At 34.4% G+C, this 72089-nt stretch overlaps 4 protein-coding genes, 2 long non-coding RNA genes and 1 pseudogene across 13 annotated transcripts in view; 2 read left to right on the top strand and 5 right to left on the bottom strand.

Annotated features, from left to right (window-relative positions):
- LOC108466472 (vacuolar protein sorting-associated protein 53 A-like) overlaps positions 1 to 1615 on the bottom strand; it is a 3179-nt gene extending 1564 nt beyond the window's left edge. The window contains exons 1-5 of one of the 2 annotated variants that reach the window (XR_008278990.1): positions 1407 to 1615; positions 878 to 1328; positions 607 to 681; positions 167 to 527; positions 1 to 37 (exon numbers count right to left, since the gene is read on the bottom strand). The exon at positions 1 to 37 is cut by the window's left edge and continues 43 nt beyond it. Coding sequence is in view for 1 of the 2 variants with exons in the window: in XM_053025106.1 (XP_052881066.1) it covers positions 1 to 16 (16 nt within the window). In the remaining variant the exon portion in view is untranslated. The other variant, XM_053025106.1, reaches the window with a different exon arrangement.
- A 1561-nt stretch (positions 1616 to 3176) lies between these two features.
- On the bottom strand, positions 3177 to 5253 carry LOC108463050 (uncharacterized). Of its 3 annotated transcripts, XR_001867990.2 has the most exons (5): positions 5037 to 5253; positions 4630 to 4892; positions 4082 to 4178; positions 3762 to 3803; positions 3177 to 3603 (listed from the first exon to the last, which is right to left on the bottom strand). XR_001867990.2 is itself a non-coding variant. In XM_053025104.1 (3 exons), the coding sequence occupies exons 1-3, from the start codon at positions 5096 to 5098 to the stop codon at positions 4154 to 4156; spliced, it is 321 nt and encodes a 106-aa protein (XP_052881064.1). In that variant the 5' UTR covers positions 5099 to 5253; the 3' UTR covers positions 3778 to 4153. The 3 variants fall into 3 exon arrangements, 2 of the variants coding, with proteins under 2 accessions (XP_052881064.1, XP_052881065.1); XM_053025104.1 differs by lacking the exon at positions 3177 to 3603 and having other exon boundaries at positions 3778 to 4178; positions 4630 to 4863; XM_053025105.1 differs by lacking the exon at positions 3177 to 3603 and having other exon boundaries at positions 3778 to 4178; positions 4721 to 4863.
- Positions 5254 to 18748: 13495 nt separating this feature from the next.
- LOC108466749 (uncharacterized) lies at positions 18749 to 22805 on the top strand (annotated as a pseudogene).
- A 34-nt stretch (positions 22806 to 22839) lies between these two features.
- LOC108463527 (RHOMBOID-like protein 10, chloroplastic) lies at positions 22840 to 26895 on the bottom strand. 2 transcript variants are annotated; one of them, XM_053025103.1, is made up of 10 exons: positions 26618 to 26895; positions 26236 to 26501; positions 26104 to 26158; positions 25907 to 25987; positions 25725 to 25821; positions 25571 to 25638; positions 25321 to 25419; positions 25033 to 25074; positions 24722 to 24874; positions 22840 to 23151 (listed from the first exon to the last, which is right to left on the bottom strand). In XM_053025103.1, the coding sequence occupies exons 1-9, from the start codon at positions 26771 to 26773 to the stop codon at positions 24728 to 24730; spliced, it is 1011 nt and encodes a 336-aa protein (XP_052881063.1). In that variant the 5' UTR covers positions 26774 to 26895; the 3' UTR covers positions 22840 to 23151; positions 24722 to 24727. The 2 variants fall into 2 exon arrangements, with proteins under 2 accessions (XP_052881063.1, XP_017618948.1); XM_017763459.2 differs by lacking the exon at positions 22840 to 23151 and having other exon boundaries at positions 24429 to 24874; positions 26618 to 26894.
- A 1068-nt stretch (positions 26896 to 27963) lies between these two features.
- On the bottom strand, positions 27964 to 28873 carry LOC128285217 (probable transcription factor At5g61620). The gene is made up of 2 exons (XM_053022615.1): positions 28805 to 28873; positions 27964 to 28260 (listed from the first exon to the last, which is right to left on the bottom strand). The coding sequence occupies exons 1-2, from the start codon at positions 28871 to 28873 to the stop codon at positions 27964 to 27966; spliced, it is 366 nt and encodes a 121-aa protein (XP_052878575.1).
- A 2194-nt stretch (positions 28874 to 31067) lies between these two features.
- On the top strand, positions 31068 to 31678 carry LOC128283951 (uncharacterized). The gene is made up of 2 exons (XR_008274273.1): positions 31068 to 31375; positions 31493 to 31678. It is a non-coding gene; the product is annotated as an uncharacterized LOC128283951 (long non-coding RNA).
- Positions 31679 to 32949: 1271 nt separating this feature from the next.
- LOC108466558 (uncharacterized) lies at positions 32950 to 34507 on the bottom strand. 4 transcript variants are annotated; one of them, XR_008274270.1, is made up of 5 exons: positions 34463 to 34507; positions 34302 to 34365; positions 33974 to 34161; positions 33608 to 33678; positions 32950 to 33220 (listed from the first exon to the last, which is right to left on the bottom strand). It is a non-coding gene; the product is annotated as an uncharacterized LOC108466558 (long non-coding RNA). The 4 variants fall into 4 exon arrangements; XR_008274272.1 differs by having other exon boundaries at positions 34307 to 34365; XR_001868657.2 differs by having other exon boundaries at positions 34302 to 34370; positions 34463 to 34505.
- Positions 34508 to 72089: the final 37582 nt, after the last annotated feature.

Here is a 72089-nt window from a genome sequence, read left to right as displayed (position 1 = left end):
AGGTCATTGCAGCCATTTCGGCATCAAATTTAGTTTCCTGGCCATGCACAAAGGTTACTAAAGATTTGGTTATAACCGCTGAAAATTCATCTTGTAAAATAGCAAGACCTTGTAGAATCAACAGAAGCAATGTTGCAAAATGAATTTGTTATGAAGTAAGCAATACCTGCACTTCAGACATATCCACCTGGTCTGCAAATTGAGAATAGATGATTTTGGATACACTTTTAGCCAGTTCATCAGATTGTCGAAAAAAGTAGATGTGGGTTACTAAAACTCTAAAATCAATTTTCATTAGCAATGTAAGCATGAATCTAAGTTCGTCTATAACTAGAATACACAGGCATGATGTACATCTATATCAATAAATAATACACATGCATGATACTTCAGAAGCTTCAAGATTCCCAAAACCAAGTCATTGATGTAACAAAAGCTAGATGCCTCACACTTCTTGGCATGATGTAAACCACCAGCCCAATTTATAGCAATATCACATAACTGATTGTTTAATCTTCTTGCAGCATCTGCCAGCCATGACAATCAATTACAACAGAAAATGCACAAATCAAATTAAGAGAAACAGCCCACCATATCAAAATTTACCTATTGTCCCACCAGCATAAATTTGACAAAATTCAAACAAGTTTTCAAACACAGGGCTGTCTTCTCCAAGATTGTCTGGGAAGAAGAAAATAGAAAAAGATGGAAATCAAACTCCAAACCCATATACATCAGAAAAAGCATAACCTAATCCTTTCTCCACATGATATTTGCATGTTCATTGGAACGGGTAAAATACAGATGACAATTTTGATAGAGAATTTCAAAGAGGGGAAAGAATAAGAAAATAGACAGCGAAGGGAAGAAGACTAACAACAATCGTTGATAATTGATCGGAGCCTCGCCGTTCCCACAATCGCTGGGCTCCACGGTGGGAGACGTGCGCATTTCTTTGGAAAGCTCCGCCTTCAACATCGATTTCTCCATATTTTCTAGCACACGTAAATCCGCCACACCCAAAATCCAAAAACAGAGAGTATTCTATGCATTTTATGAAAACCCAAGAAGATTTTCGTCTAAATGATGAGTGGAAGTGGGAGGAGATTTTCGTCCGAAATAAAAAAAAAAAGCTATTACGAGAGCCATTGAATAGGCATTCAGCGCCCGACCCTCTGAATGGTTATGCAGCGTTTACGCGTAATAGAGCCCGCACGGAATAGCTATTCAGTGGTCAAATTTCAACCAAACAAACGGGTCACTGTAGCGCGTGGAATAGGGGCGGAATGGAATGGCCATTCCGTCGAACCAAACATGCTGTAAATTTTCTAGGCAGACAATCATTAGTTGGAACAGGTTCTTATGAACATTAATCTTATTTTGCGAATAAGTTCGACATGACTTACTCATCCAATTATTACGCCTGATGTACCAACTAACTTGTAGCGGCACCTAGTTTTCTTTGACTGAGTCAAAATCGTACTCCTATAAGCCAGGACACTGCTGCTCCTCCAAGAAGCCACATAGCTGAAATTGTAAGATTAGATTTTGATCAATCTCAGAAGTAAAACCGTAACTGTCTGTATCAACGAAGAAGTACTGTGATTCTTATAGTACATAACTGTTACTTTAAATAGGGGTATACTACAAGCACACGTGTAATAGTTAAAACTTATGTGTCCCCAATTATCAATGCCTCTAGACATTAGCCCAATAACCTGCATGATAAACATTCATTACCACTAACATGCGAAATGCATGTGCAAAAGCATTGATGCATTAAGAAAAGTCCACATGAGGGAGGTAGAGACTACACCTTTTTTCAGGGTAGTCATTATATCACACCAGTAACATAACAGAAACTTGGATAAATCTAGACTTACTAAGGCATCAACTATAGGGGCTGCATTTGGTATATATGAGCCCGGTTTATTGACATGTCTTTTACGGTTCCTCCGAATCTCAAACATTGAATTGCAAAAGCTTTGAATCATACCGTGTTTGGGAAAATAACTTGTGCCATGTGCTGCAGATCTTCTTTGGCATCTCTGATCAAACCTCTGTCTCAAGACAAACACAACAACACAACCAACTTAAACAGCCAAGAGATTGTCAAATGAGAAGAAGACCGGCGATAAAAGCAAACAATCAATTTCCCAAGCAAAAAAAAACCTAGATTTTAAAAGCGGACAATCATTAGTTGGAAAAGGTTCTTAGCAACATTAATCTTATTTTGCGAATAAGTTTGAGATGACTTGCTAATCCAGAGATTGCACCTAATGCACCAATAGCAGGTGCTTTGCACAACCAGCAATTTATAAGATACTGTAATGAGTTTAAGATTTGTTACTTGAAAGAGCAGAGGTGAAGTAAACTGCAAGGGATCTTCTTGGACCGCTTAAATTCTCCATAGTAGGTCCAACAGAATTCAAAGAATAACAATTTACCTGAAAACAACAAATTCTATTAAATCAAATATAGAAATAAACTTCCTAGTTGAGAAATTTGAAATCATCTAATTCAAAACCATACCATAAGGTTTCAATATTAGCATGTAAAAGAGAAGATGTGGCCAACTTCCAAATCTCTCTTTTGTCAATAAGACAATTGAACCCCTAACAATGTAAGGCATTTTTCCCATGGCGGAGTTTTATCCTTCTGAATTTGCTGAGAGCCCGACTGCTTTAAGAGGCCTGCTGTACGCGTGGATTCATAGAGTCAAAAGCACCTCGGTTGACGGAGATATGACCTGCAAAACTCACTGGAGAGGTGCCACTATAGTGTCTAACGTTAATTATGGAAATCATTTATGTGTGAGGAGGCTTGAAGCACCAACCTAAGTTATATAGGCAATCTACTTGCAAGTATGATACCACTTGAGCCTCCCTGCATGTAGTTCAAGTTGTATTTTCTAAAAAATCTACTATAATTCCATAATTTTATTGTCTACGATTAACTCATGCACCAATCGCGGTTATATTTTTTTTGTATTAGTAAAGATAAACATAAACTTCTATTTCACTAACACTAAATGATAATCTAAAGTGGTAGGTGGTGGATATGCATAATACCATATAAGGAGTTTTTATAAATGCTAGCATTAATTAAGTTTCCCATTTTTTAACGGATATGATTAAGTGTAATAATCATAAATCAATGGTCAAGATTCAACGAGCTTCAATATAAAAAAAGGGCCATCTTCACTTCAAACTTCACTACACTACAGATATAAGAAACCACATTGTTTTGCTAAAATGCAATACAGAAATGGTGGTGAACTCTGAACGGTCAGTGATATATCAGAATATAGCTAGGGAAATCACCATCATCCCTTCGATTATTTTCTGGTAAATTACTGGTTCGATTAGAATTCACTTCTACCTTGCAAACCCCTTGCTATACTTTGCATATAGGATAGCTGCAACCAATTTAAATCAGAGCCTGTGTCGCAATTGTCAATACTTACACTGGTTCATCGAGGTTTCAGCTTTCTGTCAGTAAGGTAAAAAATGGTTTTCAGTCTGAGAATATTCTTTGGCCATTGCTGACCATAGATTCATACTTCCATGGAGGTCATACAGACCAGTAAACTGCTGCTCCTATCTGAAATTGTAAGTTAAGATGTTAAACAATCTCGGAAGTAAAACTGTAAATGGCTGTATTAATGAAGTATAAGGAGATTCTTATGATACACAACCGTTACTTTATATATGGGTATACTACAAGTACACGTACAAGAAGGCATTATAGTTGAGACTTACATAACCACAATTATCGACGCCTCTTGACATTAGCCTAATAACCTGCATGATCAACATTCATTACAACTGAGCTCGGAAAAATAAGAGCAAAAGAACTTGATGCACTAAGAAAGTAGGCTGGAGGATTACTAGATACTACGATTGTCTTCAAGGAAATCATTGTATCAAGCAGTAATATGGCAGAAACTTGAATAATTCTAGACTTACGAAGGCATCTAACTCTAGGGACTGCATTTGGTATGTATGAGACGGGTTTTTTTATAGTTAATTATATGGTTTTAGGTTCTCAAACATAGAGTAGCGAAAACTTAGAATCATACTGGGTTTGTGGAAATAACTTGTGCTGTGTTGCAGATCTTGTTTGGCATCTCTGATCATACCTCTATATCTCGTTACAAACACAGCAACGGAACCAACCTAGACAACCAAGAGAATGTCAAATGAGACAAAGACAGGCAATAAAAGCAAACAATCTATTTCAAAAGAAAACCTAAATTTCAAGGCAGACATTCATTAGTTGGAAGAGGTTCTTATGAACATTAATCTTATATTGCGGATAAGTTCGAGGTGAGTTACTAATCTAAATATTGTGCCTGATGTACCAACTGCGGGTGCTTGGAAGAACCGGTAACTTGTAGCGGCACCTAGTTTTCTTTGACAGAGTCCAAATACAATATGCATAACCGGTAATCAAATATCAACCCACAGTTTCTAAAACTACAATGAAACCAAAGTAAGAGCTTCCCTTGTGTTGCCAGTTGTGCAACATAAATTCTGCAAAATTATATAATTTACTTTTCGTTTTTATACAGACAATTCAATCTTTTGTTGAATGAACATGTAATTGTTTTCACAAGCGAAAACTTACAACACATTGACATCTATAAGGGTGTTGGGCAATTTCCTTGTGTTAAATGAATTTCTCCTGTAAGTATATATCTTGGATGATCCACTATTACCCGCAATTCCAAACTCTTTTCTTTGTTCTTCCGCATTGAAGAATAAGTAAGATGAACACGAAGGGCAGACAGCATCATTTGCAAATCGAAAATTGCCAGTTCTCATGAGTTTGGAGGTTGTTTCAGACCATACATGCTTTAATCTAGACACATTACATAGATGACAGAGTTTCTGGATGACATAAGAACCAAAGAATCAATCTTTTTATTCTCTCTCTCTCTCTCTCTCTCTCTCTCTCTCTTTTTTTTTTTGCCCTTAAAGATAAATTTGATGGGATTTCTCAGCTGGGAAATGGAAAGTAATAGATGGGGGTACCTTGAAGGCGGAGCTGGTGGCGGGGAGAAGCAGCCGTGGTGATATGGCACAGCTGAACCCATCAACCCAACAACACCAACACCAGAGAAGAACAGTGTCTCGGCGAAACCAAACTGCCCTTTGAGTAATCCAAAAACCTTGGTAGAAAGCAATAATTTTGCAGTACTTTTTTGAATTTTCGTGTTTATTTTTAAACTCTAAATTCAATTTAAAAATTAACCTGCAAACTAGTTTTTTTTGGTTAAAATTGCCTATAATCCCTGTACTTTTAAAAAATTAAGAATTTAGTCCTTCTGTACTTTTAAAAAATTAAGAATTTAGTCCTTCTACTTGTATTTTTAAAAATTTAATCTCTACTTTTTAAGTTTCAAAATTTAGGTTTTAATATTATTTTTATTTTTTATTGAACGTCTTCGCTCATCTTGTTTTGATGAACTTATCAGAATCAAAATTTTTTATCATATTAATTTCTACTTTACCTTTCCCGAGTTCATTCTCGAGGGAACTTCATTTCATTTGAAGCATTTTATTGGATTCCTTTTGATCTCCTTATTTTCTAATCTTGTTGGAAATCATATAAAGACAATTCCTATTTGAGATAGCTATTTGTGCAAGTATTCTTGTACGGATTGTGTATTAATTTACTAGAACTATAGGATATCCCTACTCCGCGAATTACTGCATTTATTAGAGTGATCCACAAACGACAAAAATCCCTTTCTTTCTTATCTCTATCTCTATCCTATTGAGCCAAAACCAAAGCTTTTATTCTTTGTTGAGTAATAGTTCGAGTAAGTCTTGAATAAGCCTCTCGAAAGCTTGATGCAAATAAACTAATTTTTGTTTGAGGTCTACGAGTTATATATCCCCGTTTAATTCTAGTCATTGAATAAAAAAGATTTTGATGAATAACTAATTCTTTCTTTCAGTAATTCTTTTTTAGTTTATTAATAACAAAACGGGTTCTTCCAATGTATAAAATTAAAATTCCAATGGCTTTTGCTGCTCTAACCGTCCTGACCACTTTTTTTTCTTTTCTCTAGGTGTTTCATTTCGCCTTGAAATAAGAAATTGTATTGATACTAAGTACATAAAAAAAAGCATATTAACTAAAATAAAGGAGTAAATAGAAATGGATAAATAAATAATGGGTTCCATCGTTTCTATGGTTACTTCTTAAATGGTGAGGTGCTCTCTATACACCGGAGCTCATTCCTTCATTTAATTAGTAAGTTGTATAGTTCACACTCTTCTGCTCTACTCATAAAGTTTCCAATAATAGATCTTTCACAACAATATCTATCTTATACAGTAACGGTATGTAAGGATAAGAATTACTTGGGCAACTAACCCTGTTAGTTCGTTCTTTACAATAGTTGAAGCATAATATTTTTGCTTTTTAAATAGGATTTTCCCTGCTTAATGGATGAGCATTTGCCACCAATGGAAATTTTTTATCCTCTTAAATTCCAAGATTGGATTTGCGCCAATAGAAACCATAAATTTCATACACAATAGAAGGATATTATATATCTATCTTTTTTAGAAAGTGAATGGGCAAACCCCATTCTATTCACTAGTACGGATCATTGATACTGAAAAGGTTGTTTCTTTTTTCTCAGCCCATTATCTGAACAAGTCATACATACACCCTAGTACATGTTATTCGACGCTAAGGACATCCCCCAAGAGTAGTGAATTTCGTGACATTTCTAATTGGTTGTCTTGCATTTATAATAAGTTGTTTAATAGTTGGCATACTGAATCATATACATAATAAATTGGTTTAGATCGATCCTAACCAAATGATAATGAACTACTTCTTTTTCTATTTAATAGATTAATAAAATATTAACCGCTTAGGCTTAAGTTAAGAAGGAAAGGAAGAAGAGGGATTAAATCAGTCTTAATTAAATTGTGGATTGGTGTGAAATCGTTGCTATTTTATTTGCTATTTAACTTATTTAACCGTTACAAGATCCACAATTCCATGAGCTTGGGCTTCTATTGCTGACATAAAAACATCTCTTTCCATATCTTCAAATACAAGCCATTAGGGCTTGCCTGTTCTTTGTACATAAACCCTTGTGAGGCTTTCGCGAAGTTTCAATAGTTCTTCTGTTTCCAAGATAAATTCTCCTGTTTGTGCCTTATAAAAAGAACTAGAAAATTGATGGATCAATATCCTATGATACAACATAATAAAAGGTTCTTCTAACTCACATAATGAGGCGAGAAGACTAGCTAAAATAGCTAAAGAATAATAAGAAAAAAAATTAGAATTGAACAACCGTACAAGCATTTTTGTGCATTGCATACGGCTTTACAATGGAATTCTCTTTTTCCTTTCAACGAGAAAAGAAAAAAAGAAAATATAGAGAGCGTCTATTAGACCTATATCATTAAATAATCCAATTACCATCCCTTTTTTTCAAAAAAGCTCAAAAATACTATGATGGCTCCGTTGCTTTATATATTTATTTCGTTTGTGATTCAAGAATCCTAAATTTCCCTTTTTTTTAAAAAAAAAGAAAGAAAAAAATAGTCTTTTTTTTTCTTACTCTTTTATTTTATAACATAAATATTGTTAATAGCCTCTAGTGTGAAAAGAAAAAAGTTTGTGACGCTAAGATAGGCTCATGCAAGCTAAGATAAAATTGGAAATGTTATTTCCCTTGTACTACTCTTTCGATACATAATCTAATATTTTGAAGAAAAAAAAAAGTTCATATCGAATTCGAAGTGTCATGGCTTACTAATTCATATTTCATATGGTGAAGACATAGTCTTCTTTTTTCTTTCCATCAAATAAAAAAACCTCATTGGTGTCGAGCGTGAGGGAATGCTAGACGTTTGATAATTTCTCCTCCAGCTAGGAGAAAAGATCCCATTGAAGTAGCCAGTCCCATGCATATTGTATGCACATCTGGTTGCACAAATTACATAGTATTATAAATAGCTACTCCGAGTATTACCCATCCATCAGGAGAGTTTATAAGCAAATACAGACATTTGGTATCATTCTCTATATTAAGATGTACCATAAGACCAATAAGTTGATTCGAGATCTCGCTATCAACCTCTTGGCCTAAAAAAAGTAATCTTTGTCGATAAAGTCAATTGATTAGGATAAAATTGTATCCCTTAGTAGCCATACATGCACCTTTTGATGCATACGGTTTAACAAAAATTGCGAAAAAAATCAATGTGTAGATTCGAACCATCCTTAGTTTTTTCTAGTGTGCCTTTTCTAACTTCTAATTTCTACCGAAGGGGTTTTTTCTTACATTTTTTAAATAAAATGAAATTCAAAATAAAATTAAAGAAAGGTGAGTTTTGGCCTGTTTTTCTATAATAGATAATATAGAAAGAAATTCGCTAAACTTAGCTCACAATCTTTTCATTGATCTATTTCTTTTTCATTGGGATTCAATCCAAATCACAATGTCATTTTCTTGTTTCTGAATGGGTTTCATTATTTTTTTTATTCAATTTTTTTAGGTTTATGCTTTACTCCAAGTAAAGATCCACCTGATTTTGATTTGAAAATATGACATTAGTTCTGCTTGTGAATCCAACAAGTTGGTTTGTAATAATTCACGAAGAAAATTATTATATTTTCGCAAGTCAATTAGATGTGAAATCTAAAAATTGACTTTTTTTCGTAGTTGCACAATAGGTTTTGTTTTTTGTTGGAAGCGTTTTTTATTATTATTTATTTTATGGAACTACTTAGTCATCTAGTAACAAGTTAGAGTAATCGATAGTATTAAATATAGATAAAGGTTCTTTGCCATACATTAATTTCTAGCTTTCCAAATAAACCAACAAAGGGTTGTTATAAGAGCTTTCGCACTAAATAAACCAAAACCCGAAAAGGAAGTAATGATCCCTTTCGGTCATAATTGGAAATATCAGAATCTTTCTGTCACTTGTGAATAGTTAAGACTAGAATCTGCCTACACCACCTTTGTAAACAAATAGAAACAAAGAACATGTTCAGCGGATTCATCTTCACAACATTTATTTATAGTAATACAAAATCCCCACAACTTTGTATTTTTTATCTGTGAAATTGTGCTACTTTAACAAATCTCCAACTTAACAAATTTCCATATGTTCAATCTCCTAGCAAAACAATATTTGATAGCGTCTGCAAATTTCAATCTCTGAAGGTGCCCCATAAATGTAGTTGTACCAACACCACACGCTTTTCTTTTTCATTTTTCGTTTCTCGAGTTTTTCAAAATTCATCACATTCAATTTCTGTTTTTGTGTTTAATTTTCTTTTCTTGAATTTTTCAATCCACTAATGGTGGTACTGGCAAGCAAACATCGGTCACGGGTTCCCCTTTATTTTTTTTTCTTTTTTCTATTTCAACCGTTTCTTTTCAGCTTTTGTTTTTTTGTTTCACCTATTTTTTTTTAATTGATTGGTGCCGCTTGAAACATCAACACCCATTAAAAATTATTTTTTTCCTTTTTTCTACACTATGTGTGAAAAAAATAAAATAAAATAAAAAATAAAAAACACACAGATTTTTACGTGGAAACCCTTTCGGGAAAAAACCACGGGCAGAGGAGAAGAAAATTTACTATGTCGAATTCAAATCAATACAAGAGAAATAGACTATGTTTATTTATAGGCTTGTAAAGCCATATTCTAGTAGGATTGAAACACCTTATCCTAATCAATATAAAATAGATAGAGTTTAATAAGGTTTAAAAAACCTTATTCTAAAATAAAATAAAAGAAGTCTAGTTCTATATGGATTTTACTTTTATTTTATTTTCCATTGTAGTTTATTTAAATAAGAATTCGGGTCACTTAATTCTAATAATCTCCACCTTGACACAAATTCTCAATGAACAAGTTCTTCATTTTGAACTTTCAATGAACAAGTTCTCCACCTCTCCCATAAAGCCCCTTAAAGGTTTAACTTCAACAATGAACAACAACCAAGTCTAAGCAATGCTCAAACTTGGTTATAGGAAGTGACTTAGTCATCATATCTGCAGGATTTTCATGAGTACTAATTTTGCTCACAACAATATCACCACGAGCAATAATATCACGAACAAAATGATACCGAACATCAATGTGTTTTGTTCTCTCATGAAACATTTGATCTTTTGTAAGGAAGATGGCACTGATCGTCACAAAATCTGATCGATTTGAAGGTCTTCATTAAGTTCACTAAATAGTCCCTTCAACCAAATAGCTTCTTTACAAGCCTCAGTAATTGCCATGTACTCAGCTTCAGTGGTAAACAAAGCGACTGTAGTTTGCAAAGTGGCTTTCCAACTAATTGCACAACCTCTGATTGTAAAGACGTAACCTGTGAGAGATCTTCTTCTATCAAGGTCTCCAGCAAAAGCAGCATCAACATACCCAATGACTCCATCTCTAGTTTTTCCAAACTGTAAGCAAACATCAGTAGTACCTCGTAAGTATCTTAGAATCCACTAAACTGTTTTCCAGTATTCTTTACTGGGATTCGCCATGTATCTGCTAACTGCACTGACTGCATATGATAAATTTGGACGTGAACAAACAATAGCATACATGAGAGATCCCACTGCACTAGAGTATGGAATATGTGACATGTACTCAATCTCATCATCTAATTGTGGAGACAAAACCGATGAAAGTCTGAAATGGGCTGCTAAAGGAGTACTAACGGGCTTAGCACTCTCCATATTTAACCTGCAAAGAACTTTCTCAATGTACCCCTTCTGACTTAGGTACAATTTACTTGTTTTTCTATCTCTGAGAATCTCCATTCCAAGTATCTTCTTTGCTGGTCCTAAATCTTTCATCTCAAATTCTTTACTTAGTTGGGTTTTGACCTTTCTTATCTCTCCTTTATCTTTTGCTGCTATTAACATGTCATCAACATAAAGAAGTAGATACATAAAAGAACCATCACTATTTTTCTTAAAGTAAACGAAACTGTCAAAACTACTTCTTTTGAAATCATGAGAAGTTATAAAGGAATCAAATCTCTTGTACCACTGCTTTGGTGACTGTTTCAAACTGTAAAGGGACTTTTTCAGCAAGCGAACATAGTCCTCTTTTTTTGAAACTGTAAAACCCTCTGGTTGTTGCATGTAAATATCTTCTTCAAGTTCTCCATGCAAAAATACAGTTTTTACATCTAACTGTTCAAGCTCCAAATCATGCATGGCCACAATACCAAGCAAAGGTTGAATCGAACTATGCTTCACAACTGGGGAGAACACATCTGTGAAGTCCACTCCTGGAATTTGACTGTAACCCTTTGCAACAAGCCTTGCTTTATATCTGGGTTCTTCAACTCCTGGAGTCCCTTCTTTCTTTTTAAACACCCATTTACAACGAACAGTCTTCTTACCTTTAGGAAGTTTTACAAGATCCCATGTTTTGTTTTTGTGAAGTGGTTTCATCTCCTCTTGCATAGCAAACATCCATTTTTCTGAGTCTTCACAGCTAACTGCCTCAGAATAATTAGATGGCTCTTAATTCGCATCTATATCTTCAGCCACATTTAAAGCATAAGCAACTAGATCAGCCTCAGCATACTTCTTTGGAGGTTTAATTTCTCTTCTAGTTCTGTTTTGGCGATAGAGTATTATGGTGAAGAAGCAATTCTATTCTCAATTTTTGTTCTGGCTTGAGGAGTTGACTCTGTATTAATTTGATGCTCCACCTACTTTTGATTTTCTTTATTGGAAGATTCTTTAAGAGATAAGTTAGGTAGCATAGTAGTTTCATCAAAAACAACATCTCTGCTAATCACAACTTTTCTATTTTCAGGACACCATAACTTATACCCTTTTTCACCAGCTTTATAACAAAAAAAAAACGCATTTAATGGATCTCGGTTCCAATTTTACATTATCAACATGAGCATACGCAGGACACCCAAAGATCTTTAAATCAGAATAATTAGCAGGATTACCAGACCATACCTCTTGTGGAGTCTTTTTCTCAATGGCAACGGATGGAGATCGATTGATCAAAAACATGCGAGAGAGGTCGTCGCCAAAATGACTTTGTAAGTTGGCATTTGACAACATACATCGAACCTTCTCTATGATCATTCTGTTCATTCGTTCTGCAACGCCGTTTTGCTGTGGAGTATGACGAACTGTCAAGTGTCTCATGATCCCTTCTAACTTGCACAATCAATTAAACTCATCAGAACAGAACTCTAAGCCATTATCTGTACGGAGGTATTTTATCTGTTTTCCCGTTTGTTTTTCAATCATAATTTTTCAATACTTAAATGCGAAAAATACATCGCTTTTCTATTTCAGGAAGAACGCCCAAACTTTTCTGGAAAAATCATCAATAAATGTTAGCATATAATTAGCTCCACCTCTCGAAGGCACTCTGGATGGCTCCCACAGATCAGAATGAATATACTCCAACGTTCGCTTTGTGTTATGGATTCCTCTAATGAATCGAACTCTCTTTTGCTTCCCAAAAACACAGTGCTCACAGAAATTCAGTTTGCAAATTCCTTACCCATCAAGAGGTCTTCTTTTGCTCAATTCTGCCATGCCATTCTCACTCATATGCCCTAGGCCCATATGCCAAAGTTTAGTAATATCATCATTTGACAAGGAAGAGGAAGCGACAATTGCATCACCAGTAACAGTAGAACCCTACAAAACATATAACTTGGCAATCTTTCTCTGCCCTTTCATCACAACAAGGGACCCTTTGGAAATCTTTAAAACCCCACTTTCAACTGTGTATCTGTACCCATTTGAATCAAGAGTACTCAACGAAATTAAATTTCTTTTCAATTCTAGAACATGTCGTACGTCACTAAGTGTTCTGACAACTCCATCAAACATCTTAACTTTAATTATTCCAACACCTGCGATTTTACATGAAGCATTATTTCCCATCAAAACAACACCTTCAGACACTGTTTTGTAAGTTGTAAACCAATCCCGATTGGGACTCATGTGGAAGGTACAGCCTGAATCAAGTATCCACTCATCGCTTACTTTAGAATCATTGACAGAAGCGACTAGAAGTTCACCATCGCTGTAGTCTTCTACAACATCAGCTTTACCGAAATTTTCTGGTTATTTTTCCTTTTGATTTGCAGCCTCCTTTTTAATCTTATTTTGTAGCTTATTAGCACTCAGATTTAATGTGCCCTTTCTTTTTGCAAAAGTTACAAGTTTTACCTCTGTTTGAAGACTTTGATCTACCCTTAGATTTACCGCGAGGATTCCGTTCCTGTATCCTTCCATGCTTATAATCAGCATTTCGATCTTGTCTCCCACGAACAATGAGACTCTCTCCCTGAGAGTCGGGTTTAACCATAAGATGCTTCATCTTATCATACAAGGTCAAAGAATCATAAACTTCATCAACTGTGAGAGACTCGCGGTTATATAAAATCGTGTCTCTAAAGGTTGAATAAGACAGGGGCAACGAACAAAGTAGAATCAACCCTAGATCTTCCTTATCATACTGAACCTCCATGGCCTCCAAGTTTGAGAGAATTTCTTTAAACATTGTTAAGTGTTCGTGTACAGACGCACCTTCCTCCAAACAATGAGCATAAAGACGTTGCTTTATATGCAACTTGCTTGTTAAAGTTTTCGAAATACATAATTGTTCTAGCCTCTTCCATAATGCAACGACGGTCTTCTCTTTCATCACATCCTGCAAAATTTTGTTGGACAAATGTAGATGTAATTGTGTTAACTCCTTTCGATTCTTACGCTTTTTCTCTTCATCTGTTAATGTCGAAGGCATTTTATTTATCCCTAGCAGGGCATCCTCCAGATCCATCTGTGCAAGAACTGCTTACATCTTAATTTGCCACAACGCAAATCTAGTGTTGCGATCCAACAAGGGAATTTCATACTTCAAAGACGCCATTACCATGATCGAGATGAACAACCCGGAAGCTTTGATACCAATTTGTGAAAAAAATAAAATAAAATAAAAAAATAAAAAACACACAGATTTTTACGTGGAAACCCTTTTGGGAAAAAACCACGGGCAGAGAAGAAGAAAATTTACTATGTCGAATTCGAATCAATACAAGAGAAATAGACTATGATTAAGCGCAATCATCATAAATGAATGGTAAAAATTCAACAAGCGTCAATATTTAAAAAGGGGCTATCTTCACTTCAAACATCACTGCACTATGAATTTTAGAAAATAGATTGTTTTGGTAAAATGCAATACGGAAATGGTGGTGAACTCTGAACAATCAGTGATGTATCACTGTTGTCCGTTTGATTGTTTTCTAGTAAATCACTGATTCAATTAAAATTCACTTCTACCTTGTAAAACCCCCTACTAGACTTGCAATATGTCAATCTAACGAGTTTCAACATATGCCTCCACATTTTCTTGTTTTAAATAATTACCTCTTGATAGAACTTTTAAATGGATTTTAAGATTTGGCTATTGCTTTTGTTTTATTTTAATATACAAAGAATGAAATGGATGGATATTTCAGGTCATAAATTTTGCATAAATGTTTTTTTTAGAGACTCGACATGACTTGTTTTTTAAATTATTAAATAAATGTTCACGTAAATTGTGATAAAGGTTGTTGAAATTTAAACTTTGATTGGACAATGCAATTAAGGTAGAAAATTTTATGGAGTGGTGTTGTCATTGGAATGCATTTGACTTCTAATTATGATAGTAACATGAATTTGGTGAAGTTTATATGTATTTGACTATTGTTTCATTTTCCATTTGACAATAATTAGGAAGTATCTTGGCTTTCAACTATAATACCTGAAAGCGAGAAAAAAAAGTTAGTTTCAGCAATTACTAATACGAAATAAATACTGTAAACTTGAAAGACTAAACTCTTATTAGTAGGGGATGACAAAAATTAATAAAATTCACGTCAGTTAGCATCTTTATTTAATAAATGTCGTGTTTTAAAGTTCTATTTTTTATATATGATTAAATGGGTAAAATCATAACCAATTTTTGGTGGGGATAATAAAATAGTAAGAGAAGAATTTAGTTTAAGAACTGAGATTATTTGTACAAGCCAAAAAAAGGAAGGGTTGAGGTACAAAAGTGTAAGAGAATGACCTTGAAAGACAAATATAAAAAGGAGAGAACACGATGATTGAAAGGATGGTAAGCAAGCTACAAAATAAGGTTAGTATCCATGATACAAGGAGCGGAGAGTAATAACAATCAATCAAGCAACACTACAACGACAGTGCAACACCATAGAAAAGGAAGGGTTATTTTGCTATGTCTTAATATTTTCGTTTATTTGTTTTGCATTGCAGTGTGAAATAGAGGTATTAATGGGTTGGATAGGATTTGAGTTAAGTCTAAGTATGATAGTAATATGTTTTATGCTTGTTCAAGCCTGATCAACCCAAAATAAAAGTATAAAATTTTATTTAAGTCCACCAATATTTGTAAAAGAGTAACCTAAGCTTATTTTAGGCATGCTCTTATTTTAGGCATGCTCATATTAATTTTTATTTTTAAAAATATTTATATGATTTTAATTTAATATTTAATAATTTTTATTTATTAACTTTTTATATAGTCACCTTAATATTATTTTAAATTATAGTAGTATTATATATTTAGTATCGATTTATTTTTATGTGTTATAAATTACATAACAAATGAACTTAAAATCGAGCTGGGTCGAACTCGGGCATTCAATGTTCAAGCTTGAGCTCGACCTATATTTTAAACTGGCGTAATTTTTTACCTAATTTTATTTTTTGAGCCTAATATTTTTACTTAAATTTTTTTAAATTTTAGACAAACTGGACAGATAATCTAACTCGTGAATTTGGCCAGTATCAAATGCTTGTTTTGAAATTAAAAATTAAAAATCAAAAGCCCACTTTAATTAATTTTTAAACAATAAAACAATACAATAGAAATAGACCCTTTTTCCTATTTCTTTAATGATTTTTTTTGTTCTGGCCTTTTCCTCAGTAGTTTATGCGCCAAGAAACAATACCACTCCACATTGAACTGTTCCGCTTCTATTAATTCTTGCTTAAGAGTGAAATTTGAAGCTTCACTCCATTTCTCCATTCTTGCAAAAGCTTGTTCGGGTAATATTTCTTTTTCTCTTTTATTTTACTGCATTTTGCCATTGAAGCTTTCTTTGAAAACCTTGAACTTTTACTTGTTTCTGGTTTTTATTGTGTTGGGTTTCACTTCTTGCATGTCCATATTTGCCTTACACACTCTTCATTTTTCATCTCCTTTTAACATTGTTTTAGATTTTCTTGCTTTCTTTTTTTCTACTTATTCCCTTGCTTTCCATGTTTGTTTTTATGGGCTTTGCCTCATTTTTACTTCTTTAATGTTGCAATGCCGTTCTTGCTTTCTTTTTTTCAACTTATTTCCTTGCTTTCAATGTTTGTTTTTATGGACTTTGCCTTGTTTTTACTTCTTTAGTGTTGCAATGGCATTCTTGCTCTTTTTTTCTTTTGTGTGCGTGTGTTAGGTCTCACAAGTTTCTTTTCTGGGGTTTGCCTTGCTTTTTAACGTTCTTTTGGGGTGTAACCAGGCTTAACCATGGTGCCATCGCATCGAAAACCATTAAAAGAGAGGGCATTATCTAAGTCCAACCAAGCAAGACCTGTTGGCAAAAAAAAGCGACATGTTAAGGCTTCTTATGCTAGCGAAGACGAAGATACTACTTTTACTCCGGAATGGAATGACTGTAGTAGAAATATCACTGATGCTCTGAGATGCTACAAAAAGTTACGGAAGGATAAGGGCTTCGGGACAATCTCTCAAACCAACATAAGATGAGCCCAGAGCAAGGTAGATGTCATAGCTTAGCGCTTGATGGTAGAGTAGCCAACATTCTTAAGGTATCAGGCAAATGGGTTAACACAATCAAGTAAATAGGATGTCTTCCGGGTATTAAAATTAGTGATGAATATCATTGGAGGGGTGAGTTGTGTGTCATTGGGCTTCAGTATAACTTTCAGAGAGGAATAGATTATATTTCATCAGTTGAAGGCAAAACCTTGGCGACTAGCATTGTCGACTCCTACTGATATGACAGGGGTATAATAAATAAATATCCTTTTCCTAATTTGACATACACGGGAGAAGGTGAAAATAGAGATCAAATGTTTGAAGGTGGAAACCTTGCATTGAAAAATAATATACATTACAAAAAACCTGTGAGGGTGATAAGTAAGTACAATAGTGATGATAATGCAAATGTTTCTGGATACAAGTTTGTGTACGAAGGATTGTACCGAGTGACCAAATTTGACAAAGAAATTGAGTCTGGTTTTTCTGTGTACAAGTTCCAACTTGATATGTTGGACGATCATCAACAATATGATTCCAAATGGAAGCAGAAACGAATCCGGAGGCATTAGTTTTGATGAAGCTGGCATTTGATACTCGACAAAAATTGCCTTCTTTTCTTTGACTGATTTGGTCTATAAATAGTAGTATAAAGAAATTGCAGCTTTGGCATTGACAATGGTTACTCCTATGCTACTAATTGCTTTCTTGTTTTGATCTGTAAATTGTACTTGAACGAGGGAAGGACATGATCGATTTCACCAAATGCCTTCATATATACTGTAGTTTAGATTTTATAGCATTTTGAAGTTGGAAAATCAATATGCAATTAAGTTGTTTAGTAGTAGTGCACTAATATTGTCTTCAATGCCGTAACTTAGCATGTAGTTTCCAGGAAATTCTATTTGTTAAAATACTTGGTGGGTTTATTATAAGAAATTAATTAGTGTCTTACAAATAAAAATGAATAGAAAAAAGCAAACATTTAAATTTATTGATTTATCTTATTTTAAAGTAATACTTAAAAATAATTTAAGCATTTAAATTCATTGTCATATTTGCTCACTTGGTACAATCCTTCATACATAAACTTGTACCTAGAAGCATTCACATTATTATCACTGTCGTACTTATATAACGCCCTCGTAGGTATTTTGTAAAGTAAATTATTTTTCAATGCAAGGTTTTCATCTTCAAGTCTTTAATCTCTATTTTCACATTCTCCCGTGTATGTCAAATTAGGACAAGGAACTCTACTTATTATACCCCTATCATATCAGCGGGAGTCGACAATGCTAGTCACCAAGGTTTCGCCTTTAACTGATGAAATATAATCTATTGCTATCTGAAAGTTATAGTGAAGCCCAACGACACACAACTCACCCCTCCAATGATATTCATCACCGATTTTAATCCCCGGAAGACATCCTATTTGCTTGATTATGTTAACCCATTTGCCTGATACTAAGAATGTTGGCTACTCTGCCATCAAGCGCTAAGCCACGACATCTACTTTGTTCTGGGCTCATCTTATGTTGGTTTGAGAGATTGTCCCGAAGCCCCTTATCCTTCCGTAACTTTTTGTAGCATCTCAGAGCATCAGTGATATTTCTACGACAGTCATTCCATACCTTAAGAATGTTGGCTACACTGCCATCAAGTGCTAAGCCATGACATCTACCTTGTTCTGGGCTCATCTTATGTTAATGTGATCACTTTGTCCCGAAGCCCCTTGTTCTTCAGTAACTCTTTGTATCATCTACAGAAAATCTGTCATCTATGTAATGTGCCTAGATTGAATCATGTATGGTCTGAAACAATTTCCAACTTCATGAGGACTCGCAATTTTTGATTTGCAAATGATGTTGTCTGTTCCTCGTGTTCATCTTACTTATGTTTCTTCAAATCCAAGATGGATACTTCCAGGAGAAATTCATTCAACACAAGGAAATGGACCAACATCCTTTTAGCTATTACTGTCTTGTAAGTTTTCCGTGATGAACAAAACATTGAATTATTTTTGAAAAAATAAAATGAAAACTAAATTATACTATTTGCAGAATTTATGTTGCACAACTGGCAACACAAGTGAAGCTCTTGCTTTGGGGAGCTAAGGTGAGATTCGGATCGATTCGTGCAGGAAATTTCGGAGTCCTATCTGCTTTGGTTTCATTGTAGTTTTGGAAATTTTGGGTTAATCTTTGATTACTGGTTATGCATACTGCATACAGATTAATAGTGTTATTGAGAAAGGACAGATTTGGAGGCTGGCCACATATTCTCTTTTGCATGCAAATATAAGGCACCTTATGGTTTGGTTTAGGATTTCTCAACTAGGAAGTTTATTTCTCTATATGATTGATTAGCATTTGTTGTTTTCAGGTCAATTGTTATTCTTTGAATTCTGTTGGACCTACTGTGGAGAATTTAAGTGGTCCAAGGAGATTTCTTGCAGTTTACTTGACATCTGCTATTTCAAGTAACAACTCATAAACTCATTACAGTAGATTATACATTGCTTGCCTGCTAGTACAATTTTGACTCAATCAGTTGAAAGAAATCTAGGTGCCGCTACAAGTTACTGGTTCTGCAAAGCACCCGCAGTTGGCGCATCAGGCGCAATCTTTGGATTGGTAAGTCCTCGCAAACTTATTTACGGAACAAGATAAATGTTCGTATGAAGCTGTTCCATCTAATATTTGTCTGCCTTGAAATACTTGGCTTTTATTTATTCCAGAACCTCAATTTTCTCATTTTGTAAATCTTTTGGTTGTCTAGGTTGGTTCTGTTGCTGTGTTTGTCATGAGACATAGAGGTATGATTAGAGATGCCAAAGAAGATCTGCAACACATAGCACAAGTTATTTTCCTAAACATGGTATGATTAAAAACTTTTGCTACTCAAATGTATGAGAACCCTAAACAGCCTATCAAGTGCTTTAAAAAAAAGAGTTTCTGCTATGTTACTGCTTGATACAATGTTTTCCTTGAAGGAATTGTAGCTTCAAATGCTTTTGCTCTTATTTTTTCCAAGCTCAGTGGTAATGAATGCGGATCATGCAGGTTATTGGACTAATGTCAAGTGGCATTGATAATTGGGGTCATGTAAGTCTTAAATACCGTCCTCCTTACACGTGTACTTGTAGTATACCTGTATTTAAAGTTTTACTTCTGAGATTGCTTAAAATCTTAACTTGCAATTTCAGCTAGGAGGCTTGCTTGGAGGAGAAGCAGTGTCTTGGCTTGTAGGACCTACAAGGAAGTACGAATCTATGGCCAGTGATGGCCCAAGAATATTCTCAGACCACCTCCACTTTTTTACCTTACTGACAGAAAACGGAAACCTCGATGAGATTCAATCAGCCACTTCTTTTTCTACTTCTTACCTGCCATCCATTCATGCTCCTTTGATCAGCTCCCCTGAGCCTCTTCTCAATGGTATCTGCAAAACAAGCCACATCTTTTAGTACATGGTTATTTAGTGTTTCAGTCTCTTTCGTTAAATGGTTTTATAACTTTTTTGGTTCATAGTTGGGAATTTTTTGAGTGGCTGTAAATTTTCAATTTTGGTCTTTTTAGTGGATGCAAGAAAATTAATTCCATAATTAAGCATTGAAATTGAGTTGTGAATGTAGATTTTACTGTTGACCGGTTCTATTGTATGTCTCAGAGCAAACTATTCCTCACCAAAATCCTCTCGCAGCAGATTATGGCGCATACTCCAATGATTTTCAGAGGTATGGCTCAATGAAATTCGGGACTCCCTTGCGTTAATTTGCAGTGTTGTCATATGTTCTTGAATTAGGAGCTAGGACAAATATATCAGCAGCATTTTATACTAGTAATATAAAGTGTCTCTAAATCAAGGTTTCACCTATTTTTGAACCGATTAGAATGTGTCCTCTAAGTGTGAATTATCAATGTGAATTCTTAAGCATCAAGCATTAGCATATATTGATTAAAATGTGTCATCTAAGTGTAGGCAATTATTGAATGAGGTAGAGATAAGAGAGTTGCTCATCGACCATATCAGTCATTGATGCTGTTGGAGGAGTCGCCGTGCTCGTACCTGGAAGATTCATGCTGTTGAAGATTACAATGTTTATGTGGGAACTCCTGAAACTTTCTTAGAAAAAAGGGAAGTGATAAGAGAAACAGAACCTTACCTTGGTGCTAAAATTGATGGAAAGGATAATAGTCCTGAACTTGGCATTTGGGAATTGGATTTAAGATCACAATTCCCTGTTCTCTTTGTGCCGTATAAAAAAACCAGAGTCAAGATTCCTCATAGTGAGGCCGTTGAGAAATGTTCAGGTAATACTGCTTAAACATTTGGTGTCTATGGGGTTAAAACTGAAGGATTTAAAATCTTAAATTTTTATAAACACAAAGTTATTTGCCACTTCGATGATCCTTTAATTCCTTCATATGTCTCTTTCCTGTTATACTAATGCTTTGTGCTTTATTAGTTACACATTTCCTATATGATTCCGGCCTTCATGGTTAGTAGTGCTTAGCTTTGATTTAATGTATAAAGAAAAATATGCAGATTGTGCAGGACAAGGAGATATTCCATGTCCTACATGCAATGCAGACAAAGATCCTGGATTTTACAAGGAAAATCAGATGTCCCAGTGCCCTGCTTGCTATGGAAGGGGATTAATTGCTCACAGAGACGGATCAGACACCATGTGAGCAGTTTCTACTTTATTTAATTCTACAAAACCTATATTTGTTATCCAAGATGGTTGGTTACTGGTTCCAACATATGACTAATATGGTTGAGCTAGTAGTTCACAACCATGCATTCTTTCAAGAAACCATATTTGCGTGTAATTATCCTTCCTAATTTGCTATCTGGGTGTTCTAAGTTTGAAACTTTTGCCTAATGATCCCCAATTGAACTTTGTAAACATTAGTTTGATATTTGGTTTTTTGTTAATTTCTTTTCTTCTGAACATATATTGTTGAGGTACGAGTTCTTTACATGATCCATTTTTTCGCCGATGATTGATTATATCTCCGTAGATGCACAAAATGTGATGGAAAAGGAAAGATACCTTGTGCAACTTGTGGATCTCGTGGCTTACTTAAATGCGAGACATGCAATGGAAGCGAATCTCTGTTGACTCACAAAATCGCCATTGTTAAATGGTAAACATGCTTACCTATGTTGGCAGTATAGTTATACACCGGCACTACCTCTAAGATACTATTGTTGGAAATATTTTCTGTCACCTGAGTCTGATTTAAATGATTAGTGAAACTCAATATGGAGGGATATTTTAATGTTATGGTCTGTGAAATCAGGATGTATGTATATGCTACATTTATGTCAGATGAATTGCATTTGCTTTCTATAAATGGACCTTGAATTGTTTGATAGGAAGACACTTTCAACTCATAAAGTAAGTGGAACAAGTGGCGCAGCATCGGCTCCAGACGAGATTTTCCATAGGGCCAAAGCGGTTCAGTTATGCAACACTCAAGCATACCAGTGCACCTCGGCCTATTTTGCCGAGTCTTCATTAATGTTTTGAATACGTTGTGCACAATGGTTTCAAGGATATTTTTGAGTGGAGGCACTTCATTAATGTACTGAAAGATGATATTGATATTGTTGAGTATCTTCCCGTTAAATACTCAACAACAAAGCCCCTGTTTCCTGGTCCAAGGTATTGAAAGGATCGAAATTTGGTGTTAAATGTATGGTGATATTCCATTTGCTTTATTGTTTTTGGAAAGGTGGCTTAGATGGCTTCATTTGCAGACTAATTACTACAGGAGGGAAGTGCTCCCGTTACTAAAGCGACACAAGGTGATCAAGTTCAAGTTCATGCATTCAGATTCAAGGCTTGCTAATAATGACCTTCCAAACTCCATTCAAAGGCTAAAGTGCATAGAGGATCTCGGAAGTACTTTAGTTGATAGACTAAAGAGCAATAATGACCCATATATTGCTTTACACTTAAGGTAAACGATCATTCTTTGATTTCTGGTAGTATTTCTCTCAAAAAAGACTCTGAGCCTAATAATCTTGATTGCTTAGGTATGAGAAAGATATGCTTGCATTCACAGGCTGCATCCAAAATCTGACTGTAGAAGAGAGCAATGAACTCACGGTTATGAGATACAATGTTAGACATTGGAAGGAAAAAAAGCTAGATAGCGAAGAACGGCGACGGCAGGAGGGTTGTCCAATGACCCCTAGAGAAGCAGCCATGTTCCTCAAGGCAATGGGTTACCCTTCCAGTACACCTATCTACATTGTTGCAGGAGAGATTTATGGCAGCAATAGCATGGCTGCCTTCCATTACTGTATTTTAGAAAAATGTTCAATTTTAATTTTTATAAACTACTTTAAAATAAGATAAATCAATAAATTTAAATGCTTATTTTTTCAATTAATTTTAATAATGCTAGAGACTAATTAATTTCTATAATAAACCCATCAAGTATTTTAACAAATAGAATTTCCTGAAAACTACACATAACAATTATATTTGAAATGAGTAATCTTTCATAGCTTCTCATCTCAAAAGGGATTCATTGAATCATGATTCAGCAATTTGGAAACATGCTAATATATGGCATTGAAAACAATATTAGTGCACTACTACTAAACAACTCAATTGCATATTGATTTTTCAACTTCAAAATGCTATAAATGATCAATATCTCGCATTAATTATGTCATTCATCAGTTTAATCATTTGTTATGAGTATTAAATTTCAGCTCAAATTTAATTAATATTAATAATTTGAAAACTCAACTAAAATATTTTAAATTTTAAAGAATATTTTTATAAAATTTAAACTATAGTATATGAAGGCATTTGGTGAAATCAATCATGTCCTTCCCTCGTTCAAGTACTATTTACAGATCAAAACAAGAAAGCAATAAGTAGCATAGGAGTAACCATTGCCAATGCCAAAGCTGCAAATGGACCAAACCAGTCAAAGAAACGAATGCAAATTTGGTGATGATGATGCCTGTTCATTGTAGACCAAACTCGACCATTGAACAAAAAATACTCTAACATAGCTTAACTGAAATTCTATAGGTTGGCATGGTGACAGCTTAGAATTGCTTATGCTTATCTCAAGTTGTTCACTGTTCCAACTCACAAGCGAAAAAATAACTCATCAAAAAACATTTGAACCAAACTTACCCACAAAGAAAGATTTGATCTTGAAATCTTGGAGTTCTCTAACTCTCTTCCGGAAAAATTTAAACTTGTAATCTTAAAATTTCGAATTTCAAACTCTCTTCCTTGCCATTAAACCAAAGAACCAATGCCTCGTTGGCAAATGATTTAAAACTATATGTAAACTGAATTCTGTTTTTCCTTAAAGCTCTCAAATAATTCATACAACTCGTGGATCAAACTCGGTTAATCTTTTTGTATTAGACAGCAACTTCTGTTTTACCAACACTAAGGATAATCCAAGGTTAATGGTGGATGGTGGATATGCATACTGCCATATAAGGACATTTTATAAATGTTAGCATTAATTAGTTTTCCTTTTTTTTCAACGGATATGATGAAGTGTAAGAAACATAAATGAACGGTCAAGATTCAACGAGCTTCATTATAAAGAAAAGGGCTATCTTCACTTCAAACAGCACTACACTATAGATATCAGAAAATAGATTGTTTTGGTAAAATGCAATACAGAAATGGTGGTGAACTCTGAGCATCCAGTGATGTATCAGAAAATAGGTAGGGAAATCACCATTTCCCCTTTGATTATTTTCTGGTCAATCCCTGATTCGATTAGAATTCACTTCAACCTTGTAAACCCCCCTACTATACTTTGCATATAGTCTAGTATGTCTAGAATTAATTTAAATCAGAGCTTGTGTCACAATTTCCATTACTTACACTGGTTCATTGAGGTTTCTGTTTTCTGTCAGTAAGGTAAAAAAGTGGTGGTTGGTCTGAGAATATTCTTCGGCCATCACTGGCCATAGATTCGTACTTCCATGCAGGTCCTATAAGCCAAGACACTCCTGCTCCTCCAAGCAAGCCTCCTAGCTGAAATTGTAAGTTAAGATTTTAAACAATCTCAGAAGTAAAACTTTAAATGTCGGTATTGACGAAGTAAACGGAGATTCTTATGATACACAACTGTTACTTTAAATGCAGGTATACTACAAGTACACATGTAAGAAGGCACGGTAGTTAAGACTTACATGACCCCAATTATCAATGCCTCTTGACATTAGTCCAATAACCTGCATGATCCACATTCATTACCACTGAGCTCGGAAAAAATAAGAGCAAAAGCATTTGATGCTACAAGGAAATCATTGTATCAAGCAGTAACATAGCAGAAACCCTTTTTTTTTTCGAAAGCAAATAGCAGAAACTTAAATCTAACTCTAGGGACTGAATTTGGTATGTATGAGATGGGATTTCCGATAGGCTGTAATATGGTTTAGGGTTCTCATACATTGAGTAGCAAAAGCTTTGAATCATACCATGTTTAGGAAAATAACTTGTGCTATGTGTTGCAGATCTTCTTTGGCATCTCTGATCATATATCTATGCCTCATGACAAACACAGCAACAGAACCAACCTAGACAACCAAAAGATTTACAAAAAGAGAAAATTGAGGTTCGGAGTAAAAAAAAAAAAAAAGCTAAGTATTTCACGGCAGACAAATATTAGATGGAACAGCTTGTTATGAACGTTTATCTTATTCTGTGAATAAGTTTGAGAGGACTTACCAATCCAAAGATTGCGCCTGATGCACCAACTGCGGGTGCTTTGCAGAACCAATAACTTGTAGCGGCACCTAGATTTCTTTCAACTGATTGAGTCAAAATTGTACTAGCAGGCAAGCAATGTATAATCTACAGTAATGAGTTTACGAGTTTGTACTTGAAATAGCAGATGTCAAGTAAACTGCAAGAAATCTCCTTGGACCACTTAAATTCTCCACAGTAGGTCCAATAGAATTCAAAGAATAACAATTGACCTGAAAACAACAAATTCTAATCAATCATATAGAGAAATAAACTTCCTTGCTGAGAAATCCTAAATCATATAATTTGAAACCAAACCATAAGGTGCCCTATATTTGCATGCAAAAGAGAATATGTGGCCAGCCTCCAAATCTGTCCTTTGTCAATAAGACTATTAATCTGTATACAATAAGCATAACCCGTAATCAAATATCAACCCACAATTTCCAAAACTACAATGAAACTAAAACAGATAGGACTCTGAAATTTCCTTCACGAATCGATCCGAATCTCACCTTAGCTCCCCAAAGCAAGAGCTTCCCTTGTGTTGCCAGTTGTGCAACATAAATTCTGCAAATAGTATAATTTAGTTTTCATTTTCTTTTTTCAAAAACAATTCAATGTTTTGTTCATCATGGAAAACTTACAAGACATTAATAGCTAAAAGGATGTTGGTCCATTTCCTTGTGTTGAATGAATTTCTCCTGGAAGTATCCATCTTGGATGATCCACTATTACCCTCATTTCCAAAATATTTTCTTTGTTCTCCCCCATTGAAGAAACAAAAGTAAGATGAACACGAGGAACAGACAACATCATTTGCAAACCGAAAATTGCCAATTCCCATGAAGTTGGAAATTGTTTCAGACCATACATGATTCAATCTGGGCACATTACATAGATGACAGAGTTTCTGTAAGACATACGAATCAAAAAATCAATCTTTTTAATCCCTTTTTGTGTTTTCTTGAAGGATTAGTTTAATGGTATTTTCCCAGCTGTGGAAATGGAAAGCAATTGAGGGGGTACCTTGAACGAGGAGCGGAGGTGGAACCCTAGGCGGAGCTGATGGCGGAGAAGGTTGCCGAGGCGAAGAGAAGCGGCAGTGGTGATGAGATGAAAAGTGGGTTCTTCAGTTGGTAAATCCCACTTGAAGGGGAATGGCTGAGGCAGAGTTGACCCCATCAACCCAACACCCACACCAGAGCGGAGCAGTGTCTTAGCCAAACTGAACTGCTCTTCCAGTAATCCGAAAGCCTTGGCAATAAGCAATAATGTTGCACTTTAAAAAAAAAAAAAAAACATATTTATTTATATTTATAAATTAAATAAAATTGAAAAAAATTTAATTAAGCCACAAATTTTAAACTCATCCCAAAGTTCAAAATTTTAATTGAATCATCAAACTATTAATATAGTATTAATTAGAAACGTTTAAATTTATATAAAAAATAAAATGAGTTAAATGTGAAGATTTTCGATAGAATTAACCCAAATTAAAATAAAGACATGCTTTTTATTTGGAAAAGAAATAAAGATTATGTCATCTCATTTGTGTGGATAATATAGTAAGTTGGATTTTCGACAAAATCATGGAAAAATTTTGAATAAAAAAATATATAATATAAATTGCCAAAATTAAATTTATTTATTTGTATAATTGAGTTTTAATTTGATTGTTATGAATATTATTGTAATACAAAAGAATATAATATTATCTTCGTATTTATGAATTGGGGATAAAATATGAATATATTTAAGTATTATGTAAAAATATATATATATAAGAATTTATAATAAGATTGTAAAAAAACAATTTGTTTGTTTTTCTATGTTAGTTGGCTTTAAATTTATTATTTGCTGGCCATGTGTTTCTCGCTTTTGACGATTACATTGGAGTAGCCATAGAAACACATTCCTTATTGCTCAATGTTGTCTCAACTATTGTCTTAAACTCAGACATTGCAACTTTGTTCTAATTAACTACCCTAATGAATGGCTGAGATTGTAGAGTTGTGCTATTTGATGATTGAGGGGGAGCAATCTTGAGCTCCAAAAGATCTTTTTCTGCTGATGAAGCAGCTCGAAACATGTTGTCCTGAACTAACCTCGGCGAAGGGTGATCAGCTGGCGCACAGACGGCTACATGGGCTTTACCGATGTAACCATGGCGCGGTCCAGCAGAATTCGTTGTATGCAGAAATGGCAGAGACTGCATCACATTTGGAGTTACTTCTTCTGCCTGTTAAAACATTAATTTCGTAAGGTTATCTTATATCAATGGTAATCTGAGAGGAAGAAATGAACTGCAGATAGGTTCTTACCATGGGTTGAATCCTTGACAGATAGGTTGGAAAATCAGGTGATGCAATCATCTACATGATCGGATCTGGATTAAGAGGTAATATGGTTTCGGATTCGGATTCGGATTCAGATTCTTGGAAAGACTTGTCAAATAAGCTCGGTCTGCGTTTCTCCTTATTGTTAATGGCATGCTGCAGTCTGAGAAAATATTTTTGGGCATGGCTTGCAACTTGAATTGGGGTCCTACTGGTTACATAATTCTCTGAAATTCCTTTCCAGTTACCTTTTCCCAACTTTCTCAAACCTTCCAAAAACATTCTATGCTCCTCTTCTGTCCATGGCTTCCCTGTTTCATAATCAAATACTAACTTTCAAAAAAGATAAGAGCACATATAATACATCACAATAATAAAATTATAAATACATGTTTAAACAAATACAAAGTAAAATCAAACAAATAAAAAACATAATGGAAAAAGAAACGAAATATCACACGATAACTACGTAAGATAAAACTCGAGACTCAAAAATAATAATTACACATATTAAACATATTGGACTCGAACCTAAATACTTAAAAACTCCAATGCCTCAGGCTTTTACTACCAAAAAAGCTTCATCAGTAGGTATAGTATTTAAGATTTTAAGATCTTACTCGTAAAAAATCATAAAAATACTTGTACAAACGCATACAATAATTATAACAAAAAAAAAAAGTACACATAGGGATGAATAACTCTTTTAAATTTATGGGCTGCATTGTGTTTCTTAGAATGAATCTGTGGTTGAGCACCATTATTATGACTAAAACTTTCTTCCGTGGCAGCTATATTAACACCAAAAAGTTTAACATAATCTCCCTTCTCATTTCATGTTCTCGAATTATGGCCATTATGCCCACAATAACTACACCTTCTCCTTCTTCCTTTCACCATTATCTCTCTCTCTTAGTTTTCCTGGAAAATTTGCTTTACTTTCCATTACATATATACTATGCATAATGTGAAAAGAAGATAGTCTTATTTTTCTCTAAAAACAAAAAGCAAGGATTTTGTTTCCAAAGTCGCAAGATTTTGATATGCAAAGTTAATCTAGTTTTCTTTTAGGACAAGTTTCACTAATATTTAAAACTTGATTTCCAAGCATTATGCATTCGAAAAATAAGGTTAATATTAGATTATCGATAATTTTATTTTTATTTTATCAACTAATAATAAATAAATAAATAACGTTTGCTAACCCAAATATATATTTTATGATTTATCTTTATTCATCGAATATCCAAATTTAGCCGCGGCTAATTATTCTTAATTAAGAGTAAATTAAATGGAAGATAATTCTCTCACTAAAATGTTAAACAGATAATTAAAGCTTTATTAACACTTTGGATTTAGTTATAGTTTTTGATTATATTATGGAACTAATTTTCTATCTCCTGGGATGTACATCTTGCTTATATATTTATAAAATTATTATTTAAATAATAATTAAAATTATTGATGAAATAATATTTGAATAATATAAATAAATTAAAATATATATAAATATAATTTTGAAATATAATATATTTGCAATATTATATATATTTATTAATTACGAGGAAGAAAATTTGAATCATAAAACAATTATAATATGTATATATAATGAATGATTCAAGATATTCGTGTGTATATATATATATATATATATATATATATATATATATGATATAAGTAAGTTTAGAAATAAAATTTTAAATAATTTTTAATTTTAGAAATAATACATATCTAATACAATCAAAAGAGCTCACATATTTACAATATTTGCGACATATTAATATTATCTAAATTATAAATCAATTACTCTCTCATAGACCTGATTATAGGTTGGATCACACGCTCAAACCTAAAAGTCTATTCAAAAAATGGAGAGTTTAAACAAAAATATAGGCTCAAAAAATGAGCTTAGATAAAAAAAAATAAGGGGTCGAGCCTCTGGTAAGATTTTTTTGGCTCGGGAAATTTTTTTCACTATTGTTTACTGTTGTGTTTGCTATGACTTTGATGTTGTTTTATTGTTATTTTGCAATTATATTGCTACTATTTTGTTATTATTGTTTGGATATTGTATAATTGTTACTTTATCATTAATTTTGCTACTATTTTAGATGCATTTGCTCGCTAAGTTGCAACTATCTTAATGTTATTTAAGTACTTTTTTTGTAATGTATTTTTAATTTGTTGGGAAACATTTATTTTAATGTTTTATGTGTATTTGATATATTATATTTTTTAAATTTATTTTTATATAAAAAAAATTTAATATAAGTGGGTCAAGCTCGAATTTTAACAATTTTTTAATTTAAGTTAAACATGGACAAAATTTTAGGCCCAATTTTTGAGTCAAGTCAAACCCAAACCTAAAAAATAAACCTAAAATTTTACATTAACTTGAATAATTTTCAGGTCTACTCTCTAATTTTTATTATTTAATTTTATTGTAGAGAAGGAAAACAACCAAAGGAAGAATGATCAAATTACTTATTTAGTTTCGATAAGCTAAATCTACTTCTATATTTGAAAACTCTCTAAATTGATTTTCTAAAATACAATTTCTTTTTGTTACAATTGATAAGCACAATTAATATTTTGGTCAAATTTGATGAAAAAGGCGAATTTTAAAAAAAAAATTAGGAAATGAGTCAGTTTTTGTAATATTTAGGAAATAGTGTCATTTTAAGTCGGGGTTAGATACAATGATGGATCGAGTCAAGAATTAGTATAAAATTTTTGAAATATAATAAATAGGAATTTTGAGTATTAAATTAGGAAGTATATAGATCCAATAAGAAATTTTAAAAAATACTCTTTAGATAGGAAATTTTAAAATAGATACATTGATTTAGTTGAAAGAATAAAGATATTGTTGTGGCCAAAGTAGGAAAAATATTAAGTTAGGAGATATATAGTAGTAGAGGAGAGGAAGGAAGGATTAAAAAGAAATTTAACCAAAGTGTGGTATGAGTCAACCTAGGAAATATGAAAGATGAGGAAGGACAAAGTGGCAATTAGCCAAGTAAATATTTATTAGATGTAATGATGATGGATTAAAAGTATAAAGATGGATGGCTTAAAGATTTATTAGCAATTTGACCATTTTAATTTAAAATGTGAGATATTTTAGTGGAATTGTGTAGGAAAGTGGAGAAAAGATGAAAGATATAATCTTTTCTCAAACACCAAACCGTGAGTACTTCTTCTTCTCCCCCCAACTTCCATCCAACTTTTCTTTTAATTTCCTTCATGTCCTTCCACCATTGTTGAACTATCTAAGCTTCAAATCTTCATTTTTTTTTTTTGAAATTTCCTTATTTTTCTTTGAAATTTCCTTAGTAAAAATCAAAGAGAAGGCTAGTGAACAACTTTATTTCATGAGAAGATTTCCATAGATGGGTTAAAAGAGAGAAAAACATAAGTTAGATTTTTGGGTGTTCAAAGAGCTAAGGTAAGAAATGATGAAATTATCATACTATACATGTTTATTTATATTAAATAGTACAGAAAAGTCACTTGATTGTAGTTTTAACATATAAATGCCATGTGTTTGATATGAAAATTGAAGAGAAAGAAAAGAAGGGAGAGGATAAAATTAAGGGTACGTTTGGTTCACTGGAATGGAATAAGGCTGTAATAGAATAGAGCTGTAATGGAATAAAGCTGTAATGGAATAGAGCTGTAATTAGTAATTCAATTGTTTGGTTGAATGTAATGGAATAGAACTGTAATAGTATTATTGTGTTTGGTTGAATGGAATAGATATGTAATAGCATAAAGAAAAAAACTAAAATGACCATAATACCCTTAACAAAATTTTTTTAGATAAGGGTATTAATTTTTAATAAGATTATTATTAATTATAATTTAATAAAAATAAAATAAATAATTTAATCATATTTTAATATAATTATTTTTATATTAAATTATATTAAAATGCTGTTTTATTTTTATATTTAATTATATTAAAATATTTAAAATTTATTTACTATATTTTAAAATAGTACACTATTATTTGAATGCATTACTTCTCAAGTTATCTCAATTTTATGGTTTCAATTGAAGTTTCATTTGTTATTTACATAATTTTTATATAAAATTTTTACCTGTGTTATGATCTAAAATTAATTAATTGTATTAAACACAATTTTATTAAAAAAAAAGTTACAAAGCATCCAAAAGAAAAAAAAACATTTTTTTTTATTTTTCTTTTTTCAACTAAAAGAAACAAAAAATGTTTGTTGGGGCTTTTCTTTTTCCTGCCATTTTTAATTGTTGGGGTTTTGGGTGCATCATTTCTCACCCTTTTTTTTTTTTGTGTTACAAGTCAAATACTTCTCTTTCGGATGAAGCTTGATTTATTTGATTAAAAATTGACTTCATCAATGTACTCAAAATAAAAAAGCTTTGCTTCCAATTTAAGTTTCCCTGGAATTGCCACTTTATATGCTTAGTTACTTTGTCCACCAAATCCCAATGCTCCAAAACAATACTCCCTCAACAGCTTTGAGTCAGCTATAGCATCTTGAAGAAATATAAAGTGATTAAAAAGATTTAGCTTTAGAAGTAGGGGATCAGGCAAGAACTTGTATCCAACATTTTGCAGGCAGTGGGACTAAGCTTTTCTGGCTTAACCAGCAGCTTCTTTATGGTACCATAATTCATAGTTTATGACAGATCTCAAGAAATTCGGGCTTTTATCCGAGCAATCTCAAAACAAAATGCAGTTATCATTTACCAATACAATGTGGAAACCAGGCTAGAAATGTAAGTTCTCATCAATATATCCACAAAAATGTCATTTGCTAAGCAATCTATGTTTATGATTACTTCAAGGTTGAGCTTGATCCTTGAAAGAACAATCATTGTTCGTAGCTTTACTCACAAAAAAACATTAGGTCAAATTGAAGGCATCGAAAACATGAATTCTTTTTATATTGCTAGAATCTAACATCTTTGAGATTCTTCCTTTATGAAGCAACAGAAAAGAACATGTAAGGTTTCTTTTGCAGTGGAATTATGGGATTTTGGAGAAAACAAAATTGTATTTCTATTTATCAATAAGGATATATAGAATAAAGGGCTTCTTTTCTTCTTCCTTAAATACTTGTGTTTGATACATGTATTCAAACATGAGCGTGTCTGATACATACCTTACATCACAAGGAAAAAAGAGAAGACATTATAAACGGGAATCTATGTTGGAATAAATGATCTGGCTAACTGACCTCTAGCGAAGCAGAATTGCTAGTGAAACCGTTTCCAAGTGTTTCTTTGACTTCATTCTCCATATTACCTGCAAAGTTTTAAAGATATACAAGATATATTATCATTTAGCAACACATAATAATTTCCAAACACGAGTATTTTAACAAATAACTTATATAAAACATAAAATCAACTGCCAAGAATTTCCATTCAAATACAGTAAATACAAGGACAACTGCATTATTAATTATAGGCTGATATAATGAGCTATAAGCTCAACTAGGACGGTCATAACTCATAAGTCATACCAGCATGGCTATCTTCTATTCTTGTTCGCTGTTTTATTTGTTTGTTATTATTATTGACTACAGACGCATGTAACTATAAGTTCTTTCTAGCAACAGAAAACTGAGAATAGTTGATTCACCACACATGCCAAAAAGGAATGAAAAGTTAAATGGCAAAAATATAGAACCTCATATAGCTGCACGCTCTTGGACTCACTAAAGGCGTCATAAAAGGCTTGCTCCAAGAATCTACCATAGCCTGACAAGGAAAAGGAGTTAAAATGCATCATCAACAACAATAACCAGAAACAAGAGAAAAGAAAAGTTAGCAACCAACCAACATCTTTTGTTTCTCATATTTTGTTGTTTTCATGATTGCAATTTAATGCTAACCCTCCATTGCCATGGAGTCGCTGATATGCCTCTTATCACAATTTTAAAGCAATGCATTATCTAGTCAACATTCTCTTATCATGATAAAATGGAAGATTTATAACATCATTAAGAAATACATAAATTTAATCCAAAACAAACATAGAAAGAGGAAACCATACCTGAGAGTTTGCTCTAAAGGATAGACAAACTAAAGATGCTTCAGGGACAACCAAATTGCTAGCATCAACGCCACTTGCATAAAAAACAATCGGCAGCTTTGATTTTCTACCATCAGAATATATAACATTCATGGCAGGAAACTTCCTTACTGCATTTCCGGAATTAGAATCTTATTTGCCAGTGCAATCTGCCAGGAAAAAAAAACTAACAATTAAAATGTTTACAGAAAGTAATATTAATTTTACTCAGAAATCAGTTGCAATTCAACTAATTTGAACAGATTTGCAAATGATATAGCTTATATGTATGTAAAAAGTTAGTTAATACCTTACCACCGTGTTGTTTTAGCTCAGACATATCATCAAAATATCCTCTATTCAATTCATCAGCACTGCCCTAAATCAAATTAAAACAATTATTTATATTAAATTTCATGGAAAAAAGAGCACGTAACAAAATTTCAATAAACAAATAAAGCTTAAACTTACAGTCTTGCCCGTTCTTTCTCGATTTTTTCCTTGCTTGCAAGCTGCACACACAAGACAAAAGTTAAAAGAACTATAACTTGAAAAATCAAATATTTTAGAGTTAAAAGAGGAGATTGAGGAATTGCCTTGAAAATATCGAAGAAGCGAATGGATGATTTTTAAGCGAAATGTTAAGGAGGGGAAGGGAAAATCTTTGGGTCATGACTTAGGAGGTATTGGCAATTTGAAATCGAAGCTCGTGCCTGGTATATCACTCGGTTTACCCTCAACATTTTCAGTTTTCGATTTAGATTTCAATCCCCCTCTAAGAACCCTCTTGCTCTTTCCAACAATCGATGGTATAGATAAAGAAAAGAAACAGAAGAAAGGAAAAGAAAAACTCTATTGAGAGAAAGAAAAAGAAAGCAGAAAAAAAATGACGGAAAAACTGGAAGTGAGGGATATAGAAGGAACTGAGGGCAAAGTGGGAGCGTGAAGGGTTCCTTAAACACCGAATCTGTAATCGGTGGTGAGGAAACAGAATAGAAATTAGACAATTTACTGCATAGGCATGTAATGGAATAAGCCCGTAATAGGGCATTCCATTGATCCAAACATGTGTTTAGAGTGGGCCCACAGAATAGGGTTGTAATGGCATAGCTATTATATTAAACCCTAAACCCTAAACCCTAAACCACACATGCTGTAAAGGAAAAGAAAAGGTGAAGATTAAGGAGTGAAGGAATAAAAAAATACATCTCAACTTTTTTATTGTAAGTACTACAAGATTTTAAATTATCTTTATTTAAATGCTTAATTGTAATACAAAATTACTTAGAATAAAAATGTAGAATATATATTTATATTTGTAAATAGATAATAAAAAGGGGATTAGATTATGAAATTATGAAATTTGTAAAGAAAATTATAGGTGGCGAATATGAAATGGTATATTTGTTTGAGCATTAAGTGATAATGCTGCAGTAAAAGTATATGTGTGAAAAATATGTGATATTTGTGATTTGTGAAATGGGGAATAAATTGTAGATGATGGAAAAATATGAAATCTTTTCCGAAATACTTATGCAAAGAATTTAAAGGTATGAAATTCAACTTTTACACCCAAGTAGACAAAAATTAGAACTACTAGGATATTAGTGGCATGCCATTAAAGGACCCTAGCGCGCTCTCCGATTATTAGAACATTAGTTCTCTCCGTTTAGCACATTTGTGCTCTCTATATTATCACTTTAGTGCTTTCTGTTTAATAGTGCATAATAATGCACCTCTGTATTTATTTTGTATATCCGGTGTGTTCTATAAAATCTACTTTGGGCTAAGAATATGAGTTGTGAACAAAAGTGAATCATCAATATGTTGAGGTGAGTTTGATAACTTACACTTACAAAAGGTAAGTTAAATTAATTCATTAAAGTAAGGTATAGTTGAAGAAACTTGTTTGTATGTAAATATGTATTAGTTAAATAAGTTGTGTAAATATGTATTAGTTGAATAAGTTTAAAATATTATGTTATGTTTCATTTATCTATTTAATTCTATAATACTTACTAAGCCTTCATCAGCTTAACGCGTTTATTTTTAACGCGTAGGTACAGTTAGACTCAAAGAGGTAGAGTCGGGCTAGGAAATCTCTCATCTCATCACATCCTCAAGAGCTTCAAGATTAGTTACCATAGTTTGAATTAAAATGGAATGTACATAGGTAGACCAAATTTGTTCCAATGTGTTAGGGACTAAAATGCAAACTTTTGAAATTCTATCTGTACAAGCCCAATTTTGGGCCCAAACCAACTTAAACCTACCCAAAACCCTCTAGCCCGTTTGACCCAGACCCAAAACCACTAAATCCTTAGCCCAAAACCTATCTTCTAACCCACTAAGCCCAACAGTAACCTAAACAAACACCAAAACCAAAGAAACAGGAACCCTAGCCGTCAGCACATGCTCCCTACCCCTCCACCACCGACGTCTGCAAGCACCACCACTATACCACCGCCCCACTTGCGCTTGCAACATTTAAAAAGCAGAATAGACAAATATTAAAAAAGGAAATGTAGTGGCTATTTAAAGCCAAATCAGAGAACCATGTAGAGGGGATTTTTCGTTTTTTCGAAGGAAAAGAGATTCACATCAAAAGGTTTAGTAAATAAAAACACGAACTTGCAGCAAAGAATTTCGAAGACCGATCTAAAGGTCTATCTACTGTTTTTCTATTTATTTATCATTTTACCCTTTCTTTTACTCTTTCTTTGAGTGTTATTAGCACATATTATTTATGTTTATCAAAACAACATGCATCATTAAGTAAATATATAAAACAGGAAAAAAAAATAAAAAATTTTATACCTGAGGTGGCCGGAGCGACGGAGCCACGGCGGAGCGACGGCCGGAGTCCTCGCCGGCATATGGACCTGCAGAGAAAATAAAAAGCTTAGTTTTCTTTTTTTTTCTTAACAGATGGTAGAAATGATTTAAAAGGCTGATTTTTTAACTTATATAGGTGTTATAAAACGACGTCGTTTTGGTCGGCACCCATAAGCCCCAAAACGACGCCGTTTAGCCACCCTGACCCAAGAACCGGCTCCGACCCGCCTCAGGATCCGTGCGTTTTCATCTGATGGTCTAATTACGGGGGCAGTCCTTCCGCTTTTCCCACGTTTTGCAATTAGCTTTTTTATTTCTTTCAAATTGGCCTCAAAGTTCATCACGTTTTGTGATTTAATCCTCCCTCCTGCGACGTCGTTTTAAGGACTTGGGAATATTTCCCTTTTGGCCCTCTGTAGTCACACGCGTATTCAAATAAGTCCCCCTTTGTATATTTCCTTTCGAATTGGGCCCAAAACTCTGCTTTAGTTTCGGATTTGATCCTTTTTTAGATTTAATCTAATTTTTTATATTATTTTTACCCTATTTTCTATTCTGTAGCATTATTTATTATTATATTAACTGTTTTTATTATTATTATCATATTCATTAATATATTATTATTATTATTACTATACCATTATTATTATTATATATATACATACCTTTTATTATTATTCATGTACATATATTTTAAATATTATTACCATTATTATTATTATCACTTACATGGTTATTATTATTCTATTAATATATACTTTATTGCATGTGTACGTATATACATTTCTTTATGTGTATAGTATTATTTTAATTACTTATTTACTATCATATTATATTTACTTTTTGCATTTTAACATTATTATTATTACATTTTCTTCCTTTTGTAATCACTTATATGCTACTATTTTTATACTAACTAATTTAGTATATACACACATATATATATATATTTTCACGCACCTATTTTTCTTATATATATCATTACTCCTATTATTATTATCATTTCATCACCTATTTATTTGCATCTTTATAAACTTTGAATCATCCATTATTTGTACTATCATTATTATCACTAACGTGTAAATATATATATATACTATATAATTTTATTACGTATACATTTTTATATACTACGATACGTATCCTTTAATATTATACTATTATTATTATGTATGTATATATTTCTTTTATATATTTCTTATTACTTCTATTATTATGTATGTACCTAAATACATATATGTATATACCTTTTTATCATTATTATCATTACCATTGTCATTTTATTTTACCATTTTTTACATTCGTTTATTTATTTATTCGCTTGTGTGTTCGATTATTTCATTTTCCTCACGTATGTGTTTACATTTACATATTTCTAAGCTTCACTATTGTCTCATCTTTTATAATTGTTTTTTTGACGCTATTACATCTATCATTATGTCATTATACACATTAATACCATAGCATTTATGCTTTATTGTAAATCACGTTTTTTACTCAATATATTAAAATAATACTTTCATAAAAGCGATTTCCGGTATTAGGTAATTCGAGATAATCGTGCTCTAACTTACTGGGTTTCGATTTTTCTCATTTAACCTAAATAACGGAATACTCTTTCAAATCACTATACGAGTTTTGAAAAATGCTTATTCTCGAAGATGCGAAGTGTTGTGCCCTAACTTACCGGGTATGATATTTTGTCATCTCGAATTAAGAATTTTGTTTCGAGATAAAGGCAATATTCGGTGTTTGAGAATTCGAGAAAACGTGCCCTAACTTACTGGGTTTTGACTTCTCTCGTTTATTCTAAATGATCGAATACCCTCTTAATAAAATACACAGATTTCATAAAAGGCAAGCTCGCTCTCGAAAATTCAAGGTGTCGTGTCCAAACTTACTGGGTGTGACATTTCATATTTTGAGACGAGAAAGTCTTTAGCACTTGAGCTTTTTATAAAGAAGGATCGTATTTTAAAATTCTTTCAAGTTTTTTAATTTTCGTCACTAAGACACTAATTAATCAACTAGGTACCAATTTTGGGCGTATCGAGGGTGCTAATCCTTCCTCGTGCGTAACCGACTCCGAACTTTGTTTTCTTGATTTGCGTGAGACCAAAATTGTTGTTTAAATAAATCAAACTATTTATTAAAAACAACCACTTTTACGAGGTGACCCGATCACACCTCGTCAGAAAGGATCAGTGGCGACTCCCGTTCTTTTATTTTCAAAATCCAAGTCGATTCCCTTTTTTTTTTAAAAAATGGTTACGACAGCTTGGCGACTCAACTGGGGACACGAATGAGAGAATCAAGCCACAAGTTGATTAACTCTTGTCTTTTTATCGAAAATAAAAAATTTGGTTTTGAAGTACGATCCTTTCATTGCATTTCATCAGCTATTTTTGTGGTACAATACCTGCTGCCTTGGTTCGAGTTTTTAAATAGTTTTGCATATTTCATTGCATGACCGCTGTGGTCGCACCCCTTTAAGTGGGAGTGAGAAACTACTCCTTCGTGAGGTTTTCACCTCCGTGTAGGATAGTGGATCGCTTTCGGGATACATCCGTACCTATGTCTTCGTGAGATTTTCATCTCCGTGCAGCCATAGGGAAATGTATTCCCGAATCGAACTCGATGCATATGAGCCTATAATGGGTGAAGATCGAGGAATCTGCTGGTTCAGGTACCCTTATTCTAGAATCAAAACCCATGTAGCGAGCCTTAAGAACCTACCCTAGGTAGAGCCACTCCGAAACCCTAGTGATTACCTGAGCAAGTGCTATATTTATTATTCTTTGTTTGCTTTGAACTACGTATAAATTACTGACTTGCTTTGTTTTACTTTTATTGTATTTGCATGGCATTTTCATCATAAAAGGTGTTGATTCGCATTCGGTTCCTAAATAGATAGCTTATCATGGAAAAGGGGTTTTTTGATAAAGTAGAAGACAACGCAATTTGTCCGGATATAAATTTGAAACAACACAACAAGAGAAAGGTGACAGTCTTACCAAGGGGTATATGTCAGAACTATAGAATTTTACTCGGATTAGCGTAACTCAGAATAATCTCCAAGAGTTGAAAGAAATATGGGGCTAGTGGGACGACGAGGTCAAACAGCTATTCTATTGTCATTACGGTGATTTACCTTATCTGCTCAATGTCAAGGTAGACGAGCACCTGTTTCGAGCCCTTGCCCAATATTGGAATTCTACTTACAGTTGCTTCATTTTCGGGAAGGTAGATTTGGTACCTACTATAGAAGAATACGACCTTGCTCCATTGCCCAAAGATTCGGTGAGCGAATTTATACGGACTGCTAACGTCCCAGCATTTTCAAAAAAAAATTGATGAACATCACAGGGATAAGCGAACAGTGGGTGACAACCCGGATCAAACAAAAAGGAGATTGTAAATGCATCCCATGGAGGAACACGAGGATCTAATCTTAGCGCACCCGACGTGAAGAAAGCGGGTAGATGTCTTCGCCTTGAGCATCTATGGATGGTCATCTTCCCAAGGCTTTGGGGCATATAGACGAGGCTGTTGTCGACCTTTTTGATAGGCTTGGTAAAGGAACCACACTTGTACCCGCAATCTTGGCGGAAACTTTTAGATCATTAAATGCTTGTAGAAGAAGCGGTGAAGGAGATTTATTGGATGTGCACACTCTTGCTATCCCGGTTCCACGACTATTTTGGAAAGTGGAAAAGGTCTCAGATCGTATCTTCTCGAAAATTACTCTCCATTGAAAGAGTTAGTGGCTACACCGAGGCGAGATGATGTAATGAAGAAAATTGGATGACGGTTCTCCAAAATCTGCAAGAAGAAGATGTTGAATGGAGAACCCGTGGATGGTCCCCGATGAAATATTATATCGATGCGGAGATTTTGATTGGGTTCCTTGTTAGGAGTATGGGGAGCCGTCGGATATGCTCTTCGCTTGCATTGCGACAATCAGATCCGCACAGTTTACACCACCAACATACGGGTTAGCCAGTGCGAGTTCACGTTCACAGGGAATAATTACAAAAAGAAAGTTCGCGAGATATCAAATGCCTGGAACCAGACTCGTAAAATGAAGAAGTTTGCTGCCAATCCCATGACTACTCCTGAGTACGACCGATGGTGGAATCAGAGGATTAACGATAACATCCCTACATCAGATCAAGGGAATCCTCAGTCGATAGAAGAGCACTTAAAAGTAATCCCTACATTTGAGCTGGAAATCATCAGGCAAGATTTCGAGAGAAAGAGTCTGGAGCTAGAAAAAAGGATCGAGCATTTGGAAGAAGAAAAGATGCAGTTAGGGTTAGACGTCGATACCCGAAACTAGAAGTGAAAGACTCGTAAAAGGGAAAAACAAGGTCGAAGAGGACTTAGACAGTTTGAAAACGGACTATAAGAAGCTGCGCAGATCAATGAGAACCGCTGGGTTAGGAAAAACATCCGAACAATGGCGACATAAAGTTAGAGAAGAACAAAGCAAAGCCAACCAGTGGGAGGAAAAATTTCGCGATGCTCAAGCTCGAGAAGGTGCTCTGAAAAGAAGTTTGGTAGAAAGTCAGAATGAGAAAGAAGGGTTAAAGATCCGGGTATTAGAGTTAGAGAGGTTATTGTATCAGTATCGCTCGCGTAACTCTGCAATCGAGTTGAAAGCTAGTCAGAACAGAATCGAAGAATTAAAAAAGAATATAGAAGAACTCAAAGCAATAGCTACAAAATCGTGAACTTCGGATAGAACTCCTCGAGGTAAATAACGAGCGATGGAAGGAGCAACTTCATCAATCTCAAGACCAAGTCGAGTAGGGACTACATCATGGGCTAAGCTTTGACTCAAACAGAAGTGGTGACTACTTGCAAACATTAGCGATACAAGGTGATGTCTTTGAGTTTAAAATCTGAGTCAGAGTCGGACCGAGGCCAAAAGCTAGCTTGGCTTCTTAGGCAGGTCAAGGCCTTAAGTATTAGGGCCAAGCCTTATATGTAATCTATTTTATGTAAAGAAACTTGTTTTCTAGAAAAGTTACTCTAATGAAATCGAATTGGAATCAACGCTTTTTTTTGCATTCATTACATTCATGCATCGGCATTGCATCGCACGCACTAAAACTCATAGAAAACCCTAAAAATCGTGACAGTTACCCTGAAACATCGTTACGGTACAAGAGGAAAAACAAGAGCAATGGATCAAAGGTTAGAGAGATTGGAACAAATGCAAAAAGAGATGCAAGATCAACTACAAACACGTATGCAAGAACGGTGGCCAAAATCCAAGAAGATGTAAGGGACCGATCTTTGGAGTCCCAAAGGAGTATGATGGATCAATTAACGCGTCTATTGGCTGGTGGATTAGAAAAAGGGAAAAGCCCCATAATCAATGCTGGAGATGACAACGAAGATCCCGTCTACCCTCCGGGGTTTGTCCCAGCGGACGTCCAAACACAACCTAATGTGTACCCAAGAAGGCCATCAGTCACAATCAGGCCTCAACCATTTCAAGCCGGTGTCTCGGCACAGATGAATTATCAGACTGGTTCGGGCTCTAATCCGGGGGACAATCCGACCAACCCTGTGGTCCTCAATCTCGATGAAGTAATAGAAGCAGAAAAGATAAGGGTAGAATTCCCGAGAGAGCTTGAAGAAAGATGTAGATGGTTGGAAGAAAAATTTAAAGAAATGGAAAACACCGACTATCGTGGTGGAATCGACGCTAAGGAATTAAGTTTGGTTCCAGACCTGGTACTCCCTCCCAAGTTCAAAACTCCAGAATTTGAGAAATACAACGGACTAGGCGCCCAAGCTCATATCACTATGTTCTCGCAGACGAATGGCGTGCTATGTCAATAATGACCAACTATTGATCCATTGTTTCCGTGAAAGTCCGGTTGGGGCCGCTTTAGGTGGTACAACCAACCGAGTCGTAACAGATCGGTTCATGGAGGATTTAGCACAAGCTTTCATGAAGCGAAGCTGATCACGTGATGAGACATGGCTCACGATAGAGTCACGTTACAGAACATGGAGAAGAAACAAAATGAGAGTTTCAGGCAATATGCCTAAAGATGGAGAGAGGTAGCAACGCAAGTTCAACCACCTCTTCTGGAGAAGGAAACAACCATGCTCTTTATCAATACGCTGAAGGCTCCATTCATTAACCACATGCTAGGGAGCGCTACTAAAAGCTTCTCAGACATAGTAATGTCTGGAGAAATGATAGAGAACGCGATAAGATGTGGAAGGATTGAAGCAGGGGAAAGTGCTAAGAGATCAACCCCGAGAAGGAAAGAGAATGATATAAACAACACGAGCCAGTCACTATGAGCCAACCAAAGGTGGTGACTACCAGCCATCAGGGCTTCGCAAGACGAGGTTCAACCCAAAGCCTAACACGGAAAGAGTCCAGTTTACTTCTATTCCGATGTCCTACAAGGAATTGTACCAGAGCTTATTCGATGCCCATGTAGTGTCGCCTTTCTATCTAAAGCCAATACAACCCCCATTCCCCAAATGGTATGACGCAAACGCCCAATGCGAATACTATGCAGGAGCTACAGGGCACTCAATAGAAAACTGCACCACTTTCAAAAAATTCGTTGAGAGACTCATCAACATGGGGATTGTGAAATTTGATGATACATCCAGTGCAGAGAATCCATTACCTAACCATGGAGATAAGGGAATAAATGCGGTAATTGAGAGTTCGGGGAAAGAAATTAAGATGAATATTGCAGAAGTGAATACCCCGTTGAAAGAAGTATGGAAGAAAATGGTAGAAAGAGGTTTGATAGCACAGAATTTGGGGGTCAGGCCTCGAGAAGCGAAGAATTATTGTGAGTTCCACGATCAAGAGGATCACGAGATCAAAAAATGCAGCCAATTCAGGGCTTTAATACAAGGATTGATGGATAATAAGGAGCTAGAATTCTTCAAATATGTCGGGAGCCCAGGAAAAACAGATGTGTGTGCCTCCGAAGAGGGGTCGATAAAGGATGTTCACAAAGTCAACCACCCAGTGGTTATCATATCACGTCCGAGAATGAATGAAGCCGGGGCACGAGTTGCGCCAAAGGTCGTGATCCAAAAGCCCGTTGCTTTTCCTTATAAAGATAGCAAAAGGGTACCGTGGAACTATAGCTGCAATGTGACATTCCCGGGAAAAGAGACCCCGATTAATGCATCAGATGAAGTTCAAGACGAAGGTTTTTATACGTGCAGCGGAAGGCGTTATACCCCAAATACAAAAGCCGAGCAGGTTAAAGAAAAATCATTAGCAATTGAGCAAAAGAAAGAGAAGCTGGCGAGGCCTGAACCAACTGTTAATGAATCAGTGACTGAAAAAGAAGCCAAGGAATTCTTAAAATTTCTAAAGCACAGTGAATATAGTGTTGTAGAACAGTTGCACAAATAGCCAGCTCGTATATCGGTACTGGCCTTACTCTTAAGCTCTGAAACCCATCGCAGCGTGTTGATGAAGGTGCTGAATGAAACTTATGTTGCTAACGATATCTCTGTAAACAAACTGGACCACTTAGTCAACAATATAAGTGCCGACAACTTCATATTCTTCAATGACGATGAGGTACCACCAGGGGGCCGAGGATCAACTAAAGCTTTGCACATCACGACTCGCTGTAAATAGTACACGTTACCGGGGGTATTGATTGACAATGGGTCTGCACTGAATGTCCTGCCCCTATCTACGCTGAGTAGGTTGCCAGTAGATAGTTCCCATATGAAGACATGCCAAAGTGTAGTAAGAGCATTTGATGGCACGGAAAGGAGGGTAATGGGGAGAATTGAAGTACCCCTCTTAATCGGGCCGAACACATACGAGGTAGATTTCTTAGTCATGGACATTAAGCCTTCGTATAATTGCCTATTGGGGAGGCCATGGATACACTCAGCGGGGGCAGTCCCTTCGTCGCTGTATCAAAAGTTGAAATTAGTGACCGAAGGTCGGTTAGTAACAATCAATGCTGAAGAGGACATCATCGCGACAATAGCCAGTGATGCCCCATATCTGGAGACAAATAATTAAGCGATCGAGTGCTCTTTTCGATCTCTGGATTTTGTGAACGCAACGTTCATCATCGAAGGAAATAAGATTCCAATGCCTAGGATATCTGAGACTATAAGAATGGGACTACGGTTAACTGTTGGAAAGGGGGCTCTACCCTGAAGAGGACTCGGGAGATACCTCCAGGGAAAGATTAATATACCAATGATGAAGGACAAATAAGACCGTTTTGGGTTAGGGTTTAAGCCAGACATGAAACAAAGAAAGAAGGAACTTGAGAAGAAGCAAGAAAGAAGGAGAGCGCGATTGAGCGGGGGAGAAATCGAATGGGAACTAATGATCTTCCCTCATATATCGAAGACTTTTGTGTCTGGAGGGGTCATTCGCTCCGAGTGGAAGACGTCGGGAAAGGAAATCTTGGATGGAATGATGGAGAGTTTGGACATCAACGCCACATATGAAGAGGGGACAGGGGTAGAGAATTTGTCAGGCATTCGCCCCTATGAGCCGGGAAGTGTCCTGAATAATTGGACTGCGGAGGAGATTCCTGTAGTCTTTAGAACTAACTCAGAGTAATGTCCAAAACACACTTATTGCTCTAGGCCTAGGAGTAACAAGTGTCAGTTTGTGAAATAGGTTTATGTTCAAAACCGTTATTTCAATGAAATGCATCCTTTTGACTTATTCCGTGCAAATATTCTTTTATTCCTTCATTCATGATCATACCAAACATATCATTGTTCTTAGATTCTCTTGTTCTTTGCATCTTCCTTCACACCTACAATAGGTCTCTAGATATCAATGATGCGAGTGACGTTGCTACTAATTCAGAATCTCCTTTTGAGCGAGATATGTGTCTAGAGGATCCCAAGACTTTGAGGATGACGAGGCGTAACTTATCCCCGATTTGTTAAGGATGGTAGAACACGAGGAGAAAGCAGATTCTACCCCACAAAGAGACCGTAGAAGTCGTGAACTTGGGAGATGAACTAGAAAGGAGAGAAGTAAAGATCGAACTTGCATCACCACGAGACAAAGCGGGACCTTATTGAGTTACTCCAAGAGTTCAAGGATGTCTTTGCATGGTCATACCAGGATATGCAGGCTAAATCTCGACATTGTGGTGCATGGCTCCCCATCAAAGAAGAATGCAAGCCGATTCAGCAAAAGCTTGAAGGATGCGGCCCGATGTTCGTTGAAGATAAAGAGGAAGTCAAGAGGCAATTTGATCTGGTTTCTTACAAGTAGTTAAGTATTGAATGGGTAGCCAACATTGTCCCGTCCCTAAAAAAGATGGAAAGGTACGGATGTGTGTAGACTACAGAGACTTAAACAAGGCCACCCGAAAGATAATTTCCGTTGCCTCATATCGACACCTTAGTGGACAACACGGCAGGTTACTCACTTTTCTCCTTCATGGATGGTTTCTTGGGGTACAATCAGATTAAGATGCATTCTGAAGACATGAATAAAACCACATTTGTGACCATGTGGGGAACCTTTTGCTATAAAGTAATGCCGTTCGGATTGAAAAATGCGGGAGCAACATATCAGAGAGCCATGGTAACCCTATTTCATGATATGATGCATAAAGAAATTGAAGTCTATGTCGACGACATGATCGCCAAATCTCGGACTGAAGAAGAGCATGTGCAAGTCTTGAGGAAATTATTTTTGAGGTTGAGAAAATTCCAGTTGAAACTCAACCCATAAAATGTACCTTCGAGCAGTGTCCGGAAAGCTGCTAGGATTCACTGTCAGTGGAAAAGGGATTGAGATTGACCCAGATAAAGTCAAAGCCATACAAGAGTTACCTCTACCACGTACTCAGAAGGAAGTTCGAGGATTCCTAGGAAGATTAAATTACATCGCTCGATTTATTTCACAACTAACCGAAAAATGTGACCCCATATTCCGTCTCCTTAAGAAACACAACCCTGGTGGTTGGGACGAGGAATGCCAGAAGACTTTCGACAAAGTTAAGCAATATTTGTCTAATGCCCGGTGTTGACACCACCTAATCCGGATAAGCCAGCGACATCATGATTTGACGGTATTTGAAAATTCTATGGGATGCGTGCTTGGCTAGCACGATGAATCAGGAAGGAAAGAAAGAGCGATATATTACCTCAGTAAAAAGTTTACTAAGTGTGAAACGAGATACTCATTCATTGAAAAGTTGTGCTGTGCCTTGATCTGGACAACCCGAAGACTGAGACAATACATGTTGTATCACACAACTTGGCTAATCTCTAAAATGGACCCTCTGAAGTACTTGATGGAGTCGACTGCCTTGAACGGGAGAATGGCCCGATGGAAAATTTTACTTTCTGAATTCGATATAGTCTATGTGAACCGGAGGGTAGTAAAAGGGAGTGCGATAGCGATTTCCTAGCCAATGAGCCCTAGAGGACTACGAGCCTCGAACTTTGATTTCCCAAATGAAGATCTAATGTGCATAGCAACCACTGAAGAAGACCCTTAAGAAGGTCACCCTTGGAAGCTAAACTTTGACGGAGCATCAAATGCCGTGGGTAACGGAATCGGGGCAGTCCTGATATCCCCGAACGGAGATCATTATCCATTCACTAGTAGATTGGATTTTGATGCACAAACAATATGGCGAGTACTGAAACATGCATCATGGGAATTCGCGGCGCCATGGGCGTAAAATCAAGGTGTTAGAAGTATACGGAGATTCTGCCCTAGTGATTTATCAACTCAAAGGTGAATGGGAGACAAGAGACCCCAAATTGATCAATTACCGAAGGCTGATCCTTGAGTTAATTAAAGAGTTTGATGATATTGTCTTCTACTACCTTCCACGAGAAGAAAATCAGATAGCCGACGCCCTAGCAACTTTGGCTTCTATGATCAAGGTGAACCAACCAGAAGATGTGAAACCGATCCAAATGAGCATTTACGAGGCCCCGGCTCATTGTTACAACCTTGAAGAAGAAGAGGAAAATGATGATCACCCTTGGTACCACGATATCCTACGATATGTGAAGAATTGTGAGTACCCCGACCAAGCTACTAAGAACGACAAGAGAACGTTAAGAAGACTGGCCAGTGACTATGTCTTAGATGGGGAGATCCTATACAAAAGAAGGAAGGATCAAGTACTGTTGAGATGTGTAGATGCTATAGAGGCTAAGAAAATCTTAGAGGAAGTCCATGAGGGCGTCTGTGGGATACATGCTAATGGGTTTACAATGGCCAGGCAAATTATGAGGTTCGGGTATTATTGGTCCACTATGGAAGGAGACTGTATTAACTACGCCAAAAGATATCATAAGTGCCAAATCTATGGAGACAAGATTAATGTACCTCCCTCACCTCTGCATGTCATGACCTCGCCATGGCCTTTCTTGATGTGGGGCATGGATGTGATTGGGCCAATTTCGCCAAAAGCTTCAAATGGGCATCGTTTCATCTTTGTGGTTATCGATTATTTCACCAAATGGGTGGAGGCCGTTTCATATGCAAATGTCACTAAATCAGCAGTTAGCAAGTTCCTGAAAAAGGAAATCATCTGTCGATATGGAATGCCAGAAAGGATCATATCTGACAACGCATTGAATTTGAACAATAACACGATAGCGGATGTCTGCAGTCAGTTCAAGATTAGACACCACAACTCGTCACCGTATCGCCCGAAGATGAACGGTGCAGTCGAAGCAGCCAATAAGAACATCAAGAAGATTGTAGGAAAGATGGCAGAAACTTATAAAGATTGGCATGAGAAGCTACCATTCGCCCTCTATGCTTATCTAACGTCCATCAGAACTTCTACTGGGGCAACGCCTTTCTCATTAGTCTATGGAATGGAGGCAGTTTTACCTATCGAGGTTGAGATTCCTTCCTCGAGTTTTGTCGAAGTAAAGTTGGATGAAGCGAGAATGGATCCATCCGATCGATCAATTGAATTTGATTGAAGAAAAGAGGCTACGGGCCATTCGCCATGGTCAGATGTACCAAAAGCGAATGATGCGAGCTTACAACAAAAAGGTTCGTCTCAGAGAGTTCCGCGAGGGAGACCTGGTACTGAAAAAGATCCTGCCCATACAAAAAGACTTCAGAGGAAAATGGATGCCGAATTGGGAAGGGCCTTATGTGGTGAAGAAAGCCTTTTCTGGCGGAGCATTGATATTGGCTGAAATAGATGGCAAAACCTTATCCAATCCCGTGAATTCGGATTTGGTTAAGAAATACTTCGCCTAAAAAAAAAAAAAGGAGAGGCCAGGGTGAAAACTCGCAAAGAGCATCTTGAGACCAAAGGGATTTTGAATTGAAAACCCGTAAAGGGCGATTCAAATTTTGATCAAAGGTAGGGCATGCGATGGTCTTATGGTACCTAAATTAACAAGGAGGAGAGATGTTACATCTTGGGGCATCTGCAAGAGTACTCTAGATCCCCTAAACACATATTGGGCAAAAAAAAAATGAGTCCTCAAGAAGTCAGTACAGAGAAACTCAAGCTGCGATATCTGGGGCACCTATTCCCTTTTATTCATTTTGTATTCCAGCAATGTTATTGACTGTGATTAATATATTCCCTTCAAATGTTGTTTCTGATAAATTTCAGATTTGTCATTGTTATAATCTTTTTCAAGCATTTTGCATTGAAATGATGATTAATGGACTAAAACCATTTTTGCAAAAAGAGTTCTGCACATTACTTTGAAAGTTTCTAAATAGTACAGGAATCTGAAACAGGACTATTATTTAGAACTAACCAAACTCAAAGATTGGAAGCATCTGAGAAGAAAGAGTTTAAATTGGGACTACCTCTTCGGATTTTCTGTTCAAAATATGAGCTGAACAAGAAGAGAGGATACCATTTCAGTGAAGGAACCTTGATTAACAAAGAGCAATGGCAACCTAAACAGGGATTCACGCTCACAACATGCTACACTCATACATTCATAGATCATTCATAAGTGCATCTAATTAGGAACATTTGATTCATTTTGATCATAACATCCTAATTCTTTGACGTAAGCATAAATAAATGGAACTGATTCTACAGGTCATGTCCCTAGAATCGGTAAATCCATAGATCTTAACCCCCTAAGCAGTAGGGTAACAAGCCAAATTTACAGACCTTAACCCCCTAAGTAGTAGGGTATTAGGCTGAAAATTACAGATCTTGTCTCCCTGAAGTTGCAGTGGAACAGATCGAATCCAGCGAATCTTGTCTTCCTGAAGTTGCAGTGAAGCAGATTGAAGATTTACAAATCTTACCCCCTAAGCAGTAGGGAAACAGATCGAAGATAATGAACTTTAACCCCCTAAGCAGTAGGGTAACAAGCCAAATTTACAGACTTTAACCCCCTAAGTAGTAGGGTAATAGGCTGAAAATTACAGATCTTGTCTCCTTGAAGTTGCAGTGGAGCAGATCAAATACATCGAATCTTGCCTCCTCGAATGTAGTGAAGCAGATTCAAACCACCAAGCTTTAACCCCCTAAGCAGTAGGGTAACAAGCTGAAATTTATAGATATTATCGCCCTAAGCAGTAGGGAAACAGGCCAAATTCCAGATCTTATCTCCCTAAGCAGTAGTGGAGCAGATCGAAGACGAAGAACCTTAAACCCCTAAGCAGTAGGGTAACAGGTTAAATTGCAGATCTTATCTCCCTAAGCAGTAGTGGAGCAGATCGAAGACGAAGAACCTTAAACCCCTAAGCAGTAGGGTAACAGGTTGAGTTTACAGATCTGAAACCCTAAGCAGTAGGGAAACAGATCGAAGATGACATGCCTTAATCCCCTAAGCAGTAGGGTAACAGGTTGAAAATTAAATATCTTCTTCCTGAAACAGAAGTGGAGTTGATCGAAGCCACAGCAGATCTCCTTGAAGTTTCAGTGGAGTAGATTGAAGTCACATGTCTTAGCTCCATAAGAGTTGCAGTGGAGCAGATCAAAACAAACCTTACCTTCTTGAAGCTGCAGTAGAGCAGTGAAGCGGAGTGAAGCAACAAGATTGGAATGAAGCTACCTCGGGAAAAGGAGCACTAGACAAGTCTAGACACGGTGAGACTGGGTAAAATTGGTCTTTCTTAAGTCTTTACTCTGTTCTCGTTACACGACAACAAGCAAAGAGGGGCAGCTGTACAAGTCCAATTTTGGGCCCAAACCAACTTAAACCTACCCAAAATCCTCTAGCCCGTTTGACCCAGACCCAAAACCACTAAATCCTTAGCCCAAAACCTATCTTCTAACCCACTAAGCCCAATAGTAACCTAAACAAACACCAAAACCAAATAAACAGGAACCCTAGCCGTCAGCACATGCTCCCTACCCCTCTACCACCGGCGTCTGCAAGCACCACCACTGTACCACCGCCCCACTTGCGCCTGCAACATTTAAAAAGCAGAATAGACAAATATTAAAAAAGGAAATGTAGTGGCTATTTAAAGCCAAATCAGAGAACCATGTAGAGGGGATTTTTTCGTTTTTTCGGAAGGAAAAGAGATTCACATCAAAAGGTTTAGTAAATAAAAACACGAACTTGCAGCAAAGAATTTCGAAGACCGATCTAAAGGTCTATCTACTGTTTTTCTATTTATTTATCATTTTACCCTTTCTTTTACTCTTTCTTTGAGCGTTATTAGCACATATTATTTATGTTTATCAAAACAACATGCAGAGAAAATAAAAAGCTTAGTTTTCTTTTTTTTTTCTTAACAGACGGTAGAAATGATTTAAAAGGCTGATTTTTTAACTTATATAGGTGTTATAAAACGACGTCGTTTTAGACGGCACCCATAAGCCCCAAAACGACGCCGTTTAGCCACCCTGACCCAAGAACCGGCTCCTACCCGCCTCAGGATCCGCGCGTTTTCATCTGATGGTCTAATTACGGGCGCGGTCCTTCCGCTTTTCCCACGTTTTGCAATTAGCTTTTTTATTTCTTTCAAATTGGCCTCAAAGTTCATCACGTTTCGTGATTTAATCCCCCCTCCTGCGACGTCGTTTTAAGGACTTGGGAATATTTCCCTTTTGGCCCTCTGTAGTCGCACGCGTATTCAAATAAGTCCCCCTTTGTATATTTCCTTTCGAATTGGGCCCAAAACTCTCTTTTAGTTTGGATTTGATCCTTTTTAGATTTAATCTAATTTTTATATTATTTTACCCTATTTTCTATTCGTAGCATTATTTATTATTATATTAACTGCTTTTATTATTATTATCATATTCATTAATATATTATTATTATTATTACTATACCATTATTATTATTATATATATACATACCTTTTATTATTATTCATGTACATATATTTTAAATATTATTACCATTATTATTATTATCACTTACATGGTTATTATTATTCTATTAATATATACTTTATTGCATGTGTACGTATATACATTTTCGCATGTGTATAGTATTATTTTAATTACTTATTTACTATCATATTATATTTACTTTTTGCATTTTAACATTATTATTATTACATTTTCTTCCTTTTGTAATCACTTATATGCTACTATTTTTATACTAACTAATTTAGTATATACACATATATATATATTTTCACGCACCTATTTTGCTTATATATATCATTACTCCTATTATTATTATCATTTCATCACCTATTTATTTGCATCTTTATAAACTTTGAATCATCCATTATTTGTATTATCATTATTCACTAACGTGTAAATATATATATATATACTATATAATTTTGTTACGTATACATTTTTATATACTACATACGTATCCTTTAATATTATACTATTATTATTATGTATGTATATATTTCTTTTATATATTTCTTATTACTTCTATTATTATGTATGTACCTAAATACATATATGTATATACCTTTTATCATTATTATCATTACCATTGTCATTTTATTTTACCATTTTTACATTCGTTTATTTATTTATTCGCTTGCGTGTTCGATTATTTCATTTTCCTCACGTATGTGTTTACATTTACATATTTCTAAGCTTCACTATTGTCTCATCTTTTATAATTGTTTTTTGACGCTATTACATCTATCATTATGTCATTATACACATTAATACCATAGCATTTATGCTTTATTGTAAATCACGTTTTTACTCAATATATTAAAATAATACTTTCATAAAGCGATTTCGGTATTAGGTAATTCGAGATAATCGTGCTCTAACTTCTGGGTTTCGATTTTCTCATTTAACCTAAATAACGGAATACTCTTTCAAATTACTATACGAGTTTTGAAAAATGCTTATTCTCGAAGATGCGAAGTGTTGTGCCCTAACTTATCGGGTATGATATTTTGTCATCTCGAATTAAGAATTTTGTTTCGAGATAAAGGCAATATTCGGTGTTTGAGAATTCGAGAAAACGTGCCCTAACTTACTGGGTTTTGACTTCTCTCGTTTATTCTAAATTATCGAATACCCTCTTAATAAAATACACAGATTTCATAAAAGGCAAGCTCGCTCTCGAAAATTCAAGGTGTCGTGTCCAAACTTACTGGGTGTGACATTTCATATTTTGAGACGAGAAAGTCTTTAGCACTTGAGCTTTTTATAAAGAAGGATCGTATTTTAAAATTCTTTCAAGTTTTTTAATTTTCGTCACTAAGACACTAATTAATCAACTAGGTACCAATTTTGGGCGTATCGAGGGTGCTAACCCTTCCTCGTGCGTAACCGACTCCCGAACCTGTTTTCTTGATTTGCGTAGACCAAAATTGTTGTTTAAATAAATCAAACTATTTATTAAAAACAACCACTTTTACGAGGTGACCCGATCACACCTCGTCAGAAAGGATCGGTGGTGACTCCCGTTCTTTTATTTTCAAAATCCAAGTCGATTCCCGTTTTTTTTTTAAAAAATGGTTACGACACTATCTATTTTAGTTTACTTGAAGTATTTTGGTCTATATGAAATGCATTAGTGAAACAATAAGTATGTTTGCAAATGTGGTTTGGTAATATGTTGATATTGATTGATTTTGAAGTGGTTTTAAGTAGTTTTAATACATTTTGAATTGATCTTGAGTATTGAGAAGAATATATTTATTGCAGGGGGTTTAGTGAACTTTTAAACTGATTTTTGCCAAATTTTACCCAAGGTATCGATTCCAAGGGTATAGGTATCGTTACCTAAGCTTTGAAATACAAAATTTCCAAAAAAAAAAATGTGATTTTGGTATCCTTTTTAACATCGGTATCGATATTGAAGGCTAGGTATCGATACCTAGGTCTAAGGTATCAATACCTTTATCAAAATTTGAATTTCTAGAGTTCCAGAATGTCATTCTGGTATTGATTTTGTGCAGTGGTATAGATACCTTTTTAAAAGGTATCGATACCTTTTGTTTTGGTATCGATATTTTCCCCTTATTTTGAGTAAAAACAATGTTAAAACTATTTCTAAACATATTCTAACATCCAATAATGACACTCACACATTTATATTAAACATTTTAGATTAATTAAATTAAAATACTATGTATAAATGTTTAAATTAAATAGTATTTAGCCAAAACCTTTTTCGCACCAAATGTAATAGTCTTATATCAGGTCCATACAATCGGACCGGTTGTAGGGGTGTTACAAGAGAAGACAAAAACGTGACTTGCAGGGAAGCTTTCTGTCTTTTTTGACACATTAGCTCCTTTAGTCAAATGGTTAAATATTAGTGGTTTTGTCTAAGTCCCGGGTTTTATTTCATGTTGTTTTAAGATTTGTTTTTATTTTTAATTATTATTTTTAACATATTAGCAACATGAAATAAAAATACAAATGTGAGTAAGAGAAGAATCAAACCCAGGACTCAAAGATAAACCACTAACATTTAACCATTTGACCAAAGAAGCTATTGTGTCAAAAAAGTCAAAAAGCACGCATTGTAGGACACGTTTCCATTGACATGTAGAAAACACTTCTTGTAGGATGTGTTTTCTGTTTCTCTCTCAAAAATCGACCTATTTCCATAAATATCGAAAAAAAGGTACATTTCCCAAAATATTTTTTAAAATAAACATTTTCTTCAAATTTGCTCTTAATATTTTCTGTTTCATTCATTATATGGTATTAACGTAATATCATAATATTGTTCTCCATTATATATATGCGATACAAAATTTCGTCTCAAAACAATAATAACGAAATCAAAAGTTTGAAAATTTTAATTAATTAAAATAATACATAACACAACTTAATAGTAAATTTTAATTAATTAAAATAATACATAACACAACTTAATAGTTTAATAGAAAATTATTAGTACTTTATTAAAATTAAATATAAAATTTGAATTGAACAAAATATTTTAATACTTTTTGGTAAAAATATTTTAATATTTTTAATTCATTGGGTTTTCATTTAATTGAATAAAATTATTATTTTATTATTTTTAAACATATAATTTTAGAGTAAACTACATAAATGCTCACCTAACTATTAGAAAGTTTCTTGTTAAGTTTTTCAACTTTAAAAATTTCAAAATCTTTTTAGTACAAAATCATTAAAAAAACTAATAATTAATTTCTTTCACATATTTTCCAAATTGTTTTTATATTTTATATAAAAAATAATTTAAACCCAAAAGGATCCGTTTTAGGTGAAGCTACAGCTTCATCTTCTTTAATGAGTTGACTTACAAGTCAGAATCCTCCATGAATGAGTTATCAAAGTTTTTAAAACAGATGGATACCATCCTGCAATGAGAAATTACAAAGACGTAGCCACATGCACCTGAATGAAACAGAACTAATGATAATAAGCTAATTTTATGTGTTTAATGTACCTCATTTTTGTCAATTTTTTAATAGAATACTACTAAGCTTCTGATTTTTTGCTTAAATTTTATCAGGGGCGCAATTAGAGTGTCGAAGTTCAAAAACAAGCAAAATCAAACTAAATTGGAATAAAAAGTAAGTTGAGGTTGAATTAAAAATTGTAGAATTATTTTTGGGCTGATAAAAATATCAGATTTTTGAGTTTGAAAAATTTTATATTTAGAAAATTTGATATTTTGGTTAGTTGTTAAGCATGATTCTAGGAGTAAATCATGTGAATTTGGTTCTTTAAGAGGTGCATATATAAAGGCTTGTAATTGTGGCATTAGAACACACTTGAATTGAAAAAGGAAATTAGCATATTCTTGCGTCAAGCATTCTGCCATTTTTTCCTCTTTTTATACTTTGGTGCAATTGCCCTTTTAGTCCACTCCCTTCTTCACCTATTATCTTTCATTGAAATCCACTCTCATAATCCAATCAAGTATGATAAATTTCATACTCGACTAATCTTATAATTAATTTTATACTCGACTAATCTTTGTTTAGCTTTAGGCTGGTTATTATTCCAATCAAGTATTATGAGAAATGAATTTGCACTAAAACTTTGCAGCACGATATTCATTATCTCTTCAGAATATAGGATAGTTACAATCGTCCCTTAAAGTTAATTCAATTTCAACTCAAAAAGTGCACATTGGATTAGAATAGTTTAGTGTACAATTTGGAAAACGATACTGTTGTTTGCTGCGTTCGGGTTTTCGTAAACAAATTGGCTTGTCCAAGTGGGAAAAGACCAATTGAATTTCGTCAAGGGAGATAGTGATCAGATTTAAACGACCCACGTGGTTGAGGTCATTAAATCAAGTTGGGCTCTTCTAGATTGTAAGGCTGCCGAGATCTTAAATTGCAGACACGTGATGCGTGGTTAGATAGTCGATAAGGATTGATTTGCAGGGTGTACTGAAATCAACTACACAAAAAAGAGTGGCAGTTAAGGCGTCATTGATCGTTATCATTATAACCAGCTTATCATTTGGAAGGAAAAATTTTCTTTCAATGATTGACTTGAGCCTAGAAACTCGGAGTCTAAGGCTAAGAATTCACACATTAGATTATATAATTTAATTTTACTCAGCACGTTACAACATGGGCACGATAGCTGCCATGACTTTGGAAGCTGGTCACGCAAAAAAAGATATTAGGAATCTCAATCAATGTGGGATCAACCCTACTTCTCTACACTACTATTTAGTTTAGTTGGAGCGTAAAAAAATTATATTTGGTTAGCAAAGTAATTTTATATGTTTAATGTACCTAATTTTTGTCAATTTTTTACTAAGCTTGTGATTTTTTGCTTAAATTTTATCAGGGATGCAATTGGAATGCCGAAGTTGAAAAACAAGCAAAAATTGGGATTAATTGGAACAAAAAGCAAGTTGGGACTAAATTGAAAATTGTAGAATTATTTTTGGGCTGAAAAAAATCAAACTTTTGACTTTGGAAAATCTATATTTAGAAAAAAATCTGATTTAGTGGTTGGTTGTTAAGCATGATCCTAGACATAAATCATGTGAAATTGGTTCTTTGAAAGGTGTAAATAAAGGCTTGTACTTGTGGCATGAAAAAACACTTGAACTTAAAAGGCAATATTCTTGTGTTAGTAGTATTTGAGCATTCTACCATTTCTTTTCTCTTTTTATATTTTGGTGCAATTACCCTTTTAATCTCTTCCCTTCTTCACCTATTGTCTTTTATTAAAATCCACTCTTATAAAACAATCAAGTTTGATTAATTTCATGCTTAACTTATCTCCGTTTAGCTTTAGCCCGGCTATCATTCCCATTAAGAATTATGAGAAATGAACATGCGCTAAAACCTTACAACACTGTATTCATTATCTCTCCTGAAATGAGATAGTTAAAATTGTATCTTAAAGTTAATTCGATTTCAACTCAAAAAGCGTGCGTTGTGTTGGATTTTTTTGACGTGTGGTTTGGAAAATAAGACGATCGTCGTTGCATTCTGGTTCTCGGGAACAAATTGGCGTGTCCAGATGGGAAAATGTTAGTTGGATTTTGTCAAGGGAGATAGTGATCAGATTTAAACGACACACGCAATTGAGGTTGTTAATTCGAGTTGAGCTCTTCTAAATCGTAAGGCTGTCTAGATCTTAAATTGCGGACACATGTTGCATGATTAGATAGTCAGTAAGGGTTGATTTGTAGGGTATACCGGAATCAACTACACAAGGAAGAGTTGGCAGTTAAGACGTTATTGATCACTATAACTAGCTTATCGTTTGGAAAGAAGAATTCACTTTCAAGGATTGACTTGAGTATGGAATATTCCGAGTCTAAGGCTAAGAATTCGTACATTTCATTATCTAATTTAATTTTGGTTATTTAATTTTGCATTTATAATTCAATTATTATTTTCTTCTATTTATATTTTTAACCTTGATCAACTAAAACCCCCTTCATTTTATTTTCAGCTCAGCACGTTACAAGTCGTGGGTACAATAGCTGCTATGATTTTGGAAGCTAGTCAAGCAAGAAACAATATTAGGAATCCTAGTCCTTGTGGGATTGACCCTACTTATCTATACTACTGTTTAGTTTAGTTAAAGGGTAGGAAATTAATATTTGGTTGCCTCGACAACCATCAAATCTTGGCACCGTTGCCTGGGAACTAAAAAATAATTATAATTCTTTTTCTTTTACTTATGACAAAGTTAGAACTAGGGATCTTTGAATTTGAACCAGAAATTGAGAAGTTAGGTCGGTCACTGCGAAGAGAAGCTATTTAACATGAAAAACAACCGCAAGTGAAAGAATCTGAATACGAAACATTGTCTTACATGGAAGAAATTAACGATACACTTAGTGAACCGAGAGAAATGACGAATCAAACCATTCGAAAGTTCATTGTAACACTGAATGAGCAACAACCACTATGCATAACTTATCCAATGAGAAGAACATCGTTTGAGTTAAAATCAGGTTTAATTCATCTATTGCCCACTTTCTGCGATTCGCAAAATGAGAATCCCCACACTTATCTCAAAGAGTTCCACATGGTTTGCTTAAGCATGAAACGTTAGGATGTAACTGAAGATCAAATTAAACTTCGATCTTTTCATTTCTCGTTGGCTGAATCTTCTAGAAAGTGATTGTTTTATTTACCTCCAGATTCAATTAATACATAGTCTGACATCTATCGCTTGTTTATTGACAGGTTCTTTCCAGCAGCTCGGGCAACTGAATTAAGGAGAGATATTTTCGAAATATGACAAAAGGAGAATAAATCACTCTATAACTACTGGGAATAGTATAAGAAGTTATGTGCAAGCTGCCCACAATACGGCCTAACTAAATAATCACTTCTTCAATATTTCTAAGAGAGGTTACTCTCTATGGAAATGAAGAGCAAGAGAATTAATTTCAACCATGGCTATGAATTCCCAACAATTTCAACCAAGTACAGAACCTACGAGATGGGTTTATGGGCTGAGTACTCCATCATTAGAAGATGAAATTGACAAGTTCAATAATGTAGTTCAAAATTTACTTGTAGGAAAAATGAACCTAGCTCGATTGTGTGGGATTGGTGTCATGTCTGATCATTCAACAGACTCATGTCCGATTTTACATGAGGATATAACACAAGTAGATGTCGTTGGGAACTTCCCAGGGCCACCCTAAAGGCGCTATGATCCACATTCAAATACATATTGTGCGGGGTAGAGAGATCACCCAAATATAAGCTCTAGATCAAATTCTCAGTACAACCAGCCGTATCAGTCAAGACTACTTCCAACTCACAATTTCAACCCCCAACGTCATCTCTTGATGCCATAATGGAGAGATTAACTGATAGTACCGAAAAGTTCCAACAGAAGACTGAAACGCACCTACAAGAACTAGATAAACAAATGAGTAAGCTTGTGCTTACGGTTAGTTATTTGGAACCCTAAGGAAAGTTGTCATCTCAAATAGGCCAAATGTATGACAAAATACATGTGCTATGACCTTAAGAAGTGTAACAAATTTAAAGGCAGCATCTGGCACGAATCGTGATCACGACACTAGATAGGAAAATTAAAAACTTAATCTAGAAGCTTTTTTGGAGATAGGACCACATAAACCATTCATGGTACCACATCCATTTTTGGAAAGGATCACCAAATGTAAAAATGAGCGAGAAGAGAAAAAAATCTTGGAGACGTTTTGAAAAGTTGAAATTAACATACCCCTGCTCGATGCGATAAAACAAGTTTCACGCTATGTGAAATTCTTAAAGGAATTATGCACTAGCAAAAAGAAGGTCCTCAGTAACGAAAGGGTAAGTGTAGGAGAAAACGTTTCTATAGTTTTACAAAAGAAAATTTCGTCTAAGTGTAAGGACCAATGTATGTTTGCTATATCTTTCAAAATAGGTAATGTTAGCATTAAAAAGGCCATGTGTGATTTAGGTGTATTTATTAATGTTATGCCTCTTATCTATTTATAAATTACTAAACACGGGTCCATTGAAAGAACCAAGGGTGATCATTCAAATAGCGGATAGGTCAATTGTGTATCTAGAAGGGCTATTGGAAGATGTCCTCAGTAAAGTAAATGAACTAATCTTTCCTGCAGATTTATACATCATTGGCATTGAGGATGACAACTCAATAATTTTTTTTGATATTCTACTCGGGAGATCATTTTTAAGCACTGTGCGAACGAAAATTGATATTCAGAGTGGAACACTCACTATGGAATTCGATGGTGAAGTGATTATGTTCAATGTTTATGAGGCCATGGGTCACCCTAGTGCAATGATGAATGTCTCTAGTATCGTTATAATTTTTACCTAGACTTCTGGGGAATTGTGGTGCCTCCATGCAAATGAGAACTTCACGTATTGTTTCTTTGATCGTCAATAATTCTAGCATCGAGATCTAAACTCTTACAAAACACAGTTTATAATTCATTCTCTTCGTGATATTCAAAATGTAATTATGTCAATGGTTCAATTATATTGACACTAGAGACATTCGTCATTGCACTGGGGCGACCTGTGGCCTCATAAACATTAAACTTGATATTTTCATTGCCGAATTTCATAGTGAGTGTTCTACTCCAAACATTAATTTTTGTTCGCACAGTGCTTCAAAATGATCTCCTTAGTAGAATATCAGAAGAATTTATTGAGTTTTCATCAGTCAATGATGTATAAATCTATAGGAAAGATTAGTTTATTTACTTTGATGATGACATCTTCCAACACCCCTTTTGGATACACAACTGACCTATCCGCTAATTGAATGATCACTCTTGTTTCTTTTAATGGACCTATGTTTAGTAATTTATAAATAGATAAAGGCATAACGTTAATAGATGCATTTAGATCACACATGGCTTTTCTAATTCCAATATTACTTATTTTTCAAGATATAACAAACATACCTTGATCCTTACACTTAGGCGGAATTTTCTTTTGTAAAACCGCAGAGACATCTTTTCCTACACTTACCCTTTTGTTACCCAAGAGCTTCTTCTTGCCAATGCATAATTCTTTTAAAAATTTTGCATAGTGTGGAATTTTTTTTATTGCATATAGCAGGGATATGTTAATTTTTACTTTGTAGATTGTATCTAGGATTTCTCTCTTTTAACTCATTTTTACATTTGGCGAGCCTTATAGGGAATAGGGGTGGTACCATAAATAGTTTTTATGGTGCCAAATTTGAAGTAGCTATTGAATTAAGTTTCTATTCTTCCCATTCGATGCTTTGATCATGATTCGTGCTAAGTGCTAGTTCCAAATCCGGTCCACTTCTTAATGTTATAACATTTGCATTTTATCGTGGATTTGACTATGTTTGAGATAACAACTTTCATTGGGACTTACTCATTTTCTTATCTAGTTCTTGTAAGTTCGTTTCAGTCTTTTATTGAAAATTTTCGGTACTACCAACTAATCTCTCCACTATGGTCTCAAAAGATAACTCTGTGGATTGAAATTGCTGAGTCGGAGGTGGCTTTGGCTGATACAGTTGGTTGTACCGAATATTCAATCCATAGCTCATATTTAGGTGATTTCTCCACCTCATGTTGTAAGTATTTGAATATGGATCATAATACCTTTAGGGTGGCCCCGGAAAGTTCCCAATGGCATCTACTTGTACTATTATATCCTACACAACCGAACTAGGTTCATTTTTCCTTCAAGTAAATTTTGAGCTACATTAGTGAGCTTGTCAATTTTGTCTTCTAATTATAGAGTACTCAGCCCACGAACTCGTCTCGTAAGTTCAATAGTTGGTCAGAATTGTTGGGAATTCATAGTCATGGTTGAAATTAATTCCCTTATTCTTTGAAGAGTCATGCCAACAGGTGCCCCTCTATTGGTGACATCAATCACCTTCATTTCTATAGGGAGTAACCCATCATAGAAATATTGAAGAAATGATTGTTCGGTTAGGTTGTGATGTGGGCAGATTGCGCACAACTTCTTGTACCGTTTCCAGTAGTCATATAGTGATTCAGTCTCATTTTGCTGTATTCCAAATTAATTCGGTTACCTGAGCTGTTGGAAAGAACCCGTTAAAAAGCAAACTAGACATGTCAGACTATGTATTAACTGAATCTGAAGGTAAATAAAACAGCTACTCTCTAGTAAAGTCTATTAACGAGAAAGGAAAAGCTAGAAGTTTAATTTGATCTTCGGTTACTCATTGAGGTTTCATGCTTAAGCAAACCATGTGGAACTCCTTGAGATGAGTGTGAGGATTCTCCTTTCGCAAATCGCGAAAAGTGGATAATGATGAATTAAGTTCGATTTTAACTTAAACAGTATTCTTCCCGTTGGATAAGTTATGCATAGCAGTTGTTGCTCATCTAGTGTCGCAACGAGCTGTCGAATGGTTTGATTCGCGATTTTATCTGGTTCACTAAGTGTATTGTTAATTTCTTTCGTGTAAGACAATGTTTCGTTTTCAGATTCTTTCACTTGCGGTTGTTTTTCGCGTCGAATAGCTTCTCTTCGTAGTGATTTAGCTAACTTATAAATTTTCGTTTCAAACTCTAAGGTCATCAGTTCTGACCTAGTTATAAGTAAAAAAAAAAATTAGAATTATTGTCCAGTTCCACAACAACGACTCCAAAATTTAATGACTAAATGCATGATATATGGACCGAGAATGAGTGGTCGGTGAGCACATAAAATAATATGGATACCTCACGCAAACCAATATCATAAATTGACTCAATATATGAAGTTCATACACCATAAGAAAAATAATTTCGTCTTTTTTAGGGTAGATAAAGATTCGTTTTGACCCGAATAACTAAAATCAAGAAATCTATGAATGTATCTTAGGGCTAGTTCATGCACTGGTAAGATTTTAGAAGTCTTAGAATTGTAAAAGCCGCGTATAGAGTGAATCAGAGCCGAGTAAAGGACATCGACGTCAAAATCGCTAAGTATATCAAGTAAAGTTGTATGTTATGAGTTGATTTGATCATCATTAGAGTCAGTGAAACCCATGGCTATGTTAAAATCCAAAATTGACATTCTAAAAGTATTACTAAGCAATCGGAAGCAAATGATGTCTTGAGTTTCAACAGTCCTAATGACATTTATATCGAAACTAAATATTACATAAAATTCATATATGAGTTCAAATAATACAACACATTTAATATTCACATATGATTTCCAACCAATAGTATCGAAATCATTTAACACAGCATCATGGAAATTAAGTGTATCGAGGGTAAAAAAAGAGATGCTCTTACAGACTGGGATTGAATGATATCGAATTTCATTGTATCTTGTTCAGTGCTTTAGGGTTGTAAAATTTAAAAATCCCCGAAGTCTTTCCTTCGGCGATATCATGTAAGTCCACCCTTCTCTCCCTTCTCTCCCTTCTTTACCTATTATTTTTAATTAAAATTCACTTTCATAATCCTATCAAGTATGATTAAATTCATGTTCATCTAATCTCTATTTAGCTTTAGGTCGGTCATTATTCCGATTGAGAATGGTAACAAATAAACCCATACTAAAACTTTACAGCACGATATTCATTATCTCTCCAGAATATAGAATAATTACAATTGTCCCTTAAAGTTAATTCAATTTCAACTTAAAAAATGCACATTGGGTTGGATTAGTTTGCCATACAATTGGGAAAACAAGATAGCCATCTGCCGCGTTCGGGTTCTTGCGAACAAATTAGCGTGTCCAAATGGAAAAAGGCCAGTTGGATTCCATCAAAGAAGATAGTGATCGAATTTAAACGACCCACACAGTTGAGACTGTTAATTCGAGTTGGGTTCTTTTAGGTTGCAAGGCTACTGAGATATTAAATTGTGAAAGTGTGTTGCATGGTTAGATAGTAGATAAGGGTTGATTTGTAAGGCGTACCAGACTCAACTACACAAGGAAGAGTTGGTGGTTAAAGCATCTTTGATCGCTATAACCAGTATATCGTTTGAAAAGAAAATTTAACTTTTAAGGATTGGCTTGAGCCTAGAATATTTCGAGCCTAAGGTTAATAATTCATACGTTTGATTATCTAATTTAATTTCGCTCAACACGTTACGACAGCTGCCACGACTTTAGAAGTTAGTCATGTAAAAAAATGATATTAAGAATCTAAGTCCTTGTGAGATCAACCCTGCATATCTATATTAGTGTTTAGTTTAGTTAGAGGACAAGAAATTTATATTTAGTGGTCTCGACAACCATCAATTCATGAGAAGAAAAAGGCACCATTCCTTCCTTCTACACGATGAGGTTTTCCATCAAACAATATTAATAAAAAAAGCCTTAAAATAATCAAATTTAAGTAAACAAACAAACAAACAAAAAAACTCATGAACCGAGACTCAAACCTAGTTAATTCATACATTCACTATCTAGCAGGTCACGAATTTAAATCACAATATCTACAAAACCCTTTATCCTATCTATTTTTTTTTTTACCAAAAACAAGAACTAACAAGTACCTATCTAACTTTTTATAGTGTTATATGCTTAATCCCATTAAAGGTAAAAGAAGAGGAAGATAAAGGTACCTCAATAAGTAGATCGAAATTGGATTTCACTAAGTTGATCTTACGCTCGCAATAATCTCTGCCTTCATCCATTGTTTTCTGTAGAAAAGAAAATTTGAAATACAAAACAATTAAGGGCAAATTAGATCATACTCCAGAAGCAACTATAAGCGTTGTAGAAAGCAATAAATAGGGAAAACTTATATAGAGACCTCAATGAAGTATCCGATGGCGATATCAGCAAGAACTTCATCGACATCATCGAGTGTGCCAAGAACATAAAGAGAAACAATGAGAGGAGCCGACATTTTCTTCCCTAAAACCCAAAAATAATAATTATAGCAATTAAGATATTTTAATACTAAAAATAAGGAAACGAATGAGGTGATTGATGGGATTCAAATTTCTCATTGCAGTATGATTTTTTTTTTTTTGGTAAACTAAAACAAAGGATTACATAGAGTGGATCATAAGGAAGTTGTCAACAGAATTATCTCTTGCAAGATCTCTTTAATCCTCAAAGGGGGTTCTTCGAATATATGCAAAGATTCGACACTCGACAGAGCCATTTTTGCCAAAGCATTAGCTACTCGATTGGTCTCTCTAGGAACATAAGTTAATGACTAACTCTCTTCAAAGGCCAGAATTTGTTGAATCCTCCTTATTAGTGAGTTTTTTGAACCACCAAACTACTTTCACTGATAGAAATCACATTCTCAAGATTGTTCGATCGAATAATAACCTCATTGTATCCTTGTTTCTAAAGGATAAGTAGTCCATCCAGTAAGCCCCATAATTCAGCAGTCGCTACTGAGCATTCCCTCAAAAAGTGATTACAGCCTAGAATCCACTCCCCTTTGCTATTATGTATCACACCACCTGCAACAGAGAAACCAGGCACAGAGTGAACAGCACCATCAGTATTAAGAAATACACACGTACCTGAGTTTTGACGAACTGAGAACTACTTTGCCTGAAAATCTAGCACTTCATTATGTGTGGAGAGAAAGTGTTTCGCCCAACTATAAAAGACACTGATAATATCCTTCGAGCTCATATCATTTCCTTGAAAAATAATCAAATTTCGATTCTTCCAAATGCGCCAAAAGATTGATCCCAAAGAGTCAAACCGAAGATGAATCACTTAGCTTGTTTGTAGAAAGAAACCATTGCAGGATGATTTTAAAATTAGTTTTTTTTTAGTAAAATATATAAAATTTAATAAAATAAGTATAATGAAAAATTAATATCAAATTTCTGTTAAATTAAATAAATCATTTTTAAAGCTAAACCACTTAATTTTGTTTAACTACTAATGAAGAACGTTTTAAAATATCAATCACAAAATTTTACTTAAATTAATTGTTAAAATGTGATATTTTTTAAAACAGATAAAATTAAATTCATCTATACTTAAATTTTAAATTATCCATTAAGCCATCCATAGAGCAACCTAAGAATTTTATATATATGGTTCAAGTGAGAGTCTAATAAAAGTGTTTATATAAGTAAATTTAATCCGGTATATTAATAATATATATATATATATTTTAATTTTATAAGTAGAGATAAAAATTATCATATTTAATGCAAAAGCATTAGGAATATACAAATTATAAAAATAATAAATCATCTTTAATTTATTTTCCCGTTTCTTTTATGATTTTCTTTAATTTTTATGATGCTTGATAAAGAGATTGAAGAAAAGCAATAGTCGATTCGTTTCTCTATAATTTTTTTTTGTTCTTGAACGCTATTGTACTTTTCATTCAGGTTCTGTTTCAAAATACTTTAAATTTATTTTGTACTCCTCTCTTTTCCTCAATAAATTTACTCGGCTATTATTATTCAAATAAAAAATTAACCTTTTGTGGCATTTCTAAAAGTAGTTAAAGATTTAGTAGCATTGACGCAAACTTCAACTAAAATCACGGGCTATTAAAACTAGAACATTTAGTTGTTGTGGTAACTAGTTAAGGTCAAATTTGAATTGAGTTTCAATTTTTTTTATAATTTTATAATTTATTATTTTTAGAGTAAATTAAATCATTAGTTATTAAATTATGAATAATATTTTGTTTTGGTCACTTAATATAAAAAAATACAATTTGATCACTCAAAAGATTTCGTTTAAGTCATTGGCCTATTAAAATTAATGTCATATGGCTTTCTTTGTTTGCACTATCTGCACTAATCGAAAACTTTCTTTCTCCTTCTTTTACACAGTTCAGTTTATTTCCATAAACAACTTTGGTTGTCAAAAATCTGCGAACTAAAATTTAAACAATTTTTTTCCAATCTCCGACATTGATTGTTAGATCGACTTGGATTTAATGTACGTTTTTCTACTTGTCGATGAGTACTGATCCACCATACTGATTGTCCAATCGTTGCTTGGAGCTCATTGGCGAATCTTTGAAAATAAAAACTTAACAATCTAGTGACTTAAATAAAACTTTGGAATAGTTTAGTGACTTAAATGAAAACTTTCAAATAGTTCAGTAACAAAATTGTAACTTTTTTAGTTAAATAACTAAAACGAAAATTTACCAATAATTTAATGATTAATGATGTACTTTACTCTTATATTTATTCTTGAAATATTTGAAGTTGTTGCAATGTGGTGATGGAAGTGTCCACTTCCATCACCACTACCACAAACAACACATTACCATATTTGAAAGATTGAGAATTTATTGAAACAAATCTTAGATTGGTAATTTATTGAAGCAAATCTTTGAGTTGTGCTCATATCATGGAATGATTCAAGCCCATCAATGAAAATCAATTCACTTAGAGAAACGTATATTAAGGATTAGATCGGATCAATTGTACCAATCTCTTAGATCAAAGATGTTGGGTCAAAAGAGAAACTTGAAGACTTATCTACCAACAACCCACATTAATTTGGTCATTAATATTATATTGTATTTAGCTTCCTTTTAGAAGGGATTATAATTGATTTTTAAGTAGGTTAGATAGATTTTCGATACTTGTATAGGTTCATGTATTGATTTATTGAGGACAAGTATCTATTTAGTAATGAATGTTATTTGTGAGAGTGCATTTTGACTATAAGGCTTTTTTGTGATTGATTTTGCAAGCTAAGTTCTCATACGGAAGTATTTAATGGTAAGAGGTCTAGTTTTTGACTTATAAAAGTGAGGATTCTTCACTTGGGTGTGTTAGATTTAGGATCATTTATTTTATTGTGTTCAAAGATAATGGATTCATCTGACTAAGCTAGGCTCCGCATATGTAGAGAAACCAAATTGTGTAAACAATATTGTTATCCTTTTTTTTTTTTTACTTTGGTTGTCACCATTTGATTAGAAGTGTTCGCTCCCGCAATCACTCCTGCTCATACTATGTTGTTACTGTTTAATAATTGGTTCAAATCAACGATTATGATTATTTATGAGACAATTTCATTTATTTAAATTAATACATAAAATTAACACTTGCATTACATGAGTAAAAAAATAAAATCTTATATAAACTCAATAATAACTAATCCTAATTAAAACTTACATTTATGAGGGTGGATAATGACATATTGATACTGTAAATGATAAATACTAAGCATGATTTAAATAGATACTATTATTTATGTTACTAAAATATTCATATTTTATATTTTAAAATATTTATTACTAGATATTTATAAATTATAATATATATCTATATTATTATTTAATTATTTTAACTGAATTGATGTCACCAATTAGTTGAATCCTAAGTCAATTGTGAAATTATCAAAATTTATTATTTTATAAAGCAAAATATATTATTTTGAGGTTATTTTTGTTTTTATACTTTTATATAAAATCTTAAAAAAAAACATACACGTGATTAGAATTGAACACAAAACATCCAAATATTCACTATATCAACATTAACATTTCAACCAAAATTACAATTGATTTTTATATATATATTTTTATAAATTTGTTACATTTGTTTTCATCCATATGTCATAATCTAGTATTTATTATTAAAATATTTAATAAAATATTAAAGATACTATTTAAAATTATTATTAATGTTAAAATTTATTATTAAATAAAATTAGAATATTAAATAATTTTATTAAGATAATAAATTATATTAATTATTTATTTTATTATTGAATATAAATATGTGTGTTTAAATAATTTATTATATTTTCAGAAGAAGCGGCTATGAGATCTTAATTCAGAATGCTAAGTCTATTGGTAGAAACAATAATTATACAACTTTCTTTAAGAGACTCTGGTGGATCAAGTTACTAGAGAAAATAAAAATTACAGCATGGAGAATCTTTAAAAATTACATCCCTAGCTACTATAATTTGTACAATAAGAGGTTGTGAAGTTCAACAATGTGCCCGAAGTGTACAAGAGATGTCGAAACCACTGAGCATATTTTTGGAGACTGTCCTTCTATAGCGGAAATATGGAGAAAGTTAGATTTCAAATGGCCTAATGATATTGCTAATGGATCTTTACAAGAATGGCTTAATTACATTGTTTCCACATTCTATATTGTACCCTATGGTATATGTGGTTAACAAGAAATATATTAATTCATGACAGGAGGATCTTATCATCTCAAGACATAATTCATAGGGTTGAGTCCTACATTAGAGATGTTGATGTGGTTCAGAGGAAATTACATGTTCGAAGGGTTAAGAATGAAAGTTGAAGGCCTCCAAAGGATCCTTTCCTCCAAATAAATTTTGATGCAGCATTTCAAGGGAATGATAGGAGATCATACTCGAGGATAATTATAAAAAATTGGGAGGGTCAAGTGGTAGGCTAAAAAACAATAGTAAATTGTCCATACCTACGAGTTTTTGTTGTTCCAATAGGGTCGGAAGCGTGTAAATTATTGTACTAAAAAATCACACAAAGTTCAATTCCCAGGGAAGAGAGGTTGAATACCAAGTCTTTCCTTAGTCAGAATATCCCTTCTATAGTAATTTAATAGCACAATTAAATACTACTATTATACCCTCAAATATTGAAAGAAAAATAGGACAAAAAAGAACACAAGAGTTTTAACGAGGTTCGGTAAATTATACCTACGTCCTCGGGCACTAACACCAGATGATAACTTTACTATCTCCAAAATATTACAAACAAATAGAATTCCTTAAGAATTCTCAAATGGGAGAAGAGAAAACTAAGAGAGAAAGATTGGTTGGGATGAATTGAAATGAGAATGAGAAGGCCTATTTATAGTTGAGGTTCAAGGACCAAACAATAAATAGCCCATTATCTCAAGGACCAAAAAAAAAATTATCCCATGCCACTTTTTCAAAGTCAACTTTAGGGTGCTAAACTTGCACCACTTGGATTGTTTGCCATTAAAATTGTCTGCCATTAATCATAATGTTAACAATCTCCACCTTGAAGATTTGATTAGGATAATCACATCTTCACACACTTCCTCCAACTCCCCAAATTCGATAAAGCTATCTTTTGTAGTGCCTCCAAATGCGCTCTCGAGCGCCATACACCTAAAGGTGCTCAAATTCTCAGGATGTTAATCAAGTTCAAACAATGATTAAACTTGATTGTTGTTACCACCTTGGTCATCATATCTGCGGGATTATCTGCGTCGGAATCTTCAAGTAGAATTTTCCTTTTTCAAAGACTTCCGCACAAAGTGATATCTTACGTCAATATGCTTGGTTCTTGAATGATAGACTTGATTCTTCGCTAAGCGAATAGCGCCTCGATTGTCACAATATAGACTAATGTGATTTTGAACAACTCCTAAGTCTTTCAACAATCCATTAAGCCAAATAGCCTCCTTAACGACTTACAGAATCGCCATATATTACGCCTCTGTAGTAGACACAACCATCAGAGATGTAAGGTAGACTTCCAACTCACTGGGGCTTTCGCAAGAGTAAGCAGATACCCGTAGTTGAGCGACGTTTATCTAAATCACCAAGAAAGTCGGAATCAACATATCCAACTACAAACCGACCAAGTGCTTCATCCTGTTCAAAATTAAACCAACATCTACGGTTTTTCAAGATACCGTAGAATCCATTTCACAACTTGCCAATGTCCTTTTCAGGATCATGCATATACCGCTCACAACTCCAACGACTTGTGAAATGTCGGGGCAGTACACACCATCGCATACATCAAACTCCCAACTGCATTAGCATATGGGACTTTTGCCATATATTCTCTTTCTTTTTTAGTCTTCGGAGATAATTGAGCACTAAGTTTCAAATGAGAAGCAAGTGGGGTACTTACATGTTTTGTGTTTCCATTTACACCAAAACATTATAATACATTTTTCAAATATTGCTTCTGATTCAAACAAAGCTTGCCTCTCTGTCTATCTCTACTTATCTCCATACCGAGAATCTTCTTGGCCTCACCTAGATCTTTCATCTCGAACTCTTGATTCAACTGAGCCTTCAGCTTATCTATCTCTTTTTGGCTCTTCGAAGCGATTAACATATCATCAACATACAAAAGTAGATAAATGAAAGATCCGTTATGCAGCTTCTGCAAATACACACAATTGTCATATTTGCTTCTTGTGTACTTCTGCCTTCTCAAAAAGCTATCAAATCGCTTGTACCACTATCTCGGGGATTGCTTCAATCCATATATCGATTTGTTCAGCTTACAAACCCAATTTCTACCACCAACATCATGTATCCTTGACTGAGTCATATAGATCTCTCTTCTAACTCACCATGCAAGAAAGCCGTCTTAACATCAAGTTGAGCTAGCTCCAAATTCAACTGTGCTACCAAGGCCAACAAAATTCTAATGCAGGAATGCTTCACAACAGGGGAAAATACATCATTGTAGTCAATTCCCTCCTTCTGAGCGTAGCCTTTAGCTACCAATCTTGCCTTGTAGCGAATATCCTTCTTGCTAGGAGATCCATCTTTCTTTGCAAATACCCACTTGCATCCGATTGCCCTTTTACCTTTTGGTAATTACGCCAACTCCCAAGTATTGTTCTTCCGGAGATACTGCATTTCTTCATCCATGGCGCTTTTCCATTTATCACTTTCTAAGCTTTGCATTGCTTCTTGATAAGTGATAGGAATATCATCATCAACAACGGGAAGGGCATAGGCCACCATATCAGAAAATCGAGCAGGTCTACGAATTTCTCTCCGTGGCCTTGCAACGCAAGAATCGTTCAGTGTACTTAACGGTTCTTGGGTCGAACCTCTTCAACCTCTAATTCCTCTATTGTGGCTGGAGAATTAGACTTATTAACTGGGCAAATCCTCATCTGCTCAAACTCCACCTGTTTTGGAGTACACTCCACCTGCTGTGGAGTATCGCTCGTCTGAATATCTTTATCTGCTACCTTTTTCAATGTGGCGGATTCATCAAAGGTAATATCTCTGCTACAGATCATTTTCTTTGTGTCTAAGCACCAAAGACGAAATCCCTTCACTCCAGAA

Source organism: Gossypium arboreum, chromosome 2 (genome assembly GCF_025698485.1).
Source record: "Gossypium arboreum isolate Shixiya-1 chromosome 2, ASM2569848v2, whole genome shotgun sequence".
Taxonomy (NCBI): domain Eukaryota; kingdom Viridiplantae; phylum Streptophyta; class Magnoliopsida; order Malvales; family Malvaceae; genus Gossypium; species Gossypium arboreum.
This window is presented reverse-complemented; position numbering and strand designations above follow the sequence as displayed.

What these genes read in the sequence shown, in the direction of transcription:
- LOC108463050 (XM_053025104.1), bottom strand. Translation starts at nt 5,098, where the DNA reads ATGGGTTCAGCTGTGCCATATCACCACGGCTGCTTCTCCCCGCCACCA. An exon ending in CCACCAGCTCCGCCTTCAAG is followed by an intron (nt 4,864 to 5,036) that starts GTACCCCCATCT and finishes TAATGTGTCTAG; the next exon opens with ATTAAAGCATGTATGGTCTG. An exon ending in CTTATAGATGTCAATGTGTT is followed by an intron (nt 4,179 to 4,629) that starts GTAAGTTTTCGC and finishes TTGGTTGTCTAG; the next exon opens with GTTGGTTCCGTTGCTGTGTT.
- LOC108463527 (XM_053025103.1), bottom strand. Translation starts at nt 26,773, where the DNA reads ATGGGGTCAACTCTGCCTCAGCCATTCCCCTTCAAGTGGGATTTACCA. An exon ending in TCTTGCTTTGGGGAGCTAAG is followed by an intron (nt 25,988 to 26,103) that starts GTGAGATTCGGA and finishes TATTGTATACAG; the next exon opens with ATTAATAGTCTTATTGACAA. An exon ending in CTTGACATCTGCTATTTCAA is followed by an intron (nt 25,639 to 25,724) that starts GTACAAACTCGT and finishes AAAGAAATCTAG; the next exon opens with GTGCCGCTACAAGTTATTGG.
- LOC128285217 (XM_053022615.1), bottom strand. Translation starts at nt 28,873, where the DNA reads ATGGAAAGTAAAGCAAATTTTCCAGGAAAACTAAGAGAGAGAGATAAT. An exon ending in GTGAAAGGAAGAAGGAGAAG is followed by an intron (nt 28,261 to 28,804) that starts GTGTAGTTATTG and finishes CTTTTTTGAAAG; the next exon opens with TTAGTATTTGATTATGAAAC.